Below are 72,089 nucleotides of genomic sequence, written 5' to 3'. Positions count from 1 at the left end.
GAAAGGATCCATTCTTAGCAACGAATGTCTTGCCTTCGGATATGTGATAGAAGGTGTACCCAACAGTCTCCTTTGGGTATCCTATGAAGACACATTTCTCCGATTTAGGTTCGAGCTTATCAGGTTGAAGTTTCTTCACATAAGCATCGCAACCCCAAACTTTAAGATACGACAACTTTGGTTTCTTGCCAAACCATAGTTCATAAGGTGTCGTTTCAACGGATTTTGATGGTGCCCTATTTAGAGTGAATGCAGCCGTCTCTAAAGCATAACCCCAAAACGATAGCGGTAAATCAGTAAGAGACATCATAGATCGCACCATATCTAGTAAAGTACGATTACGATGTTCGGACACACCATTACGCTGTGGTGTTCCGGGTGGCGTGAGTTGCGAAACTATTCCGCATTGTTTCAAATGAAGACCAAACTCGTAACTCAAATATTCTCCTCCACGATCAGATCGTAGAAATTTTATTTTCTTGTTACGATGATTTTCAACTTCATTCCGAAATTCTTTGAACTTTTCAAATGTTTCAGACTTATGTTTCATTAAGTAGATATACCCATATCTGCTCAAATCATCTGTGAAGGTGAGAAAATAACGATATCCGCCACGAGCCTCAATATTCATCGGACCACATACATCTGTATGTATGATTTCCAATAAATCTGTTGCTCTCTCCATAGTTCCGGAGAACGGTGTTTTAGTCATCTTGCCCATGAGGCACGGTTCGCAAGTACCAAGTGATTCCAAAAGTCCATCAGTATGGAGTTTCTTCATGCGCTTTACACCGATATGACCTAAACGGCAGTGCCACAAATAAGTTGCACTGTCATTATCAACTCTGCATCTTTTGGCTTCAACATTATGAATATGTGTATCACTACTATCGAGATTCAACAAAAATAGACCACTCTTCAAGGGTGCATGACCATAAAAGATATTATTCATATAAATAGAACAACCATTATTCTCAGATTTAAATGAATAACCGTCTCGCATCAAACAAGATCCAGATATAATGTTCATGCTTAACGCTGGCACCAAATAACAATTATTTAGGTCTAAAACTAATCCCGAAGGTAGATGTAGAGGTAGCGTGCCGACCGCGATCACATCGACTTTGGAACCATTTCCCACGCGCATCGTCACCTCGTCCTTAGCCAATCTTCGCTTAATCCGTAGCCCCTGTTTCGAGTTGCAAATATTAGCAACAGAACCAGTATCAAATACCCAGGTGCTACTGCGAGCATTAGTAAGGTACACATCAATAACATGTATATCACATATACCTTTATTAACCTTGCCATCCTTCTTATCCGCCAAATACTTGGGGCAGTTCCGCTTCCAGTGACCAGTCTGCTTGCAGTAGAAGCACTCAGTTTCAGGCTTAGGTCCAGACTTGGGTTTCTTCTCCTGAACAACAACTTGCTTGCTGTTCTTCTTGAAGTTCCCCTTCTTCTTCCCTTTGCCCTTTTTCTTGAAACTAGTGGTCTTACTGACCATCAACACTTGATGCTCCTTTTTGATTTCTACCTCCGCTGCCTTTAGCATTGCGAAGAGCTCGGGAATTGTCTTATTCATCCCTTGCATGTTATAGTTCATCACGAAGCTCTTGTAGCTTGGTGGCAGTGATTGAAGAATTCTGTCAATGACGCTATCATCCGGAAGATTAACTCCCAGTTGAATCAAGTGATTATTATACCCAGACATTTTGAGTATATGCTCACTGACAGAACTATTCTCTTCCATCTTGCAGCTGTAGAACTTATTGGAGACTTGATATCTCTCAATCCGGGCATTTGCTTGAAATATTAACTTCAACTCCTGGAACATCTCATATGCTCCATGACGTTCAAAACGTCGTTGAAGACCCGGTTCTAAGCCGTAAAGCATGGCACACTGAACTATCGAGTAGTCATCAGCTTTGCTCTGCCAGACGTTCATAACTTCTGGTGTTGCTCTTGCAGGAGGCCTGGCACCTAGCGGTGCTTCCAGGACGTAATTCTTCTGTGCAGCAATGAGGATAATCCTCAAGTTACGGACCCAGTCCGTGTAATTGCTACCATCATCTTTCAACTTTGCTTTCTCAAGGAACGCATTAAAATTCAACGGAACAACAGCACGGGCCATTTATCTACAATAAACATAGACAAGCAAGATACTATCAGGTACTAAGTTCATGATAAATTCAAGTTCAATTAATCATATTACTTAAGAACTCCCACTTAGATAGACATCCTCTAATCATCTAAGTGATTACGTGGTCCAAATCAACTAAACCATGTCCGATCATCACGTGAGATGGAGTAGTTTCAATGGTGAACATCACTATGTTGATCATATCTACTATATGATTCACGCTCGACCTTTCAGTCTCCGTGTTCCGAGGCCATATCTGCATATGCTAGGCTCGTCAAGTTTAACCTGAGTATTCCGCATGTGCAACTGTTTTGCACCCGTTGTATTTGAACGTAGAGCCTATCACACCCGATCATCACGTGGTGTCTCAGCACGAAGAACTTTCGCAACGGTGCATACTCAGGGAGAACACTTTTATCTTGAAATTTTAGTGAGAGATCATCTTATAATGCTACCGTCAATCAAAGCAAGATAAGATGCATAAAAGATAAACATCACATGCAATCAATATCAGTGATATGATATGGCCATCATCATCTTGTGCTTGTGATCTCCATCTCCGAAGCACCGTCATGATCACCATCGTCACCGGCTCGACACCTTGATCTCCATCGTAGCATCGTTGTCGTCTCGCCAACTATTGCTTTTACGACTATCGCTACCGCTTAGTGATAAAGTAAAACAATTACATGGCGATTGCATTGCATACAATAAAGCGACAACCATATGGCTCCTGCCAGTTGCCGATAACTCGGTTACAAAACATGATCATCTCATACAATAAAATATAGCATCATGTCTTGACCATATCACATCACAACATGCCCTGCAAAAACAAGTTAGATGTCCTCTACTTTGTTGTTGCAAGTTTTACGTGGCTGCTACGGGCTTAGCAAGAACCGTTCTTACCTACGCATCAAAACCACAACGATAGTTTGTCAAGTTAGTGCTGTTTTAACCTTGGCAAGGACCGGGCGTAGCCACAGTCGGTTCAACTAAAGTGAGAGAGACAGACACCCGCCAGTCGCCTTTAAGCAACGAGTGCTCGCAACGGTGAAACCAGTCTCGCGTAAGCGTACGCGTAATGTCGGTCCGGGCCGCTTCATCTCACAATACCGCTGAACCAAAGTTGTGTTCTACTCGTGCATAACATCAACGCATAAAACCAGGCTCGGATGCCACTATTGGGGAACGTAGTAATTTCAAAAAAATTCCTACGCACACGCAAGATCATGGTGATGCATAGCAAAGAGAGGGGAGAGTGTTGTCCACGTACCCTCGTAGACCGAAAGCGGAAGCGTTAACACAACGCGGTTGATGTACTCGTACGTCTTCACGATCCGACCGATCAAGTACCGAACGCACGGCACCTCCGAGTTCAGCACACGTTCAGCTCGATGACGTCCCTCGAACTCCGATCTAGATGAGTGTTGAGGGAGAGTTTCGTCAGCACGACGGCGTGGTGACGATGATGATGTTCTACCGACGCAGGGCTTCGCCTAAGCTCCGCTACGATATTATCGAGGTGTAATATGGTGGAGGGGGGCACCGCAGACGGCTAAAAGATCGTAGATCAATTGTGTCTAGAGAGGTGCCCCCTGCCCCCGTATATAAAGGAGCAAGGGGGAGGCCGCCGGCCAAGGAGGTGAGGCACGCCTAGGAGGAGTCCTACTCCTACCGGGAGTAGGACTCCCCCCTTTCCATGTTGGAATAGGAGAGGAAGGGGGAAGAGGTGGAGGGGAGGAAGGAAGGGGTGGCGCCGCCCCCCTCTCCTTGTCCTATTCGGACTGGGGGGAAGGGGGGCGCGGCCCTGCCCTAGCCTCCTCTCTTCCACCTAGGCCCAATAAGGCCCATTAAGTTACCGGGGGGTTCCGGTAACCTCCCGGTACTCCGGAAAAATCCCGATTTCACCCGGAACACTTCCGATGTCCAAACATAGGCTTCCAATATATCAATCTTTATGTCTCGACCATTTCGAGACTCCTTGTCATGTCCGTGATCACATCCGGGACTCTGAACAACCTTCGGTACATCAAAACATATAAACTCATAATATAACTGTCATCATAACGTTAAGCGTGCGGACCCTACGGGTTCGAGAACTATGTAGACATGACCGAGACACCTCTCCGGTCAATAACCAATAGCGGAACCTGGATGCTCATATTGGTTCCTACATATTCTACGAAGATCTTTATCGGTCAGACCGCATAACAACATACGTTGTTCCCTTTGTCATCGGTATGTTACTTGCCCGAGATTCGATCGTCGGTATCTCTATACCTAGTTCAATCTCGTTACCGGCAAGTCTCTTTACTCGTTCCGTAATACATCATCCCGCAAATAACTCATTAGTCACAATGCTTGCAAGGATTATAGTGATGTGTATTACTGAGTGGGCCCAGAGATACCTCTCCGACAATCGGAGTGACAAATCCTAATCTCGAAATATGCCAACCCAACAAGTACCTTTGCAGACACCTGTAGAGCACCTTTATAATCACCCAGTTATGTTGTGACGTTTGGTAGCACACAAAGTGTTCCTCCGGTAAATGGGAGTTGCATAATCTCATAGTCATAGGAACATGTATAAGTCATGAAGAAAGCAATAGCAACATACTAAACGATCGAGTGCCAAGCTAACGGAATGGGTCAAGTCAATCACGTCATTCTCCTAATGAAGTGATCCCGTTAATCAAATGACAACTCATGTCTATGGCTAGGAAACATAACCATCTTTGATCAACGAGCTAGTCAAGTAGAGGCATACTAGTGACACTCTGTTTGTCTATGTATTCACACATGTATTATGTTTCCGGTTAATACAATTCTAGCATGAATAATAAACATTTATCATGATATAAGGAAATAAATAATACTTTATTATTGCCTCTAGGGCATATTTCCTTCAGGAACTTGATGAGGTGATAGTCACCCCTTCCGAACCGGAAAGTAGCGCAGCGCGGGAAGATGTTCCTGTGGTGCCTGCACCGACTGGGGAGGAAGTTAATGATGATGATCATGAAGCTTGAGATCAATTTACTGCTGAACTTCGTAGGTCCACAAGGACACGTTCCGCACCAGAGTGGTACGGCAACCCTGTCATGGAAATCATGTTGTTAGACAACGGTGAACCTTCGAACTATGAAGAAGCGATGGCGGGCCCGGATTCCAACAAATGGCTTGAAGCCATGCAATCCGAGATAGGATCCATGTATGAAAACGAAGTATGGACTTTGACTGACTTGCCCGATGATCGGCGAGGCATAGAAAATAAATGGATCTTTAAGAAGAAGACAGACGCGGATGGTAATGTGACCATCTATAAGGCTCGACTTGTCGCTAAGGGTTATCGACACGTTCAAGGGGTTGACTACGATGAGACTTTCTCACCCGTAGCGAAGCTGAAGTCCGTCCGAATCATGTTAGCAATTGCCGCATTCTATGATTATGAGATATGGCAAATGGACGTCAAAACGGCATTCCTTAACGGCTTTCTTAAGGAAGAATTGTATATGATGCAGCCGGAAGGTTTTGTCGATCCTAAGAATGCTAACAAGGTATGCAAGCTCCAGCGCTCCATCTATGGGCTGGTGCAAGCATCTCGGAGTTGGAACATTTGATTTGATGAGATGATCAAAGCGTTTGGGTTTACACAGACTTATGGAGAAGCCCGTGTTTACAAGAAAGTGAGTGGGAGCTCTGTAGCATTTCTCATATTATATGTGGATGACATACTGTTGATGGGAAATGATATAGAATTCTTGGAAAGTATAAAGGCCTACTTGAACAAGTGTTTTTCAATGAAGGACCTTGGAGAAGCTGCTTACATATTAGGCATCAAGATCTATAGAGATAGATCAAGACGCCTCATTGGTCTTTCACAAAGTACATACCTTGACAAGATATTGAAGAAGTTTAATATGGATCAGTCCAAGAAGGGGTTCTTGCCTGTATTGCAAGGTGTGCAATTGAGCACGGCTCAATGCCCGACCACGGCAGAAGATAGAGAAAAGATGAGTGTCGTCCCCTATGCCTCGGCCATAGGGTCTATTATGTATGCCATGCTGTGTACCAGACCTGATGTAAACCTTGCCGTAAGTTTGGTAGGAAGGTACCAAAGTAATGCCGGCATGGAACACTGGACAGCGATCAAGAATATCCTGAAGTACCCGAAGAGGACTAAGGATATGTTTCTCATTTATGGAGGTGACGAAGAGCTCGTCGTAAAGGGTTACGTCGATGCTAGCTCCGACACAGATCTGGATGACTCTAAGTCACAAACCGGATACGTGTATATTTTGAATGGTGGGGCAGTAAGCTGGTGCAGTTGCAAGCAAAGCGTTGTGGCGGGATCTACATGTGAAGCGGAATACATGGCGGTCTCAGAGGCATCACAAGAAGCAATCTGGGTGAAGGATTTCATTACCGACCTAGGAGTTATTCCCAATGCGTCGGGCCCGATGACTCTCTTCTGTGACAACACTGGAGCTATTGCCCTTGCCAAGGAGCCCAGGTTTCACAGGAAGACCAGGCATATCAAGCGTCGCTTCAACTCCATTCGTGAAAGTGTTCAAAATGGAGACATAGATATTTGTAAAGTACATACGGACCTGAATGTAGCAGATCCATTGACTAAACCTCTCCCTAGAGCAAAACATGATCAACACCAGAACTCTATGGGTGTTCGATTCATCACAATGTAACTAGATTATTGACTCTAGTGCAAGTGGGAGATTGTTGGAAATATGCCCTAGAGGCAATGATAAAATGGTTATTATTATATTTCCTTGTTCATGATAATTGTCTGTTGTTCATGCTATAATTGTGTTATCCGGAAATCGTAATACATGTGTGAATACATAGACCACAACATGTCCCTAGTGAGCCTCTAGTTGACTAGCTCGTTGATCAACAGATAGTCATGGTTTCCTGACTATGGACATTGGATGTCATTGATAACGGGATCACATCATTAGGAGAATGATGTGATGGACAAGACCCAATCCTAAGCATAGCACAAGATCGTGTAGTTCGTTTGCTAGAGCTTTTCCAAATGTCAAGTATCATTTCCTTAGACCATGAGATTGTGCAACTCCCAGATACCATAGGAGTGCTTTGGGTGTGCCAAACGTCACAACGTAACTGGGTGGCTATAAAGGTGCACTATGGGTATCTCCGAAAGTGTCTGTTGGGTTGGCACGAATCGAGACTGAGATTTGTCACTCCGTATGACGGAGAGGTATCTCTGGGCCCACTCGGTAATGCATCATCATAATGAGCTCAATGTGACCAAGTGTTTGGTCACGGGATCATGCATTACGGTACGAGTAAAGTGACTTGCCGGTAACGAGATTGAACAAGGTATTGGGATACCGACGATCGAATCTCGGGCAAGTAACGTACCGATTGACAAAGGGAATTGTATACGGGATTGATTGAATCCTCGACATCGTGGTTCATCCGATGAGATCATCGTGGAACATGTGGGAGCCAACATGGGTATCCAGATCCCGCTGTTGGTTATTGACCGGAGAGTCGTCTCGGTCATGTTTGCATGTCTCCCGAACCCGTAGGGTCTACACACTTAAGGTTCGGTGACTCTAGGGTTGTAGAGATACTAGTATGCGGTAACCAGAAAGTTGTTCGGAGTCCCGGATGAGATCCCGGACGTCACGAGGAGTTCCGGAATGGTCCGGAGGTTAAGAATTATATATAGGAAGTCCAGTTTCGGCCACCGGGAAGGTTTCGGGGGTCACCGGTATTGTACCGGGACCACCGGAAGGGTCCCGGGGGTCCACCGGGTGGGGCCACCTATCCCGGAGGGCCCCATGGGCTGAAGTGGGGAAGGGAACCAGCCCCTGGTGGGCTGGTGCGCCCCCCTTGGGGCTCCCCTGCGCCTAGGGTTGGAAACCCTAGGGATGGGGGGGCGCCCCACTTGACTTGGGGGGCAAGTCCCCCCTTTGGCCGCCGTCGCCCCTTGGAGATGGGATCTCCTAGGGCCGGCGCCCCCCCAGGGGCCCTATATGTAGAGGGGGGAGGGAGGGCAGCAGCACGAAAGCCCTGGCGCCTCCCTCTCCCTCCCGTGACACATCTCCCTCCTCCCGCAGCGCTTGGCGAAGCCCTGTTGGAATCCCGCTACTTCCACCACCACGCCGTCGTGCTGCTGGATCTCCATCAACCTCTCCTCCCCCCTTGCTGGATCAAGAAGGAGGAGACGTCGCTGCTCCGTACGTGTGTTGAACGCGGAGGTGCCGTCCGTTCGACGCTCGGTCATCGGTGATTTGGATCACGACGAGTACGACTCTATCAACCCTGTTCTCTTGAACGCTTCCGCTCGCGATCTACAAGGGTATGTAGATGCACTCCTATCCCTCTCGTTGCTAGAAGACTCCATAGATTGCTCTTGGTGATGCGTAGAAATTTTTTAATTTCTGCAACGATCCCCAACACGTGGAGGGGTGGTTGAACAGGACCCCGTGGTGTGGAGGGCTGGATGAATAGTAGACGGTGGAGGGGTGCCCGTGGAGGGGTGGTTGAACAGTAGCCGGTGGAGTAGCGCGCGGTGGAGGCTGGATGAACAGGAGCCCGTGGAGGCTGGAGGAGGTCGACGGTAGCCCGTGGAGGCTGGAGGAGGTCGACGCTGGAGATGAACAGTATCCCGTGGAGTCCCGTTTTGCGGTACGCCACACCCCTCCCGATGAACTGGACCCCCGTTTCGACCGTAGGAGGTCCGTTTCGTCCGTTTTGCGGTACGCCACACCCCTCCCGATCAACAGGACCCCCATTTCAACCGTAGGAGGTCCGTTTCGTCCGTTTTGCGGTACGCCACACCCCTCCCGATCAACAAGACCCCCGTTTCGACCGTAGGAGGTCCGTTTCCTCCGTTTTGCGGTACGCCACACCCCTCCCGATCAACAGGACCCCCGTTTCGACCGTAGGAGGTCCGTTTCCTCCGTTTTGCGGTACGCCACACCCCTCCCGATCAACAGGACCCCGTTCCGAACGTAGGAGGTCCGTTTCCTCCGTTTTGCGGTACGCCAGGCCTCGCTTCCATCGCCCGTTCCGTCCAAGCCCTCCCGATGAACACGACCACACATTCCGTTCCGACCCAGCCGGTTGGCTCCCACGCGTTCCATTGCCTCCCGATGAACACGACGCATTCCGTTGCCTCCCCATGAACACGACGTATTCCGTTACCTCCCCATGAACACGACGCATTCCGTTGCCTCCCCATGAACACGACGACGACGCTGTTTCTCCGTTCCGACACAGCCATGTATACGAGCCCTGGCCGTACGTATGCGCGAGTAGGCGTTCGAGACCCCGCCCGTATGTACACATACGTGGCCGTATTTTCTTTCTTGCACCCTGGCCGCTGTACGTACGTGTACATGCTACGTGCGCGCCTCTACTACGACACGTACGCGCCTCTACTACAACACGTGCGCGCCTCTACATCCACCAGTATATATGTACGTACACGTTCGCGACCAGAATGACAACGCTACGTACGCTTCGACCAGGTGGGTCCGGACTGTCAGGCACTTCCTTGCGTGTGAAGATGTAGCTGGTGGGTCCCAGCAGTCAGGGGACGAATAATTTTTTTTCCCGGACGCACTTCCTTGCGTGCGAAGATGTAGCTGGTGGGTCCCAGCAGTCAGGGGGCGAATCGTTTTTTTTTGCCCGGACGCACTTCCTTGCGTGCGAAGATGTAGCTGGTGGGTCCCAGCAGTCAGGGGGAAACGTTTTTTTCACGAAATACGGTGGCCCGTCCGGTGGTCCCCGCTGTCAGGTGGAGGAATCATTATTTTGCGCGTAATAAGGAGGCACTTCCTTGCTGCGGCCGTGGACCCAGCTGTCAGCCTCTTCACGTACAGTCCACGTCCGATGGAAGTCATTCGTTGACCACGTTGACCACGCCGCGCCGAGAGCACCACGGCGGTGGACGACGACGAGGACTTGGAAGGGGACGACTCGGAGCCGGGGAAGACGCAGCAGTGGATGCCCACGCGAAGAGGAGTAAGAGGGTTCACTGGTTCGGCTGCGGTGTGAGGCTGCTGTCGCCGCAGAATAACAGGGGGTGTGGGTGAGTAGAGGGATGGCCTGGCCAGCGGTGGGAGTAGTAGGGGGGGCGGTGAGAAGCCTCCGCGGCATCACAGCCGGCCACGGGAGGCAGGAGCACGCGGCACGACTGGCGCTGGTTTGGGCGGCTGGAGCAAGACCAGAGGTTGAAGAAGCACTACGGCCGTTGGATGAACATCGTACGGTAACAGGAGCTAGAATCGTTCATATTGACTAAGTTGACACAGCCCTCCGTCCCCGTCAAATTGGTAGGCCCACAAGTCAGCCTCCCACTATGCTGGGTTCCAGCTGGCAGGAGGAGTATTCATTTTTTTGTGCGTAATAAGGAGGCACTTTCTTGCGTGCGAAGATAGCTGGTGGGTCCGACATGTCAGCGGGGGGCACGTTATTTTCGCGAAATACAGAGGCCCTTCCGGTGGGTCCCAGATGTCAGGTGGAGGAATTATTATTTTGCATGTAATAAGGAGGCATTTCCTTGTGTGCGGCCGTGGACCCAGCTGTCAGCCTCTCCACGCACAGTCTACTTCCGATGGTGTCGTTCGTTGACCACATTGACCACGCCGCGCCGAGCACATCCAAGGTGGTGGACGATGGCGAGGCCTCGGACAGCAACGAGACGGAGATGGGAAGACGCGGGAGTAGAGTCGCAGACGGAGAGGTGTACGAGGGTTAACTGGTTCTAGTGCGGTGTGGTTCGGCAGTCGATGGAGAAGAACAGGAGGTGTGGAGGGGTGGAGGGATGGCCTTGCCAACGGTGGAGTAGCGCTTCATAGCGAAGCGTGCTAAGCAGAGCTGCTAGCGGCAGGAGGCGGGAGGTGGTCCTGGCGGCGCTGGAGGAAGAAGACGAGAGATTGAAGATGGATGCCGGTCGTTGGATGTAAATCCAACGGCTAACATGTCAGAATCATTTGTTGACTAAATTGACAACGACTTGCGTTGGCTTCGACCTATTGGCCCACATTTCAGCCTCCAAAAATGTGGCACGTATTCAACCCATTTTTCAGAATTTACAGTCTTTTTTGTTTTTTGCGCGGTAGAATTTAGAGTCAATTTGATCTTTTTTTTGAATTACAACCATTAGTCGGGCTGGGTGAACAAATAATGTAGCGTCCATGCGGCCCATTTATTTTATTTCCTAAAAAATTACAGGCCATTTGCACTTTCTCGAAATACACGATTGTGCTGGGCTGATTCTAATTATAATGTTGGGTTGGGCCAGCAATGTTATCAAAAAATAAAAAGGGGCTGAGCATTTTGTTATAAATATATTTAAATAATAAGTGATATTATTACATTCGTCCTTAAATCTTACCAAGCTTTTGTACACAATCACTAGGATTTTCGTGCCAAAACAATCCAGGATTTTATTTGTTAAGAAATTATTTTTATAAGTTAATAAGATGTGGGATATTGTTTTCTTACATATGTAATTATCTGTTAAATATATGATGACAATAAAAATAATATATAATAACATATAAAATAATTTAAATATATATAATATAGTTAGAAGGGAAACATAAGTTGGACCTGGCGTTCCTATTCTTATATAGAAAAATAGAACAGACCTCTGCGTTTTCTTCAAAAAAATACATAAATTGGGCTGCCAAAAATAAAACCTCGGATGGGAGGTCCATAGGCCAGTCGATACATGACGGCCCTAAGAAAATACAAACAGGCCTATGGACCTCCCATCCGAGGTCGTGGGCTGCGCATGTTAAAAATGAAAGCCTAGACGGGGCAGCCCAAAACCACGTCCAACACTTGCCAAAACTTCGTCCCTCGTTTTCTCTGTGTTTCGCACACTCGACATTGTGTGGGCATTTTGACTGTGCATCATATGAAGATGTGCTATGCATGAATGTTGATCAGCATGATGTTAACTGGCTGGTAGTTCCATTTTCGACCATGAATAAAGCTTCCAACATGATGTTAACCCTGTTTGAAAAGGCCATGTTAATATAAATGCTCTGCCTCTGAAAGTTGCAATTTCTTATCTGAAACTGAAACTTGCAGTTTCTTCTCTGAGAATCACATTGTCTGCACTTTTATGCTCCTATGAAACTACATTTTTTAAGTGCTAAAAATAGATCTCTAGAATTCATAAAATACTTCATATGCTCAATACTGCAAATCTGAAATTCAAAAGACATTCATATCTGAAAGTACTCTCAAAATACACAACACAAAACACAATTCACAACGTGCAAATACTGACAACCCTAAGCTCCTCCTGACAATTCACAACCTGCCCGACTATTGGGCTAGGGGGGGGAGGGGGCAGCCCCCTCCTATTCCTCGGCGGCAGACAACCGCCCCGTGAGACGATGTGAACGGCGAGGGAGACGATGGCGGGGAAGCGTCGTCGGGCCAACTGCTTTTCTCCTCTTGCAGTTGGGTTCGGTCGACGAAGACTCCACCGGCTCGCTCTGGCAGGACACCCTCACAAATGGCACCCTGTAGATGCTCGATCATTCAATCTCTGGTGGATGCTCCATCTGGGATCGATACTCCCACCACCGCTCCCTCACGATCAGATTCGGTGAATCAGTTTGCTCCATGGCCCAGAGGAGCAGCTCTATGTACTCCGGCGCGACTCCCTCCGGGAGTATCGCCGCCTTTTCGCTCTGTTGCAGATATTTGGCCATGGATGTCGCCGTCGCCGCTAGTTGGTCCTTGTTGTCAAACCAAGACTGTATCTCCAACATCCTAGCTAGCTTCACAGGGTCGCCGTCTGCGATCCTCACGTATCGGTTGTACTCCTCCATCGATCTACTTCTCCACAACACCTTCACTCGCCGGCGGTGGTTTTTGAATGGAAGAGGAGAGGAGCAGCGCTGGTTTTGGATTAGAACGAGAGAGGAGCGACGCTGGTTTTGGACTGGAACAGGAGAGGAGGGGCGGTGGTTTTGAAATGGAAGAGGAGAGGAGCGGCGCTGCATTTAGATTGGAACAGGAGAGGAGCGGCGGTGGTTTAAGAGGAGAAGAGCGAAAGAGCGGCGCTGGTCTTGGAAGTATTTTTTTGTTGTTTTGCGTATTTTGGGTCAAAGTTTGACCACGTACTGTATTTGACAAGCAAAATGTGAATGCATGTCACCAAAAATTGTATCGTTTGGTTCGTATCTGAATGTACTTTCAAATTATATTATTTTTGCAACGTATAACATATATTTTATGTGCGAAAATCATGGTCAATTATGACCCAGAATAAAAGGGAGACTAGTTAATGTGGGGTCGCTTTCTTAATTGAAGGGTAAATTGATTTTGATTTTGATCCAGGCACAGCGCGCCGGCCCTCTCGTCCAATCCTAAATCGCTGCCGCATGCTCCTCTCCCTCTTCTCCATTGCAAAACCACCTCCTCTCCATCGTCTCCATTCCAAAACCACTGTCTCGCCTCTCCCTCTTCTGATCTTCTCCATTGCAAAACCACCTCCTCTCCTCTCCATCATCTCCATTCCAAAACCACCGTCTCGCCTCTCCCTCTTCTGATCTTCTCCATTGCAAAACCACCTCCTCTCCCTTCATCATCTCCATTCCAAAACCACCGTCTCGCCTCTCCCTCTTCTCTATTGCAAGACCACCATCTCTCCTCCCATCTTCCAAAGCTAGCACCGGACCACTCAGAAGGACATCTATGGAGAGGATGCAGCAGCGAATCAGGCAGATCGCCGGCGGCGACCAGGAAAAGTTAGCCAGGTTGAAGGAGATCCTTAGTTGGTTTGACAATGAGTGGGAGATTTCGAGGACGGTGCGGGCCATGTGGCAATGTATGCGAAAGAGCGAGACGGCGGCGATGAGGGCGGCGATGTACATGTACTCCTCGGCGGCAGTCACACCGCAGTCCTCCGAGTTCATCGAGTATCTCCTCTGGGCGATGGAGCAGAAAGATTCGCCTGAGGCGACAGTCAGGCGGAGGTGGTGGGCGTACAGGTCGAAGGTCGAGCACCCAGAGGATAACGAATCGATCGAGTATGGTGTGCCGTTCGTGAGGGTGCAGAGCCAGCCAGAGCCACAGGAGTATTCGTTCTCCCACCGCAAGAGGAGGCCGGATGGCGCGACGTCGCTTCCCCGCCATTCTCCACGGTTCCCTCGATGCTCGCCTCGTTTCAATGACGGCGGTAGGGTTTAAGGTAAGCTTCACACTAACCTAATCTTCCACCTGCTCATGCTTACAATCAGTGTGACAGCTAATGAAAGTCATGCTTACAATCAGTCTCCGAGTACTACGCCAATCACCCTAAAATAGCTCTGGACCTTTGGGCAAAGTTGTGACACAATGTACAAATAAAGAAAAATAGATTGGTGCTTCTTTCAGAAAAGAGTACTCCCTAGAAAACTGCCAATATAAACTTCTAGTATTTGGTTAGATGATTTGCTGCCGAGAAAGATCCGTCCACAGAGAGCGCCAGACATCCCACTGGTGGTGGTGGATGCCAATGCGTGCATGCAGCATGGTTGGTGTCGGTAATTTTTACTTGGCACACCTCGCACTCTGCATATATGCCGGTTCCATACGTACATTTGTGCAGTTCCACCAAAATGCAGCTGAATAACCCTATTTGCACAGATAATGAAAAAGCGTGATTACATTATAGTGGCACTAGTTGATGAAACACACAAAATAAATAGAATAAAATATTGCGATAGTATCATAGTATGCCATGCTGCGAGGGCGAGATGGGCCCTGCGACGCCTCATACGGTACGCCTCATACTGGACATCGTCCCAAATCTCCCAGATACACCTTCTGCCAGTGATGAACATCAGTGTACATCGGTAGTACAAGGAGGCGCCTTGAGACATTCAAATCTATTTTTGTACATATCAACTAAAATTAAGCACCCCAGTTTGCAGAAACGCTTAAACATTAACAATGGGACTAGTTGATGAAACATACATTAACAAAGAGAAGCACTTTCTTTATCTACATTGGAAATGAAATGATAGAGATGACACTCGCTCTATTTTAACTGTATTATTACTTCATTTTATCAGTGACACTAGGGTCGAGCAGGTGGCAAACGAGGTGTACCGTGCGTCGCAAGGATGGAGGCCGGGGGTGCTTAGACTGGGATGCTGAAGCTGGCTCTTTCAGTCACCAACATGGATGATTCAATTCATGGGACCTTTTGGTGCAGTTCACCTAAAATGAAGCAATGTCCCGTGAGCTAGCAGCTTCTTCTTCAATTTTTTTTAAGAAAAGGGCTCCAGACCCGGTTCCATTTCCATCAGAAAACGAAACCCACAGAGCTTCTTCTTCATTAGTTGCAATAAAATTAAGCAACATCAAGGTTGGTTGTGAAGCTCCTGGAATGCTCAATTATAATTTGGATATCATTTGTGCAGTTCAACTAAGATCGAGCGTGAAATGTATATCTCTGTTTGCATAAAAAAAGGTGGAAAGGAGGGTGACTAACAAGTGATGAAACATGCATCAAATGAAAAGAAGCATGTTCCTTATCTGAATGGCAATCCTATAAGGATAGTAGCAATTTCTAAAGCATTGGCATTGCTAGATATTAGTGTGGGCATTAGGATTAACTATGACAACCGTTAAATACGACATTACTTTGGGCACGGGAGAGTAGGCGGACCAGGACAGTTGCATTTCTAACGAAAAGAACCAACTTATCTTAATGGGAAATTTTAGCAGGACATGTAAAGAAGTGCCATTGATTCATATTACTGGAGGCATTACATTGAAAACAACATTGGTTTAACGTGTCCTTACTTTTAACAGTGCGACTGCTACATTTTACCAGTGGCATTACATAAGAGTGGCTCGGGGCAACAAACATCAGAACAGGATATCTGGGGTGGTCCCATTTTTGTTCGGTATAGCCACCTTATACTGTGTGAGGCTAGCAAATCTAGTGCTGGACTTACTCTGTTGACTTGTCCCCCAGTCCCCACTTTCTTTCCTTTTTCAACCAATAGATCGGGTTTATATTGAGTTTGTATTGCGTTTCCCTTTATTTCCCTATTAGACCTAGAGACCAGTTGGATAGCCAGTCTCTGCTACTTTTCGCCCCCATTATTTCCTCTTTCGACCAAGTCCTAGATTCAGGTAACAAATCCTCCCCACCCCCACCCCCTTTCTTCCTTGTTTGAACCAAGTAGTACTAGATTCGAGTGCATGAACTAGTTTTACCTCTTAAACGTAAAAAAAATTAGGTGGTTTTCGAACAGCCGATCGATCCTATCTACGAGGGGGCCTGAGAAATAGTAAAAGATACAAATGCAGCGACGTCAGGAGCTCGGGAAGTAGAGCAAGGCCGGTTTCGAAGGAAGTTATACCTGATGGTCGCCGGGATGTCGCTAGGTGGGCGGCGGGAGGCCGGATCTGCCCACACTATGACAGCGAGGAAGAAGGGGTCGGAGGCCCTCCCTCGCCAGCGGTGCTTGGGAGAGAACGGCAAGGTAGGCTGATCGGGACGCGCCCAGCAGTGGGTAAGAGCCGTCGCGAAGGACGACCGCGTGAACGTTGCACCTTCTCACCTTCCCCGGCGGAGAGGATCCGGCTGGATCTGTGACCAGCGGTGAGCAGAGAGAGAGAGAGAGTGTGGCCACTGCTGTCGTGTTTAGATCTGGAGAGGCCGAGACAATGTGAAGAGAGCAACACTAGCAAGCAAGCGCGGAGGCTTCTGCCTATATAGTGGAGTAGTACTAGTTTTATTTTGTCTACCGAAGCCGGCTTGACCTCGTCAATGACTGTCGAGAAGTCTTCATGCACGTGGCCCGGAGGCGCAATTGTCGTCATTTTGATCTGAAGCGCCGGATTATAACATATAACACGAAAAAATGCCACATGACAAGAAATCATAACCTCACTGCCCAAAGGAGACAACATGAATCCCGACAGACAAACTAGACGAGGAACAAAGCTCAAATTAAAGATAAACTTGTAGAAAAGGGGTCTGTCGATAGATGTCCTAATTAACATAGCCGGCTTGACCTAGATGGCAGCCGAGTAGTCACTGTTCGTGCATGTGCCCCCAATGACTAGCCCAACTCAGTTGTCGCTGTTTAACCCTCGCAGTGATCCGAAGCACATGACACCTAATTTTGCGAGATGACAAGAAACCTTTTTTTAGATTTCTCACCACAACTACAGCCATGTACAACACAGCCTGCACGATATGTACACGATAGCCAATCTAGGTGTGTCTGCTGGAGTCTGGTCACATGCATGGACGAACTGATCTTCCGTGTCTTGCAGGGATCGTCCAGGCACCAACGTAGTACAACACTTCTCTATTACTATCGCTCGTCTCCCTCTTCTATTAAGTCACCCGACTTGCGGGGTCGGGGAGTGTGCCTATGGTCAGTTCTCAATTGCCGTCCCACATGTGTGTGCAAACGCAATATGACGCGCGTTCCATTCGGAGAGCAGCGTGCCAGACCGACCGACCGTCTGGGGTGCGACGCGAACGCGACGGGCGTGCTGTATACTCCGTACATGTGCACCGCCATTTTCTAGACGCTTTGCTCCATGGCGCGGGCGCAATCCATGGATGCAAAATTAGTATACTGTATACTATTTAAAAGTCGAGGGCGAGGCTTTTCCTGCGCGGTAGGCGGCGGGGCAGTTCCGCCTAGTCGGTTCGACAGAGACACGAGAAGACGAGGGAGTAGGCTGCTGCAAACGTATGGCTGTGTGATTTGACAGCGAGTTACTGCTGGACAGGTGGGGCCCCGTGATTTGACTTGCCATTATCATTTTAATTGCGGCGCTAGGACCGGCGTGAGTCTCCCGATTCCTGACCACCTCCATACAGGTGCCTCTCCCAATGCTCCACCATGTAGTAGAGGCTGGCTCTTGCATGAGAGCCCACTTCTCCACTTTTTCCTTGCCTCTCTTTCCTCCACATATGCAAAAATGCCATGTAAAGCGCACTATTGTACTTACTTTTACTTGCTCCGACAGGTGCTTAAACTTGCCACATAGGCATAAAGTCTGATGTGGCAAGTTAATCAAGAAGAGAGAGACTAGTTTGGTGACCCAAGTAAGAAGCGGTGCTAAGCGCGTGTACCTAGGTGAAAAGACTATTTTGAGTCTATAGCTAATTAAATGAAGCAAACTTAGCAACACCATTTCATTGGAAGAGGTCACTCCTTGGCAAATGCAATAAATACTAGTACTCCCTGTGTCCCATAATATAAGAACGTTTTTGGCACTACACTAGTGTCAAAAACGTTCTTATATTATGGGACGGAGGGAGTACGAAGAAAGAGATAGAGAGGAGTAAAAAAATACACTTATAGCCAACCTTGTTGTAGTATGAGTGACTAAGTGATGATTATGTATGACATGCCAGCATCAGATAGCCTAATGCACCGTGTTAAATCTCCAAGGGCGCGACCGCGCGAGCGACGCGACGGTCGTGGTAGGCGCGACCATGATACGGGCTGCTGGCAGCCCTTGGATCTGAGATCAAACGGTCGCATGCTAAGTTGCTGAAAAATTGCAGAATAACCCTCCAGGATAGGATATTCACCCATAGGTCTAGAATCACGCCATGCAACCGTTCGATCTCAGATCCAAGGGCTCTTGGAAGCCCGTATCATGGGAGAATGGAAAGCCACTACCCTGCCGTTCGCACGCTGGCAGTTCGCTCCTACTCGTCCCCTCACGTCCTTCAATACTACGACGGTTCGCTCCTAGTCGTCCTGTCCATTCACATTACGGCAGTTCCACTAGTCCTAACCCTCCTCCCAAATCCATGGCGTCCCAAATCTCCACGATCGGCGGTGAGTACAAGGTTAGAACCATCACCGGCGATGAGTTCGACGTCATCTACACCCGTTCTTCCGCGACGGTGAAAGGATGCCTTTCTCGCTTCAGACGCATGTTCGAAGACTCAGATGATGAGTGGGTCGCTGGGCTAGATGTTGAGTACATCACAGTCCTGGGACGAGAGAAGGATCTAAAGGACAAAGAGAGGAAGAAGCCCGCCGTGATCCAGGTTTGCGTGCATGACTTATGCTTGGTCTACCACATATGCCATGCCGATGTTGAGTGCCAGGATTTTAAGGACTTCCTCAAGAGCAACCTAGTCAAATTCGTTACTGTAGACTTTGGTAACGACAAAGAAGTCCTGCGTCGGATAGGCCTCGTTGTAGGCAACACCTTCGACCTCCAGAAGAATCGGCTGGTGTCCTCTCGTCAGCCTTCAATGCTGACCCTGGCAGGAGCCATGGTTCATCCTTCGTACAGTAAACTGGAGAAACCTCCATACATGTTTCATCGTCATGCATGGCAGTGGAATGTACTAGATATAAACCACATCCACTACGCTACAATGGATGGCTACCTTTGCTTCAATATCTACAAGGGTTGGATGAAGAGCAACAGCCAAGTGTGCTGTTCAAGCAAAGAAGTATCGGCCAAGAGGAAGAGGGAAAGGACGAAGTCGAGGACGTGGACGAGGACTCCGAGTAAGGTGGCAGTGTCGTTGCTCATGGTGGTTCTAATGCAGTGTCTACCGGAATAGTTGCAAAGTTTAATTTCAGGTGTGCTTAATTTAATTTGAGGGGTGTGTTGTGCTGAGCCCCCAGCAGAACTATGTTATGTTTCTTCTCGTTACTTTAACTCTTCAGTACGTACATACTAGTATTTCTTACATTTCATCTTTTAGTTGGTATAGTACTACCACTCGTTTCTTCACATTATATACGTACAATATATATGGCCAACATCATATAGCCAGCAGTTTAGTTGTCAAAGAATTTCAGGCTGCTTAGTTTTGTCAAAGAATTCCAGGATGCATAGAGGGTGCTTGGATCCAAGGGACTTATTTTAGTTTGACTAAAAATAGTCTCTTTAAGAGGCTAAAGTTCCAAGCACCCCTGACTAAAGAGGAGCTAAAACTAGTCTTGAGACTAAAATTTTTTAGTCAGGGGTACCCCTACTAAAATGTGGATTAGTCCTCTCTCTACGCATTTAACTCCTCTCCTTTAACACATGCGAGTTCTGGATTGGAGGGTTTGGAGGATAATAAATGCTCATTAACTTGATTTTAGCCTTTTTAGTATTTGGATCCAAGCATGGGTGAGGCTAGCATGTTTTAGTCCCACTACTTTTAGTCATGGGACTAAAACGTATCCAAGCACCCTCTTAGTTTTATTTGAGGGGTGGGTTGTGCTGGACACCATTATTGTGACTAGCCTTTTTAATAGTACTATATGCATAATTTGGCGACGAGCGCTCTCTATATGTACCACCTTTTTTTTTAATTTCAAGTTTTGCTCCATGGCGCAATCCATCGATACTACTGCTGTACAAAAGTATACATTTTTTAAAAGGCTAGAGGGCGGGGCAGTCTAGCTTGGTCGGTTTCACGAGAGGCGAGGGCCTTTGTGATTTGATGGCTCATTACTGCTGGAAGGTGGGGCCTTGTGATTTGACTGCTCATATAAATGCGCCGACAACCTGATCGAGGAGGAGCAAAGAACCGTGCGGTATACTCAAGTTTTCCACTGGAGTAGTACTGCGATGGACGAGCACGAAACACGGCAGCCCAGTGCCATATGGCGATAAAAAATGATCTAATTTGCTAGTCATCTCATTGTTAGCATTGTTCTATTCATTCCCTAAAAAAACCATTGTTCTATTCATGCCTCGCAGAGAACATGACACGCGCGGCGAAACACCCGAAGCAAAAGATGAAACACAGGAGCAAAAGAAGAAGGAAGATTATCACCCCAAATGATCTAATTCGCCGTGGAGTCGTAACTGCTTCTTCATCGCCTCCACGACCTCCATCTCCTTGCGCGTCTCCTCCGCCGTCTTCTTCATTCTATCCATCTGTTCCACGGCCGCATTACGTACCTTGACAGCAGTCGGGTGCTCGATGCGGAGCTTCGCCAACTCCTCCTTCTGTTCCATGACGAGGGCATGCAGCATCTTCATCGAGGAACTACTATTCTCATGCAGCTTCTACCAGCCGGCGTTCTTCTCCTTCAACAGGTCGATCTCGTGGCAGAGCTTCGCCTTGTCCTCCTGAAGTCGCAGGATTTCGCCGATCGCCTTCTTCTCCGAAGCAATGCTCTTCTTCAGCAGCATCACCAAGCCGGCGGTCAACTCCCCCTGCTGATTGAGCTCAGCGGGCATGTCGTCGAGGCTCTCCTTCAGCAACTCCATCAAGCCTTGGATGAACTCCTTCTGCTTATTGAGCTGATCGGGCATGCCGTCGAGGGATAACGGCTCCAGCTCCGCCGGCTCGGCATGTTCGCCTCCGCGGCTAGGGCGCTCCTGGGAGCCATCGCCTGCCCGTGAGAGATCTTTCGAGGTCTCTGCGTGGCGGCGAGCCCTCTTTTTTTCCACAGCCTTGGTTGCCGCTCCCTTGTTACGAGTAGTTCTCGACCTAGAGCTCTGGTCACCGGCCATGGCAACGACGGACGAAGAAGAAGCACTTATGAGGAGGAAAGGTAGAGTAATTTTCGGTTAGGTAGTTCCCCTTTTTATAACCTAAGTACTAGCACTAGTACTAATACCTGCATAGTGGGAACACGTTCAGGTTTGGTACGTACTAGTAGGTGTGAGCAGGCTTTCGAATGTGATGGGAACAAGGTAAAGATTAATTGATGGTTTTGGTTTCGAGGCCCGAAACGGCTCCCGATGAGTTTAGCGGAACATAAATTTCAAGTACTACACTGCTCAAATGCGTAAATATTATGTTACTGTCAAAAATTGGCACAAAATACGAAGGAGACCAATGGAAGTACTACTAGCAACCCACGATTTAACTACTCGCATGCGCGCAGTGGAGTAATAATGTCTTTCTTCCGCCCTCACGTCCACTCAATTTGCATGCGCTGTATTAATTGACCATCAATGAAGTGAACGACTTTACACGCGTCAAATTATCACATGGGGTGGATCTTGGTACAAAATTGCGTCCGCCCGTGTACCCGCGTGTGCGTGCGAGGGAATGAGTGCGTGCGTGGCGTGCGTGCACATCTTCGCTTCGTGCATGTACCGCCAGTATGGCTCAGGGAGGACGAGTACATTCTTCTGGAACCAGCAGCACGTCACTGTGATCAATCCACGCAAGGAGGTCGCGACAACGCTTCATGAACTGTAAGAGAGACACTGTGTAGCGTGCCATTGGTATTCTAATTTACGTGTTTTGCACATACTCGAAGTACTAGTAAGGTACACGTGCATTGCACGCATCAGATTTTGCAACCAAATTATGAATAAATACCACACTATAGCATGTAAGCTCTGAGTCATATATGCCTGATGTAGCCCTTCGTTTAATTCTTATAGTTCATCTCGTTCAAAATCAATTAGTTTTTATAAAAAAGCTAAGAACGCGGGAATAGGAAAAACATGGGATTATAGTGGAATGTCGTCTTGAATCCTACATGATTGTATGAGTGTTTGATTGTGCATAGAAAAAACGCAGAATTCTTTCAAAGAGGTTTGAGTGGATGAGATGTTTCCTATGAAATCTAGTGCAAATGAATCATATGGAAAAATTCCTATGGTTTACAATCCTACGAATCAAACAACCAAGATAGGAAAAATTCCTAATGATTAGAATCCTCCAAAATTCCTTTGAGAATCCTTTGAATCAAAGAAGCCCTTAATCTATTTTATGATTCATGGAATTATGCGTTGTAGAGCATAAAGTAAAAACAAATAATGGCAATTCAACTAGAAAAAAAGTTTGGGCAGTTATGATACGGAAGATTCTAGAACAAAAGAGAACCACTGTTGTTTTGAGGTTTGTGCATTATGCTTAAGTTCAACCATGGAGTCTGCTAGATTGTACATGTGGCAAAATCCGGTGGGGGCTAGAAGATGGTGCGAGGGGCCGAGTGGAGGGAGGCTATGAAGGAATGCACAAGTGCGAGATCGATATTTAGAGAGAGGGGGCGAACACGTGCGCTGTTGCGCGCAGTGGCGGAGCCATGAAAAATAAATGAGCTAGGGGGCCAAGCATTGCCAATCCTTTACCAGGAGTGTCAATTCATGAACTTAAACCATTTTTAGCAGCAATTGTCTAATGATCACATTCATATTAGCCTCGATATATAGTGATGTTACGGGGGGAGGGGGCAGGGCCCTTACTGCCCCCTGTCTTCGCCATTGTGCACGCGTCTGAGAGATGAAGCGGAAGGCATGGATGATGAGAGGGGGACGTTGGATATATAATTAATGTGGGTGTATTAGCTATTTATGTTAATCCTATATAGAGAGGTATAGATTGATCGATGTGGATGTGGGAAAGAGGGTGAGACCTCACTGGATATATCGATTGATCAGTTTGTGTGGAAAACTATGAAAGACCTAGCTATATACACACATACATAGAGGAACATCGATCGTTGTGCATGCACGCGTGAGAGATAAAGAATGCCCGATATGATGGAGAGGGGGATGTGTGTGGGTGTGTGCCTTCATGGGAGACCGACCTGAAGAAAAAGATTGCATGCGTGCGATGGATAATGCCGACTGGTAGTGTGTGTGCATGCATGCACGAGAGAAAGTTAGTGGTACAATTATAAAGAGAAGACTACTGTGTGGGTGTAAAAGAATAGGTGAGGTCATAATCAATGTAAAGTTGAATTCAAATATTTGAATAAGAGATCCTGATGTTTGAAACCCATGCATGCATGAATATAACGGAGATCTGCGCGGTGTGGTTTGGAAACGAGCATGTTGTAATGTATACACATTGAACAAGGTCAGACTGATTTGAATTTGAGATACCGATGGCAGGCATCATTTGGCCACGTCGCATCCGTGCATGGACACACTATTCTAATTGGAGATGATGGGCGGCTTTCGCATCACATATCTATATCTATACCCCTATATATATTATATATTATATTTTTTTATATTGTGTGCGGGTAACTTTAACTTTGAAAGATGGTCGTTGGATGAGGCGAATCCGATGGTCCAAAGATGGCAAATTTGAGCACTACTGGCCGTTGGATATCATCTAGATTCCACCAGATTTCGCCACATGTATAATCTAGAAGACTCCATGGTTGAACTTAAGCATAATGCACAAACATCAAAACACAAGCACTTCTTATTTGTTCTAGAATCTTCCGTATCAGAATTGCCCAAATGTTTTTCTACATGATTTGCCATTATTTGTTTTTACTTTTTGTCTTACGACGCACAATTCCATGAATCTTAAAATAGATTAGCTTTCTTATAAAAACTAGATGATTTTGAATGAAATGAACTATAAGAATTAAACAAACATCTACATCATGCATATATGACTCAAAGCTTGCATGCTATAATGTGGTATTTATTCATAATTTGGTTGCCAAATCTCATGCGTGCAATGCACGTGTACCTTACTCTAGTCTAAATGGTGTTTGTGTGTGTGTTGTGCGTGTTGAGGTGCAAATTGTCTTTTTTTGGTACACGTTAAGCTTGTTCTTCCGAAATTTCAAGCCGCGCCTTGTTATGCCGAAAATTCAAGCTAGCCTCTCTATCTATCGTGCCGCGAAACTCCCGCCTCTTCAACCCGCGCCTTGTTAGCCCGAAATATTTAAGATATATCTTTGTCTCGTTGTGCTCCGACAACTCCCTCCATCTCAACCCGCGCCTTGCTATTCCGAAATTACAACGCGCGCGAAAACTCCCACCTCCTGTGAAATCCCGACACGCGAAATGCCCGTGGTACCCCTGAACCGAAAGAACTGCCTCAAATCGGTGGGGGTACTTTCGTAAGTTACCCCATATTTCGGACAAGCGCGTCTCTAAGCCATGGTTCCCCACTGCCATCCCATCCGCCCACCCATTCGTACACCGAGGCCGCGAAAACCCGCGACGAAACCCCATACCCTGCTCCGTCCGCCACCCAGCCGGAGCCTCTTCCCCGACGACGTCGTCCACAACAACACCTCGACGTCCCTCATCCACCGTACCGGATGAGGATCCGTCGTCGATCTCATCGTCCCGCCGGTTTAGCCACCCCGTCCTCCACCTCCAAGGAGCTGCCCCGATGTTCCCCTCGTCTTTCGTGCCACCTCCATTCCCACACCGCCGTCTTCACCTGCACCACCGGAAGAGCATCATCATCACCGTTTCCTCGGATGAAGCTGCGGCCTAATCGGCGCCACCAAAGAGGTTGTACACTAATCGCCGCATTTTCTTCTTGATTCGATCTCACAGTGCTGCCGGCGCTCGGTCCCGAGCCGACACGGCGTGGCTCCATCCACGGCGGTGTCGCCGACCACTTCCTCCACGGTGTCGCTCCCTCGGCGGCGACGTCCACATCAGTAGGAGATGCTGCTGCTTTAGCTCTCGCTCGCGCTGCTGCTCTGCTCTTGCTCTCGGTCCCCTGCCTAGTCTACTCTTGCTATTGCTCTTGCTCGCGCTGCTGCTCTCGCTCTTGCTCTTGCTTGCGATGCTGCTCCGATTTAGCTACACTTCAGTCGACTGAATCGACTTTTGGGTCAGTCGATTTTCAAGGGGTGGGGGGGGGGGGGGGGCTCGCCGGGGTGAAGGAAGAACCAGCCGCGGCGGGGAGGGGGGCTCGTTGGAGAGGTACCCCACTATCTATCTTAGGGTTCAGGATGGGGGCAGTGGTCGCCGGCGGTGGCGGGGCGTTGGCGGGGCGGTGGCGTGGGGATCGCCGGAGAAAAAGCTCGGCACGGGGGGGGGGCTAGAGGGATGGCCGGGGCGGCGGCGGACCGGCGGTGGGGAGTGTTTTTGGGGCGGGCGGGGCGGCGGGGGGCTGCTGTTTGGCCGGTGGTGGCTGGCAGCTCAGGGGGGTGGAGGTTGAAGATGAACCGCATGCCCTTGATTTCGTATCCAACGGCTGCAAAATCGACTGACCAGAGATGAAAAAGTCAGTCGACCGACGTGTAGCCTCACCTTGCTAGTGCGTTCAGTTTCGACAGCAAAATTCAGTTTCAAGAGCAAAATTCAGTTTCGACAGTTAAGTTCAGTTTCGACAGTTAAGTTCAGTTTCGGCAGTTAAATTCAGTTTCGACAGTTAAGTTCAGAGATGAGCGGCTGATGTATTTTACATCTAACACTTTGTGGTTATGTATTTTACGTCATGTATTGGAGATGCTATTAGAATTCCACTCAGGTTGACGTTGTTTGTTGTCTCTCTTGTCTTGCTTCAGCCTCGGCGTCGTACAACTCAGCGGAGCTGCTCCAACGACGAAACCCTCCATCACAGCGGAGTAGTACCTCAGGCTCCATCTCCAGATGCCTAAGATCTTCTTCCCCTCCTCCGACAGCCAAGTCAGCCGGAGCATCCTCACCGGCCAACCCAATCACGCTGAGATCGACATGGCTTCGCCAAAGAGGTTGTACACTTGTTGCATCTCTTTTTTACTCTACATGTTATATATATTGTCCACTGAGCACTCGTAGTAACGGGAAATACGATTATTTTATCCTACTATATGACAAGCAGTGAGGTACCAGGCAACTTAGCTATCCATGATGGACTCTCTTGAACACCATCATTATTTATCTCTGCGCGTTTGAGCTGTGCATTTGTCGATGGGCCTGGGAGTTGAGCTAGTATGGCAGTGGCCTGGGTCCAAAGTAATAGAAGTAGCACAAAAACATTTTCTTAGTGTAGGATTTTCCTTGCTCAAGCCTGCCTACTAGAATCGCCAGTGCTTGAAAGGAAAAGTGAATGAAAAATATCGGAATTGGAAAGTTTCCTATGGTACTACTTTTCATGAATTTGGTGCAAAGGAATGGAGCAAAGGAAAATTGTAGGATTTGTTCCTTTAGTGTCTCCTTGAAAGAAAAACCATAGGAATTCTAATTTCCACTTCTCCTCCTTTTCATATTCCTATTCATCAAGCACAAGACTAAGAGATAGTAGCATAATAGAATTATAACCGTACATTTTCTTGTGGTTTGACTTAATCTCACCATGCTTTTTTGCATCCTGTGATCTTCCAATTGTTGTGAATCAAACACCCAGATTGGTAGAAATCCCGTGTTTTTAAATTCTCTGTTTTGCACGTGCATTCCTATCCTATACCTATCTATTTCCTATCCCTGCATTGTTAGAATCCTCAAATTCAAACAAGCCCTTACTCAATTACTTCTGTTACAGATATGTGTCAAAGAAAACCTTGTGTGGTTTGTCCTGCTCCTCCGGTGCTGTGTTCCACCCCAGCTCCGCTGCTCCAACGACGGAAGGGTTCACCACAGTAGGGATCCGCTCTCCAGACTGTCTTTCGCCGCCTCAGATCTTCTTCCCCGCCGCCGGCAGCCACGGCAACTGCATTACCATCATCAACTGAGCAGATGAGTCGCACTCTTCCGTGTCTGCTTACGTTATGCGTCGCTTAATATGATGACATGCTACATTATCGTCGTGTTCACCTATTAGACTCCGAGTCAGGTCCAAACTAATGCTGAAACTTGAGTTTTTAAATGGTTGTGGGGTACATATTGGGGCAGCAATCAGTACTATCTGTCTACTATCTGGTTAATCTTCGGTGTCTACTATGAGTTTCATGTTGGGCGCAAACAAACATTAAAGGAGCCATTATCTGTATTTTTTAACTAAAGCTATTATCTGCCTGCTATCATTGGTTTTGGGTCTATCCACAGTTTGCTACCATCACTCTGGATTTGTGCATGCACTCCTTACATAATCTCACTATGTTTTATTCCTATGCATGCCAGTTATTGTACACAATGGAACTGATCATGTATAGCAAAGGAGACGAGCCTTGCGTGGCAATAAAATTTCATGCAGACGTCGTTCCATGGTGGGCGCAAAGGCAGCCCCCCTCCACCCATTTTGGATCGTAATCAAGAGGAAGATAACTGTTCTGAGGGGGATTCAGAAGGAGAAGACCACTCCTATTTACCCCATGAGGTCTTCGCTCTAACTTGGCATGCTGATGTTGGTAATATCATGCATATGGTGCCTTGCATTGCTTACTGTATACATTAAAGATGTCATCTGCTTAGTTTAGACATGCATGCTTTGTGTCAATGCCATCTGTTTAGTTTCTTTATCGTATATGTGAATCATGCAATGCCATCTTGTCTAGCCAGGCATCATATATGTGAATTTTGCAATGCCACCCTGGTTAGCCAGTCATCTTATATGTGAATTATATCATGCCATCATTTTTTATTACGTGTTAAATTTGTCAACAATTTTAGTACATTCAATTACTCTTCCTGTGCATCAGCCATTCGGCACGGTCATAGAAAAATCTGGAGTGGAAACAAGGTCTTCAGAGCAGACAATGCTATCTGACGAAGCGCATGTCTTGCTGGTTACCGATAGCTCCTTAGAGGAGGATTCAGAGACAGATGACCAGTCATATTCCCCCCCCCCCCCCCGAGGTGCATGCCCTAACTTGGCAGGGTTATGTTGCTCATATCGTGCGTATGGTATCTTGCATTGCTATGTCATTTGCTTAGTTTAGACATGCTTTGTGTGAATGCCACCTGTTTAGTGTCTAATTACCATATATGTGAATTATGCAATGCCATCTTGTTGCAAGACATTATATATGTGAATTATGCAATGTTATCTTGTTGCAAGGCATTATGTATGTGAATTATGCAATGTCATGCTGTTTAGGCAAGCGTCATATATGTGAATTATATCATGCCGTCCTTTTTTTGTATTTCTCATTGCTTTTGTCGACAATGTTTGTATATTCAACTGCTCTTCCTGTGCATCAGCCATTTGAATTGGTGATGAAGAAATCTGGAGTGAAAACAAGGTCTTCAGAGCAGACAATGCTACCTGCTGAAGCAGATATCTTGCTGGTTACAGATAGCTCTTCAGAGGAGGATTCAGAGGCAGATGACCAGTCCTATTATCCCCCTGAGGTGTATGCTCAAACTTGGCAGGGTTATATTACTCATATAATGCATATGTTGTATTGCAATGCTTAGTTTTTACATCATATACACAATATTGAATGCATCTCCTTAGTTGACACATCATATATGCGATTGCCCTCTGCTCACTTCCTTAGTATATAAATCATATATTTGAATTATGTCATGCCATGATGTTTACATAGACAGCATGTATCTGAATTATGGCATGCCAACCCATTTTCTAAAGACATAATATATTTATATCATCTCATCCTGTTTACATAGTCATCATATTTTAAATTATGTCATTCTATCCGTGAATTATATCATGCCATCATGTTTCCACCGACGACATGTTTGTGATTTATGGCATGCCAACCACTTTAATAGACACATCGTATAGTTATATCATGTCATCCTGTTTACATAGTCATCATATTTTGAAGTATGTCATTCTATCATGTTTAGTTAGCCATCATACATGTGAAATTGTGTCATGCTATCCTGTTTAATTAGCCATCATATATGTGAAATTATGTCCTGCTATTCTATTTGCTTAGACAACATAAATGTGAATTATTTCATGCCCTGTTTTCTTCCCTACTATCCATTGCACCTGTCTATCTTACAATGTCTGTACATTCAATACTTTTCTTGTTTATCAGCCATTTCAATTGGAGGGAGTGATGGCAGTATCTGTGGGAGTAAAAACACGGTCTTCAGAAAAGATCGTGCTACCTGTCGATGCAGATAGAACCACGGTTGTACTTGCCCAAGAACCAGCCCCACCACACATAACTCACACTCATGCAGATTGTACCCCTACCCAGTTGGACAGAGAACCAGCTACACCCCTTCTAACCCCAACCCCAGCAGATAGACACCCAGTTCCCGTTGACACAGCACCGTCTCCACCACAGAGCACCCAAACACGAGCAGTTAGTAAGGCAACTGCAGTGCCCAAATCACGAGGACCACCACTCCGAACCCGAAGTCAACGCTTAAAGCAGAAGAAGAATTGTTCTCAGGTCAGGTTCCGTAGCTATGGTTCATACTACTTTGCTCTTGCATCACTATATTTACTGATACCAACTAATTTCAAATTTGAAGGATGCAATTGAAACTCCAATGGCGCAACAGGTATGTTTTAAACCTGTTTCTTCAACGTGTTTGGCTGTTTGCTGTTGTAACTTGCTCTATGTTGATTTCAGTTTCAATTGAATAAACAGTTATGTTCTCATGCCATGCACATTACAAGTGTTGTTATTGCTGTGTAGTTTCCCACACTTATATTCTGTCTATGCTGCTTTGTCTTAAATAGATATGATTCGAACTGTATCTATCTTGATTTGGCAACATAAAATAGAATGATATAGACCATACAGTGACCATACTACATAGATATATGTTTGTTTCATGCTTTTATCCTATCCACCTTACTACTGAACTGGTTTACCAAAATGAGTTTCATATACTACATTGTAAACCTAAGATGTGTTTGTTTGTTTCTCTTTTAGAACGCGGATAAAATATTGGAGAAGAGTACCATGTTATGCAATGGTAAAGGAAGTAATGCAGATAAGGTTCAAGATAGTGAGACATCCCTGTTGGTCTCCAAGAAAGCTGATAAAAACTATATTGAAGACACTGAGACAACCCCAAAGTCCTGTCTTGATGTAGTGTTCGAGTTACTGGCTACCACTATTGGCACCAGCTCTTCGAACTCGTTGCCTGAATCAGTTCGGCTTCTTGAGTCTCAACTTCAAGTTGAAAGACATCGATCAGATGTTATGCGACAGGAAGCCGAAGGACTAAGGAAGTCTCTGCAGAATTCAGATGCATACTTTCTGGTGCAACAGCAAGCGCTGGAGGACTTAAGCGCCAAACAAGAGAAAGTTAATAAGCTTGCTAAGCATCTTGCCAGCATTATGGGTACCCAGGATATTGTTTCTTGAGCTCTTCTGAAGTGGTTTCAGTTCTGGACTTGTTTTGCTGCGGCGTTTATATGCTGCTGTGTTCCCTATATTTGCACTGGTGGCGAACTTTGATGCCAGTGGATGTAATATGTGTAATAGCCGTGATAGCCTAGTGTAAGTTGCTTGCTTATTTATTTCCTTGTTGTCTTGTTTATTTGTTTGCTTGTAGTCAGTGCAGTTCTTTTTCTACGGTTTGCTTGTGGCTGCAATAACCTATTTTTTAAAACTAGGCCACAATAACCATGGGCTAATATTTACTGTAGTGACACTGGGCCTCCTACGGGTCGTAGAAACAGTGGGCCTTCTACGGGCCGTAGAAACAGTGGGCCTTCTACGGGCCGTAGAAACAATGGGCCTTCTACGGGCCGTAGAAACAATGGGCCTTCTACGGGTCGTATCATCAATGGGCCTTATACGGGCTGTATGATCGATTGGCCAAACATGGGCCAAACAGACCGCATTCTGGCCGTAAACGGGCTAGAGTTGGAATCGTCCGTTCATGGGCCGACCATAACGGGCCATCGTTAATAGGCCGTATTTAATGACGCTATGAAAACGGCCCAACGTATTAACGGACCACAAACGGGCCGACTGTAACGACGGGTTGAATTTGGCCCACAAGCAGAAAATGACAATAACGGACCGTAAGTAAACGAATGCTGGAAAATAGCCCAAGAATAAATGGGCTCTGAGAAGGCCGAAAGATAACATGGGCTGGAAACGGCCCAACGGAATAACGGGCCGTTAATGGGTATAAAGTGATACACTGTTCATTACGGGCCAGTTTCACCACGGGCCGTTAATGGGTGTAAAGTAATACACTGTTCATTACGGGCCAGTTTCAGCACGGGCCGTTAATAGGCCAAGCGTTACATAGGGCCTCATATGGGCCGAAAGACGTCATGGACCATACATGGGCCAGAAGTGAAAACGGGCTGGAATCATATTGGATGGCCCAGATGATGCTACTGGGCCTAATTCGAATAGGGCGTAACGGGCCTTGGGTTAGCGGGCTGTAAATGGGTTATATGCGAACAAGTCGTTAACAGGCTTTCCATGGGCCGGCCCGCCAGCTTTTGACCAAGTCAAACGGGCCGGCCTTTTCACAGGAATGGGCCACTGTTGGGCCGTGCCACGTGTCGACGTATCATAAGCGCCTTCTGTCCAATGAGTGGATGACATCTGTCCCAGCGATGAGCCGACACGTGTTTCCTCCATCCAATGATGATTTTACACGTGGAAAATCCCCATTGGTCGGGGCTGTTAACGGGTTATCGGATCCAAAACCCGACCCGATAGCTTAACGGCGTTCCGTTACGGTGGATGCCACGTGTCGGTCACCCTTGACGAAAGCACTTCTGTGACGTGCGATTTATCGTCATGGAAGTGGACACTTCTGTGATGATAATTTTGGTAATGTCATGGAACACTTCTACGACAGCACAGGTATGACTATCTTGATTCTGTCATAAATTTGTCATGGATGTACATGCATGACAAAAAACGCAACCTACTGTGACAAACACGTATCATCACGGAAGTGTATTTTTTTGTAGTGCATGTGCCTCCCAATTCTTCTACCAAAATGGCTTTGTAGGATCCTGGAAATGCGCCCCCGGATCTCGTACATATAAAAACTCAAGGGAGTCGATTTTAGGTTTCCTGTATACAAAATATGTGGGCGGGGCCAAGATGCGCGATCTGCTAGAGTCATTGTTTTGTCCATAAACCGCATATCGGGCCACTATGTGGGATATGCTAGAGTTGCTCCTAGCCCGGTATAGAAGAGGTAACCTTTGGGCTGCCCCTAAGATGAGCATAACCGTTACTTTCATGATCATATATATAAAATTTGCTTGTTTCCAATAAGCTCCCAACTTTCACATTTGATATAAAAAAACATCACATACAAGAAATATTTATATCTCGTCATGACAAAAATATTCAAAAAATTTCAATTTGAATTGGTATGCAAAACTAACGATGAAATTATTGATTCAATGACATGCTCCAACGTATTTGAATTTGGGCGCCGTTTGTTTTACATGTGTTTAACATTTAGTGTTAGCACATTAAAATATGGAGAGCGTCTATACAACGATTGTGGCGCGAGCAACGCCAATTGGCGCTTACTCACTGCGGGTGTGGGCCGACCCAGCTCGCTCGACTGCTTCGGCCGGTTCACCATTGACCGGTCGACCGCTTGACCATTAACCCATGGCATAATTGAGCATATACTTTTAGAAAAAAAATATGAATTTGAAATTTTGCTTGAACGTATGAATCATTTTTTTCCTGGCATCAAAAGATGTTGGCGTATTTGAAAAAAGTTCATGAATCTGATAGAAATGTTTGGCAATTCTAAAAAAAGTGCACTAATTTGAAAAAAAAATCACGGACTCAAAAAACAAATCATGATTTTTTTTTCATAAATTTAAAAACGTTAATAATTTTGAAAAAACTCCACCAATTCTAAACAATGTTTGCATACTTAAAAAAAGTTTGCAAAGTCAAAAGAACGTTAGTGTATTTGAAAACATTCCATGAATGTGAAAACAAATCATGGCTTGAAAAAATGTGCGTGAAAATGAAAATGTTCACGGACTCATAAAAAGAGTTTGAGAATTTGGAAAGAATTGTGGCTTCAAAAACATTTACGAATTTGAAGAAAAGTTTGCAGAATTAGAAAAAACGTTCAAGAATTTGAATTAGTCTGAGAATTTAAAATTATTTGCAATTTCCAAAAAAGACCGCAAATATGATTTCTTTTAATGAAATTTAAATTGAAAAAAGGAATAGAAACAGAAAAACTAAATAGAAAACCGGAAGAAAAACAAACAAAAAACGGATGTGAAAAACACAACAGAAAAAGAAGGAAAACTAGGTGGAAACTTCCAGATGGAAAACCGGGCCGAAGTCACGGAATCGCAGCCCAAGTAAACTCCTCGCCGGCCAGCCGACCTGTATCTTTTAAATGGGCCTTGGCCCAGCCGTTCACTGCTATTAATAATGAGGACTAGTATTTAAATTAAGCAAAGCAGAGTTTGTAGCCTGTTGGTAATCACTTGTTTCTCCAAGTAGGTGGTAGCAGGTTCGATTCTTAGTATGTACCAATTAGTTTTTTCATGCATGTCAAATAGCCCTGGGTTCCGTTTGGTTCTTTAGCCGGTCTCCCCTATGTCAAATAGTCCTGAATTTTTCTATAGGAAGAATATGTATATATAATATGCTCCCATGCTAATTTTTGTAATTATAACATTTTTTTTTGAAATGTATTCACTATTTCGTTAGATTAAATGAATGAAGTTATGCATACATATTAGAAGTAATTCCAATTTGAGCCATATATGTATCTCAATTAAGGTTCAAGTAGTATAGAAAAAATGTTGAAGACCTAAGTACAAGCTTATGTCATAGAAAAAGATTATTGAGAAAATCTTTCATGCATGTCAAATAGCCCTGGGTTCCGTTTGGTTCTTTAGCCGGTTTCCCCTATGTCAAATAGTCCTGAATTTTTCTATAGGAACAATATGTATATATAATATGCTCCCATGCTAAGTTTTGTAATTATAAGAACAATTTTTGAAATGTATTCACTATTTCGTTAGATTAAATGAATGAAGTTATGCATACATATTAGAAGTAATTCCAATTTGAGCCATATATGTATCTCAATTAAGGTTCAAGTAGTATAGAAAAAATGTTGAAGACCTAAGTACAAGCTTATGTCATAGAAAAAGATTATTGAGAAAATCAATTGCGTGAAAATTTGAGCTTATGTTTGTAAGCATTGTGGCACTATAACTTTTTGTTAAAATATACTTTACACAATATAATTTTTTTCTTTACAGTTATATAGTTGGTAACACAATTCCGCAACACATGATTACGTGTTACTGTACCAATATTTGTAACACAAATGGAGCAACACGAACTTATATGTTACTCTCGTAATGTGTCTGTAACACATTTACGAATCTTATCAACTATGTGTTACTGTCTGCGCTGTAACGGACATAATGTGTTACTGTTATTTTGCTCTGTAACACATTTTTTTATATGTTACATGGTTGTGTTACTTAATCTTTGTTTTGTTGTAGTGACACTAGGGTGGTGTGCCAGCTATGTGGTCGTGAACGCCATGTCGCCTCCAAGTGTCACCGCCGCTTTCAGAGGAGCTTCCTGGCATCGGCAACGACGGCAAGGGCAACGAGCGCCAGTTTGCCATGGCAGACTTTGGTCCTCCCACCGCCGCCCCGGCTGCCCACATCGCTGCCGCCCCGTCTGCCCACATCGCCGCCAAGGGCAAGGACCCGCGCGTCGAGCAGGGATACACACCATCCTACCTTGCTGATCCAGCCTGGTACATGGACACCGGCGCCACGGATCACATGACGAACGAGCTCAACAAACTCTCCACCTACCAGCCCTACTACGGGCATGATCAGGTTCACTCCGCCAATGGTGTAGGTATGCCCATCTCTCATATTGGCCAACCATCTCTTTTAACTAGTCATCCCTCTAGGCAGCTCCATCTTCGTAATGTTTTACGGGTACCCTCGGTAACTCGTAAGCTTAGTGGCCGGTTGAGCCAAGGCTTGTACCGTTTGGAGGATCCATCCGCCCCGTGCGACTTCAGCGGTGTTCGTGTGTCGCCTTCCTAGTGGCACTCTCGCTTTGGTCACCCCGCCACACCCATCGTTCGCTACATAATCCACCGTCATGAGCTGCCATTAGTGTCTAGCAATAACGAGATGTTCGTGTGTGATGCCTGTCAGCAAGGCAAGAGTCATCAGCTACCTTTTGTTTCATCTACTAGAGAAGTAAAGAACCCTCTTGAAATTGTGTTTTCCGATGTGTGGGGTCCGGCACAAACATCTGTTAGTGGACACAACTATTATGTCAGTTTTGTTGATGCCTATAGTCGCTTCACTTGGCTTTATCTTCTTAAGCGCAAATCTGATGTGTTTGATATATTCATACAGTTTCAATTGCATGTTGAACGTCTACTCAAGCATAAAATTATCCATGTTCAATCAGATTGGGGGGGGGGGGGCGAATATCGCAACCTGAACACCTTCTTTAATAAGCTTGGGATCTCTCATCGTTTATCATGCCCGCATACACATCAGCAGAATGGCGCTGTTGAGCGCAAACATCGCCATATAGTTGAGACCGGCCTCACACTTCTTGCTCATGCTTCTGTTCCCTTTCGTTTTTGGAGTGATGCTTTTGCTACCGCGTGTTTTCTCATTAACAGATTACCTACGCGTGTTCTTAATATGAAAACTCCAATTGAGCTTCTCTTAGGTGAAACTCCTGACTATACCTTTTTTAAGGTGTTCGGGTGTGCCTGCTGGCCTCATCTTCGTCCTTATAATGATCGCAAACTTGAGTTTCGCTCCAAAAAGTGTGTGTTCTTAGGGTATAGTTCTCTCCATAAAGGCTACAAGTGTCTCCATGTCCCAACCAATCGAGTCTACATATCTCGGGATGTTGTTTTTGATGAGACCGTCTTCCCCTTTTTTGCCATGCCTCAGTCATCCAGCACAACACCTTCTATGCATTCATCTCCTCTTATGCCTGGCCAATTTGAAGATGTTGCATATTCGCCTGTGTTGTTACCTAATCATGGTGCAGGAATTGGACGTGGAGCTCGCCTGGAACTCCTCCCTGACGGACCCGCTACGTCGCCTGTGGTGCACGTCGATCGGCTGGCGCATGCACCGCCTCCCGCCCTCGACCCTGCACCGGGCGCCTCGTCTCCAACCGCGCCTGGGCCGGAGCCCATGCTGGCTACCGCGACCGGGCCAGAGCCTGCGACGGCCTCCTCTGAGCAGTCTCCGTCGCCACCTCCTCGCCCGGACTCCCCTCCATCGTCGCCCTCGCCATCCGTGCGGGCGTGCTTGGTGCCTACTTCGCCCGGGTCTGCAGTGGCTCACACGCCGCCGGGGCCTACGTCGCCTGGCCTGCTGTCGCCTGGTCCGCCGTCGGCCGGCCCGATGTCACCCGGTCCTTCTTCGCCGGAGCCCCCTGGACCAGCCTCACCTGCTCCGGACATCCCGCCGGCCCCGGTGTTTGCTCCCCCGCGGCGTCCACACACTCGCAGCCGCAGTGGCATTGTTCGTCCCAAGGAGCGCACCGATGGCACGGTCACCTATCTTGCTGCTTGCCTGGCTCATGCTGTGGATGATCCAACCGCCGAACCACGCAGTTATCAAGCCGCTATGAGTATTCCACACTGGAGGGCTGCTATGGAACAAGAATATCATGCTCTTATGAAGAATAAGACCTGGACACTTGTTCCCCCTCCGTCTCGCGTCAACATCATTGATTCGAAGTGGGTGTTCAGGTGAAGAAACATGCAGATGGTTCCATTGAGCGCTACAAAGCGTTAGGGCCTGGACTATGAGAATACATTCAGCCCAGTTGTCAAGCCTACCACTATTCGACTTCTTCTGTCTCTGGCAGTTTCTCGCGGATGGTCTTTCCGCCAGCTTGATGTGCATAATGCTTTTCTTCATGGATTGCTTGAAGAAGAGGTTTACATGCGGTAGCCACCTGGATTTGTTGATCACACTCAGCCTCATCATCTCTGTCATCTGACGAAGGCCATATATGTACTGAAGCAGGCTCCCCGCGCCTGGCATGCTCGCCTGGCTTCAGCTCTACGCACTCATGGGTTCATTCCTTCGGCGGCTGATACTTCACTGTTCTTGTTTCAGCGACCGAGTGTGACCATGTACCTCCTTGTGTATGTGGATGATATTGTCCTGGTGAGCTCATCTCTGACGGCTGCTGATGCTCTTTTGATTGCACTTGGTCGTGATTTCGCAGTTAAGGATTTGGGACAGCTTCATTTCTTCCTGGGTAATGAGGTCGCTCATCAGTCTCGTGGCAGTTTGGCTCTCACCCAGAAGAACTACTCTCTTGATCTCTTGCGCCGTGCTGGTATGCTCAAGTGCAAGCCATCGCCTACGCCCATGTCCTCCACTGACACCCTTTCTGCTGCTGATGGTGCTCTTCTCTCTCCTGAGGATGCTACTGAGTACAGGAGTATTGTTGGTGGCCTGCAGTATCTGACGATCACTCGTCCTGATCTCTCCTTTGCGGTTAACAGGGTGTGCCAGTATCTTCATGCTCCCACTGATGTACACTGGTCTGCTGTGAAGCGCATACTGCGTTATGTGCATCTCACTGTCTCCTTTGGTCTTCACCTGCGCCCCAGTTCCTCCGGAGTTCTTTCTGCATTCTCTGATGCTGATTGGGCTGGGTGTCCAGATGACAGGCGATCCACGGGTGGACATGCCGTGTTCTTGGGTCCTAATCTGACCGCCTGGAGTGCACGCAAGCAAGCCACTGTTTCCCGCAGCAGCACAGAAGCTGAGTACAAGTTGGTTGCCAATGCAACTGCTGAGCTTATATGGATTGCACTACAAAAAAAGACACATCCGTGACATTTTGGGTCGAACGATTTTTTTTCTGTCATACATATGACACTTCTATGACGATAATTGTGACAAAACCCGGTATCATCATAGATGTGGTGGGCTCCTACTTCTATGACAAAAAATCATGACAGAAAATGGGCTTTTCGTCCTGCGCGGGCCAGAGACGCAGCTGCATGACATTCTTTCGGCCATCCATGACGGAAAAAACCGTGGTAGAAGCGAGGGGGACGAAATTTTTTGGGAGTTCCCGGTTACGGTGGGAGGTCGGGGGCCGAGCGATGCGCGTTTCTCTCGTACACGTACACGCGTGTGTGCGAGGCTTTTTGCTCTAACTGAACCCGAGCGAGGCATTGGGCTCTAACTGAACCCGAGCAATTGCACTGCAGGCTACGCGTTACTGAACCCGAGCGATCGATCGATGGCTGTTAACTGAACCCGATCGAGCGATTCCTTCGCTACTGCTGCTAACTGAAGCCGATCGATTGGATGAACAGTGAGCATTGCGGGGGGGGGGGGGGGGGGTGGGATGAACAGGACCACGTGGTGTGGAGGGCTGGATGAACAGTAGACGGTGGAGGGATGCCCGTGGAGGGGTGGTTGAACAGGACCCCGTGGTGTGGAGGGCTGGATGAACAGTAGACGGTGGAGGGGTGCCCGTGGAGGGGTGGTTGAACAGTAGCCGGTGGAGTAGCGCGCGGTGGAGGCTGGATGAACAGGAGCCCGTGGAGGCTGGAGGAGGTCGACGGTAGCCCGTGGAGGCTGGAGGAGGTCGACTGTGGAGATGAACAGTCTCCCGTGGAGTCCCGTTTTGCGGTACGCCACACCCCTCCCGATGAACATGACCCCCATTTCGACCGTAGGAGGTCCGTTTCGTCCGTTTTGCGGTACGCCACACCCCCCGATCAACAGGACCCCCGTTTCGACCGTAGGAGGTCCGTTTCGTCCGTTTTGCGGTACGCCACACCCCTCCCGATCAACAGGACCCCCGTTTCGACCGTAGGAGGTCCGTTTCCTCCGTTTTGCGGTACGCCACACCCCTCCCGATCAACAGGACCCCGTTCCGAACGTAGGAGGTCCGTTTCCTCCGTTTTGCGGTACGCCAGGCCTCGTTTCCATCGCCTGTTCCATCCAAGCCCTCCCGATGAACACGACCACGCATTCCGTTCCGACCCAGCCGGTGGGCTCCCACGCGTTCCGTTGCCTCCCGATGAACACAACGCATTCCATTGCCTTCCCATGAACACGACACATTCCGTTGCCTCCCCATGAACACGACGACGACGCTGTTTCTCTGTTCCGACCCAGCCATGTACACGAGCCCTGGCCGTACGTATGCGCGAGTAGGCGTTCGAGACCCCGCCCGTATGTACACATAAGTGGCCGTATTTTCTTTCTTGCACCCTGGCCGTTGTACGTACGTGTACATGCTACATGCGCGCCTCTACTACGACACGTGAGCGCCTCTACATCGACCAGTATGTACGTACACATTCGCGACCAGAATGACAACGCTACGTACGCTTCAACCAGGTGGGTCCCGACTGTCAGGCACTTCCTTGCCTGCGAAGATGTAGCTGGTGGGTCCCAGCAGTCAGGGGGCGAATCATTTTTTTTGCCCGGACGCACTTCCTTGCGTGCGAAGATGTAGCCGGTGGGTCCCAGTAGTTAGGGCGAATCATTTTTTTTGCCCGGACGCACTTCCTTGCGTGCGAAGGTGTAGCTGGTGGGTCCCAGCAGTCAGGGGGAAACGTTTTTCCGCGAAATACAGTGGCCCGTCCGGTGGGTCCCAGCTGTCAGATGGAGGAATCATTATTTTCCGCGTAATAAGGAGGCACTTCCTTGCTGCGGCCGTGGACCCAGCTGTCAGCCTCTCCACGTACAGTCCACGTCCGATGGAAGTCGTTCCTTGACCATGTTGACCAGGCCGCGCCGAGAGCACCACGGTGGTGGACGACGGCGAGGCCTAGGAAGGGGACGACGCGGAGCCGGGGAAGACGCGGCAGTGGAAGACCACGCGGACAGGAGTACGAGGGTTCACTGGTTCGGCTGCGATGTGAGGCTGCCGTTGCCGCAGGGCCTGGCCAGCGGTGGGAATAGTAGGGGCGGTGAGGCCTCCGCAGCAGCACAGCCGGCCACGGGAGGCAGGAGCATGCGGCACGACCGGCGCTGCTTTGGGCGGCTGGAGCAAGAAGACCAGAGGTTGAAGAAGCACTACGGCCGTTGGATGGACATCGTACGGTCACTGGAGCTAGAATCGTTCATATTGACTAAGTTGACAAAGCCCTCCGTCCCCGTCAACTTAGTTGGCCCACAAGTCATCCTCCCACTATGGTGGGTCCCAGCTAGCAGGGGGTATTCATTTTTTGTGCGTAATAAGGAGGCACTTCCTTGCGTGTGAAGATATAGCTGGTGGGTCCAACATGTCAGCGGGGGGAACGTTTTTTTCGCGAAATATAGAGGCCCTTCTGGTGGGTCCCAGCTGTCAGGTGGAGGAATCATTATTTTGCGCGTACAGTCCACGGCCGATGGATGTCGTTCGTTGACCACGTTGACCAGGCCGTGCCGAGAGCTCCATGGCGGTGGATGACGGCGAGGCCTAGGAAGGGAACGACACGGAGTCGGGGAAGACTCGGCAATGGTTGCCCACGCGGTGGGAAGTATGAGGGTTTACTGGTCCGGCTGCCGTCGCCGGAAAATAACAGGAGGTGTGGGTGAGTATAGGAATGGCCTGGCCAACAATGAAGTAGGGTGGGGCGGTGCGGCCTGTGCGGCAGCACAGCCGGCCACGGGAGGCGGGAGCAGGCAGTCCCACCGGAGCTAGTTTGGGTGGCTGGAGCAACAAGATCAGATATTGAAGAAGCAGGATGGCCGTTGGATTAACATACAACGGTCACTGCTGCTAGAATCGTTTGTGGACTAAGTTGACAAAGCCAAAGTACACGTCAACCTAGTAGACCCACAAGTCAGCCTCCAAATCTGTCCCAAACAGCATACAACCCGAAATTTCTAGCCAGATTCAAATTAATTTTAAATCTAAATATACCTTAATTTAAATTCAATGAAATTTTACCCGCACAAAAACAATGAAATTTAAAATATCAAAATCCGAAAGAAAACAGTATTTTGGAACTAATTGCCTGTTTGCTGTATTTTTTCATTTTACAGCCCATTTATTATTAATTATAACCCATTTCTTATTACTTATAGCCCAGTTTCTGGGCAAAATGCATCCCTCCTCGTCTTGAAAGATTTCCGGCCCAGTAGGGCGTAGAAAAGCAAGTAGGCCTATGTTGGTTATTCTGCAAAAAACAAAATAGCTGGCTAGCCATTTTCAGAAAGGAAAAAAACAAACTGGGCTGGTCATGTGCTAAACATATGAAATAAAAGCCTGGGCTAGACGGGCCACGGGTCCCGCACAACCCAGTTGATACCCTTCTCCGTCCCGAAAAAACAAAATTACTGCGCGCGCTGCTGGGTCCCTACTGTCATCCTCACCATGTACAGTCATCTCCTTATTCCTCTCGGTTGTTGACCATGTTGAAAACACCGGAGGGCGGCGCCGCGGTGAGTGAACCAAGGCGGAGGATGATGGTGAGGCCTCGGCCGGGAACGAATAGGAGCCGGGGAAGATCACAGCCAGCCGTGGGAGGCGGGAGCAGGCGGTCCCGCCGGCGCTGGTTTAGCTTTGGCGGCTCGAGGAAGAAGAGACTGAAGAAACGCGACAGACGTTGAATGTCAATCCAACGGTCAAGGTTGGCACAATCGTTTGTTGACTAAGCGGACACCAAGTAGCATACTTTTTTATATATATGAAGAAAACTGCGAGGAAAATGCGTTCGTCTGCCGTCCTCCTCACAGGGAACGTTCCCCACATAAGTGACTAGCACCCTTGGTTTTCAACCGAGAGGTCTTGGGTTCGAGTCCCAGGAACTCTCAATTTTGTCCTCCTTCCTTCCTCGTAAAAAAAGGGAAATAAAATCAAAGACTTGGGAAGGCGTACAGAACAAGCTAGTGTACTAGTAAAGAGACGTTGCCGAGTTTTAGAAAAAAGAAAGACGTGCTCCTGTAGCTGGTTCGAATCCAAACCTAGACTATGACTATATATGGTGCTATGCTACTCTGCAAGTAATGAAACTGACATATCCAACGTTCGCTTCTCCTCTTCTCTACTTACTCTGCCTAGCATCAGAAGCTCTGGCCGCAGCAACCATGTCCGCTGGCTGCTCGTCCACCTGCTCTTCAGCAGGCAACAACCAGATATGCGCCAAGTCGCCACCCGTACCATTGCCTGTGGGTCTCATCACACCCCCGCCGGCACGCGCACCGCAGCCGATTGCTCATCGCAACCCGCTGCCGTTGGTGTGGTGCCACTGCTGCAAATCACGCAGAGTCATCTGTCGCGTCTCAACCACAATCCGCAACCCTGGCCGAGTCTTCTACAAATGCCCGAATCATGGGGTGATAATATGTTTAAGTGTTGTTCTGCTGCTTTCAGTTGCTGATTTTTTTAATAGTTTGGTTGATGATCTTCCAATTTGATTTGTGCAGAAAAGGGAAGATTCGTGTGATTTGTATTTCTGGGAAGTTGCTGATGTGGGGGAATGCAACTACGCTGATTATTTGGTTAGCCGAGGAATCCCAATACCAGCAGGTTGGGGTGTTGGACAAGTAACTGAAGGAACGACAGAAGAGGAAGATGTAGAGCAGAAGGTTAAAGATGCAGTTCCTCTGATCATGGCCAAGCAACAGCTGCTGAACGGCCTTGACAGTAATGAGGAGATGAAAGAGCTTGTGAAGATAATGGGCAAAATCGATGTGCTCTGTAGGATGATTGTCTCTTTATTTGCAGTGTATGTAGTACTCGTGATGTATTCAGTGGCTACGACATGAGCACTTTGCTGAAACTAGTAATGAATGAAACCTGTGTAGCTGGTTGGGCGTAGTGTTGTGAACATCTAATGATTTCTATTAACGGAAATCAGGGGGTATCCCCTTTTGCTCATATAAATAAATAAATAGCAGAGGCCCTGTCGGGTCAGCTTTGTTCTCATTCGAAGACGTCGAGCAAATTGCAGTCCAACAGCAAACTATGTCATCAAATTCAAGTTTCACAGCCAAATATGAGTACAACTAAACAACAATGTCATCATGTTTTAGTTGTCATACAATCTCCAAACACAAATCAGCATACATAACAAGTGATGTTCTCACAGCAAAATACTAAACAACATGTTCATCAGGTTTCAGTTGTCATAGCAAACACAATTTCACATAGTAGATAAAAAAACGTCTTCTGACAGGCAAATACGACAAAAGCAATGTAATCATCATCCGCAGCAGCAGCGTCAACATCTTCGCCATGTGTATCAGTCTGAATCGTAATTCCCCACGGTGTCATCTTCTTCTTCGTCCTCAACGTCCTCGAACGTTGGCTTCTTCTTGATCAACTCTTGTATGTCCACAGCATGACAGGCAATCTTTTCGCCGGCGTCATTGACGTGATGGTTCTCAAAGATATTAGGAACATCTGTGTTATCTTGTACATCAGGAGCAGTGTAAGCATCATCTTGTTGTGCAACTTCATTAAACGAATTCCTCTGCTCAAACCTTTGCAATACTCTCCAGTCATCGCTACGTGCAAATGTGTCTTCCAAGAAAAATATTTAAGTTGCTTGATTTGCCAAAATAAAAGGCTCGTTGGTCTGGTACGCCGCCTTGACATTGATGGATTTGAAATAATCATCAGCTCTGGGTTTTGCGATCCTGGAAAACAGGTTATACCAATGACAGCACAACAGAACCACACACCGATGATCCTCGAAACTGGAGATATACTGCAACTGAATAATGTCTGTTATGTTAGCATACATTTCAGTTGTCTCTTTGTCATACGTATCCGTGCTCATGATGGCACTGTTTTGTGTCTTCCTGCCTTCGTCTCGTGCAAGGGTGTTTTAGCGCACATCTCCAACAACGCAAGATTCATAATGTCTTACCCGAGTATCAGGACCCATTGCTAGTGAGTAAAGGGCATCATCAACTGCCTGCCCATCCTCCCGCATCTTCTTAACCTATGGTTAGAAAATAGACAAGCTGATCATGTTATGTACTCAATATATTAAAAAAACTCACAGTGCACTTCAAAAGCTTACATGGTTCTTGAACCATTTCGCAAATCCTGCCATAACCAGTTTGTCAATGTTTCTTGGATTTTGTAGCAATAACTCCTCTTTGTAGATGCTGCACAACATAGTGATCACGTCAAACATCTAAATATATAAGAATGTGCTGCAAGTTTAGTAGATTACGATGTATAAGCTGCAGTACTGCACTTACTTGATATAAGGTAGTATCTCAGGACAGTTATTCAACACATACCAAACCATTTTGTCCAAATCTTTAGGTTTGTCCTCTTGTCGACTCTTCCCTGTAACTCGAACAGAATAATCGAAAACATTGAGCCCGGGATTGTCTTCACCCACCTCTTTGCTAAGCTGATCAGCTGTTTCAATGTATTTTGAGCAGAATGTCAACACTTTTGTAGCAATGTAGGCCTCTGCAATGGAACCCTTGGGTCTAGCTCTGTTCCTAACATAGCCCTTGAAAGTGCCTAGCCGCCTTTCAATAGGGTACATCCAGCGATACTGTATTGGACCTCTAAGTAGTGCCTCATCAGGTAGATGAACAGCCAAATGCACCATCACATCAAAGAAGGCTGGAGGATATATCTTCTCAAGGTCGCATAGGATAGTTGGTATCTTGTCTCTAAGACGCTCCAAAGCATCTATCCTGATATTCCTACTGCAGAGTTCCCTGAAGAATTGTCCCAACTCTGCAACTGCTCTGTATAAGTCAGGGCGGCCCAATCCTCTAAGGATAACAGGTAAAACCCTTTGAAGTAGGACGTGGCAGTCATGAGTTTTCAACCCTTGTACCTTGTTTCCATCTGCACTGACTCTCCTTTCAGGGTTGGAAGCAAATCCATGTGGGAATCTCACACGTGACAGGACCTCGCAGAATTCTTTTCTTTTTACCTTGTCCAAGACGTACACAGCTGGTGCCATATCCCGTGGTTTACCTTCATCTTGCACCTGCAAATCCTTTCTGATACCCAGGTGTGTCAAATCAACCCTAGATTTTAAGGTATCTTTCGTCTTGCCTTATATATTAAGAAGTGTGCCGATAATGCTGTCACATATATTTTTCTCGATGTGCATCACATCAAGATTATGCCGCAGATCCAAATCTTTCCAATACTCCAAGTCCCACAAAGTGGACCTGCGGGTAAACAATAATCTCTCTTCTACCCTGCCACGCTTCCTTTTCCCGCTACCATTACCAGGATGGTTTCCTGGTGTAATTTGCCTGACCTTCTCTAATTCCACTTGCAACTCATCGGCGGTGAGCCTCTTTGGCGCATCACGGTTTTCATGCTTTGCATTGAACACATGTCTTCGGCATTTTCTAGGATGCAGCTTGTCCTTGGCAAGGAAACGGCGGTGTCCAATGTAACAGATCTTGCTAAGTATTGCGTATGACAGCGGATTCCTGTCACAGCGAACACATGCATTGTAACCATGTGTCGTTCGCCCTGACATAGTGCCCAAAGCCGGATAATCATGGATGCACCAAATTATAACAGCACGCAGAAAGAAATCAGCTGGTGGGCTGCTATATAGGTCTCGAGTGAGAACACCCTTCCATAGCTGTTGAAGTTCCTCCACAAGAGGCTCCATGAACAAATCAAAATCCTTTCCAGGACTTTTTGGACCTGGGATGAGCAAGGCCATCATGTAGTTTGATTCTTTGGTGCAGACATTTGGAGGCATGTTGTAAGGGATAACAAGCACTGGCCACATGCTATATGTGGCGCTCTGGTGGCCAAATGGGTTAAATCCATCTGAAGCTAAGCCAAGTCTAATGTTTCTCGGGTCAGCAGCAAACTCTTTGTGTTTATCATTGAAGCTTTTCCACTCACTACCATGAGACGGATGGCTCATTACATTCTGATCTCTGTACTCCTGGTTCCTAGAATGCCACAGTACATCCTCTCTTGTTTCAGCATCATGAAACAACCTCTGCAATCTTGGTGTAATTGGAAAATGTCTCAGAACATTATGAGGAATCCTCTTCACAGCATCGCCATATTTCCATCTTGATGATTTGCATTTCGGGCATTCACTTAAGTTGGCATAATCCTTCCGGAACAGAACACAATTATTCTTACAAACATAGATCATATCATATCCAATTCCAACTGCACGAAGGAAATTCTTCATTTTACTGTAGGTGTGTGGCAGCTCAGACGCATCTGGGAAAGATTTGCGGAAAGCAGCCAACATCGCATCGAATGATTTGTTGGTCATCCGCTCAGATGTCTTCACCTGAAGAAAGGTGACCATAGCTGAGAATACTGACAGCTTATTTCCTGGGGTGACAGCAACGTTGCATTGTTCCAACATGCAGGCCCACCGTTTTTCTTCTGCAGGTGAAAGTTCACGGAATGCACAAGCATTTCGTAGCATTGTTTCAATGTTGGTTAAACTCACTGGCTCCGCCACCACCTCCTCCTCTTCCACTTGAGCATCAGGCAGATCAACATGGTGATCTGCTGCTTCCACGTAGTCAATAACATTGACGTTCACAGCTTCACCATGATGAACCCACCTAGTATATGTGACCGACATCCCATACAAGTGTAGATGATTTTGCACAGTTGACTGGGGTCTTGTAACTGAATTCATACAACTGCTACACGGGCAGAGCACATCTGATTTCGGACCACCGTACTCAGCTCTAATAAAGTTCATGAAGTTTTCAACCCCCTCGACATATGCAGCGGAGAATCTTCGAGCAGAAGTTATCCAAGTCCTGTCCATCCGTTAGACATACAAATTAGTTCTTCTACTAGATATTACAGGAAAAACATATATGCTTTTTTATGAAGTCCAGAAAAAAATACCTAGGTCGATGTCTAAAGCTATGGCAAGATATTTGGACGAGCAGATCTAAGTAACGAAATATATGTAAAGCTAATTCAGCAAACAGATTTGAGTGCCAAATTATGGCAGGCTGTTTCAGCAGTCAATGAGGCTGAGCACACATCCATCGAACTATCGAAGGCCATCGCAGCAACAAAGATCGAGTATAAAACGGTGTAGAGCTATTTCACCTAACAGATTGGCTACTAGACCATGGCAATCTACGTCACAATAAATATATGGCAGGATATTTTAGCATCTAATCGGCCTTGGCATGCCATCTCAGCTAAGCAGATTGAGTGCAGAACAGGGCTAGGAAGCTTCTTAAGCAGAGCATATTGACAGTAAACTACTTCGGCAAACAGTGAGATTAACAGCGTCTATCAGCTAACATTCAGCGCTATACCAACATGAACGGGGCCTCAGTCTAGAATGCGCGTACCGTGGGAGAAGCTGACCGCCGTGCGTCTCCACACGAACGTCGCCAGCGGTGGCGGCGCTGACCGCCGTGCACCTCCACAAGAACGTAGCCAGAGGTGGCGGCGCGTCTAGAGGACGACAGTCTACGAGAGCGTACTGTGGGAGCGAGAGGATCGCCGAACCGCGGCGCCGACGTATCGGTGCGGCGGGGAGGGCGGCTTTGGCGGAGCGAATGGAGTGGAGGGGGACAGGGGGGAGAGGGGTTTGGGGAAATTATTGGCTAGTTGGCCGAAGGGCGGTTGAATCGGATTTGGGGGGAATTTTTGGGTGGGGGGGGAGGATTTTCGCGCGGTGGGCGGGGGGAGTTTAGCGCATGGTCGGTTTCTCCAAGTGCAGTCCCACGTGTCAGTGAAGAGGCAAGCCGAAGCGCGTTCCGTTTGCGTGAGCCGTGTGCAGGACCAAACGTGTGTGGGGTGCAATGCGACCGCGACAGGAGTGCTGTGAGTGTACCGCCTTTTTCCTTTTAAACTAGGTGCTTCGCCCCCTAAAAAAAATTTGTTGCTTCGCGCGATCCATCGATACTACTACTAGTAATCCGGTAATCCCGACTAAAACGGCGCGGCCGGGTCTTTTCCCGCACGATATGCTGGGAGGTTGGCTTAGTTGGGTTTTTTAGGACGAGTAATGCTACACCTACGTAATCCCAGTTACGTAATTAACGTAATGTGAAACGTGTGAGCTGTTGATTGTAGATTGGGGGAGGGAGGGGCCCACCACCATGAAAATCAGGGGTGGAGAGAGAGGCAATTTACGTTAACCCTTTCGTAGGTTCCCGTAGATGTAGAAAGATGTGAAATGCGTGAATGTGTAGTGGACGTACTATTGGAGTGCCTAAGATAATTTGTGTATGTATAGACCCTATGTGTTTATTTTACTTCGCATGTTAGATTTGTCTCGGTTCAATAAAAAGCAGAGTTGGTGATGATGGTGTGCCTGTCATCCTGCAATATAGGCCGTCCGATCTATATCTAACGGATCGGAAGGAAACTATGACAATTTACCCGCACTCCTCTCCACATTTGCAGATAAGGCTTTCCCTCGTTCATCCTTTTCTCCCACAAGATCTTGATCTTCTGTGCAACGCACGGGCATCTTGCTAGTACTCCTACAATATGTATATTATTGTGAAAGTTCATATACACCGGCCGAGATTAATGCAAACACGGCAGATTTTCATTACATTTCGAACTTTTATAGGACAGAAAAATAAAAGAAACCCGACCCTAAACCTATTCTACGGCGGCGACCGACGTCCTCCATCTGCGATCTCTATGTACGGGGGCGGGGTTCAAGACCCGTGAAGTGAAGGTGCGGTCTCTGGCGAGGAAGAGTAGAACACGGGATACGGACCGGCCAGTTGGCACACCATGCCCTGCCGCCTCCCATGCCCTACACATCCTCGGAGGAGTCCCCGACCTCGGCGGTGCCGGACGTTGGACGGCGGCAAGTAGGACGCGTGGCTGACGGTGCTCCCGTCGTCGGCCGCCAGCGTGGCCACCGCTTGTGCGGTCGCGTCCGCGTCCGGCTACGCCGCTATTGCATCGCGAGAGGCGACTTGAGCGAGGGCGGTGACCTCGAGCTTCATCCCCGAAGACAAGCTCTCCCGCAGAGCATTCGCACTTGCGGTCATGGCGGATGCGGTGCCAGGTAGGAGGACGATGCGCTATGGTGTGGTGGTTAGCTGGGCGTTGCCGCTTTAAGTAGCGCATTCCGGTGAGGCCAAGCGTCCGAGTGCGTCATTAAGTCGCCGGAGTTGGTTCCTCGGGCACCGAGCCTCTTAACGACGACATACGAACGAACGTCATGAATGCGGGCAACTGGCGCTGGCTAGGAACGCACCGCGCGACAGCGCGAGGGACGAGGGTTTTGGTGTGCCAGGGTAGTCAGCTGCGGTCGTGGCAACGTTGGAGATGCCCTTTGCTCACATGCGATCCCCGCATGTCATTGAAAAAGCAAGACGACCCGGCATGGTCTCAGGTCCAGAGGATGCAGTTGGCCGCGCTACACCACTCCGCGGACGCGGCGCGGCGCCCCGTGCATCCTCGACGAGCCGGGTGTTGGGGTGTGTTTGGATTGTGGCCAAAGTGCACCTTACCAAAATTTTGGTCATGACCCAAAGATTGGTCTTTATTTGGATGGTTGCCATTTTTTTTGGCATGCCAATGAACTCTAGCCAACTCTAGTTCATTTTTCTTGCCAATGTCGGCCAAATCATGGGCAACCAATACCTCAACCAAAATTTTGGTCATGACCAAAAGATTGGTCTTTGTTTGGATGGTTGCCATTTCTTTGGCATGCCAATGAACTCTAGCCAACTCTAGTTCATTTTTCTTGCCAATGTCGGCCAAATCATGGGCAACCAATACCTCAACCAAAATTTTGGCTACCCAATGCTTTGATGGGGCAACCTTGGGCACAAACCAAATATACCGTTGGTTGTGCCACCGCACTAATGCCACCCTCGGCACACTGAAACCGACCATGTCTAGCGACGATATGAGCGTGTCGCTCACCGCGGTCGCCGTGTCCAGAGGCGGTGCTGGAGCTGCGCCCCGTTGTTGGCCCCAACGACCCACATGAACGGTTGTCGGTGGCGAGGAGGTCGTGGGCCAGCTCCTCCATTGGACTAGTTTGCGCTGCGTTGCCCCGACGGGTGTGCCCCACATGTCGGTTTCCCTGTTTTCCCAGCCATATTCGAGCGTCAGTGCTCCGCGTTGCGCATTAGGCCTTTCACTATGTAGGCCAAGCGAGACAACTTATTGTTTATTTGAGCCGTTCAAGTATAATCATGTGGCGTTTGCTTATTTCTCATTCCTCTCCAACCCTCTTCTCGATCGATCATGTCGCCCTCCAGTCGAGTCCATCCTCCCGCATGCCTCATTTGAACATTCCGCCGAGTATCATTCGCATGTACCCACCCTAGTCCTCTTTCAATAGATCTCCGGACCCCGAGATGAAATCGAGAGGGAACGAGTGGGGGCATGTGATACCTAAGGCGGATTCAAAATTTTGAACCGGTGATCATAGCATCCGCAAATCATATATAAAGGGTATTCAATGTTTGTTTCGTTTTTGAACGTACAATATACTCCCCCTATCCTTTCTAGTTTACATATAAGTTTTATGTGTAGTCAAAGTATCTCTACTTTGATCAAAAAGGTATCAACATTCAACAACGCCCAATCAATATTGTTAGATTCGTATGTACTCCTAGATTTGTACTCGAGATGGTTTCCAATTTGACTATTGACAAGATTAATAGTACATGAGATGTATAATGTGAAAATTATATCATTGGAAACTCCTTTCACATACGAATTTGACCGTATGCTTTGTGTAAGTTGCATGTCATATATTATTACTCTAACATTTGGTCAAAGTTAGCCTCGAAAAACGCATTAGACCCTGTATGCTTTGTGTAAGTTGCATGTCATATATTATTACTCTAACATTTGTGTAAGTTGCATGTCATATATTATTTTTCTAACATTTGGTCAAAGTAGTATAGTGGAAGTGGATCCTCTGACGTAGGTATCCCTGCCTTACCCTCCCTTTCGGTCACTTACTGGCAGACCCCATGCTTGCTAGGCCCCGCATGTCAGTTACTCAATGGGTTCGGCCATGTCAGGGGATCCTCATCCGTAGTATACTCCCTCTGTTTTTATTTACTCCGCATAAAACGGAGGGAGTGGTGGTATAATAAATGACGCGGGCGGGGGAGGGGGAGGGACGTCGGTTTGCTCTCAACTGCGGTCCCACAAGCGAGCGAAAACGCAAGACGAAGCGCGTTCCATTCGGTGAGCGACGTGGAGGGTCCAGCGTGCCGGGCTGCAACGCGAACGCGACAAGAGCGATGTACAGTCAAAACCGATTGACCGGTCGTCACCGGAACCACTATTCACACCAGAACCTTCGCTGCTCGGCCTACGCCAGGCACTGCCCTAAAACCACACCAAATCTCCAGCCCATTCCCCACCTTTCGATCCCCTAGCCCGCATCAAGCGTCCCCTAGTTCACCGGAAAGCCATGGTGCGCTGCAAGATCACTTACTACAAGATGCTGACGCCGGAGCGCCGCGCAGAAATCGCGGCGGCGGTCGGCGCCACAGACCTCCGTTCCCAAGCTCGCTTTGCGGCGGGCCAATCCCCGAGTTCTCTGGAGCCAAGCTACGAGGAGGAGGAAGCTGATCCAATGTTCATGGCGGAGGTCGCGGCGCAGAAGGCCCCTGATGGGTATGAGACGATGGACGTCGACTTCGTGCCGGCGTCCGAGTCCCCCATGGTGCAGGCGGACCAACGGTTCAACATGGCGATACTAAAGGAGGACCGGGAGGCAGAGGCTCAACTCGACGTGGAGCGCGCGCATGCCGCTGCCATCGAGGCTCTCCTGCAGGCGGAACCGGATGTCGTGGATGTGAACCGGGCGGCGGAGGCTCAACTTGAGGCGGAGCGCGCGGATGCCGCTGCCATCGAGTCCCTCCTGCAGGCGGAACCGGATGTCCTGGACTTGAACCGGGTGGCAGAGGCTCGACTCGATGCAGAGCGCGCGGATGCCGCTCTCATCGACGCCCTCCTGCAGGCGGAACCGGACGTCCTGGACTTGAACTGGGCGGCGGAGGCTCGACTCGACGCGGAGCGCGCGGATGCCGCTGCCATCGAGGCCCTCCTGCAGGCGGAACCGGACGTCCTCGACTTGAACCGGGCTGTGCTCTCGTCCGTGCAGAGCACTCGCACGCTCCACTTGAACGAGTAGCTGGAGGCCGAGGACAACCACGGTGCGGAGACACACGTCGGCAGCGATGGCTGGTTCGCGCCGGCAGCCAAAGACGACGAGGCCGTCTCTTTCCGCGAGCAGTGATAGTTTTTCTTTATGTTGTTGTTTTTATGGATCTTTTGCTGTGTAAAAACATATATTTGTTATGCAAGTCACCTGACTTGGGTCAGTCTACCATTTCAGGCGGTTGGATGAATATCCTACGTCTCCTAACCCTTCTTTCCTTCTTCCTCACCTCTTCTTCTTCCCCAACAGACCGCCGCACGGGCCGTACGGATACTCCCCAACATGCGGTTGGATAAACATACTCTATGAACGAAAATTATGTGTCAGCGATAGGATGGCTGAGTTTGGTTTGTTCACATGCGACAGCACGTGTCAGTGAGGGTGCGTTCGTGCAGGTGCAACTGTGTGAGGGTGCGGTGCGACCGCGGCATGCAGGAGCGACCGTGTGAGGGTGCGGTGCGACCGCGACAGCCGTGCGCAAGTGTACCTCCTTCTCATTTTGAAAACTTTAGGCAATCTTGGCAAAAATGTGTGGCGAAGTTTGGCAATGCAAGGCCTAGACCCAAACAGGATAAGTACGTACGTACTAGGAGTATTAGTGTTAAAAAAGAAAGGCGGGCTTTTCCTTCGCGGGGTTTAATCGATACAAATCCTCGTTTCACGTGTCAATTAATGCGTATTTTTTCTCCAAAGACCAAAGAGCTAACCATCTCACTCCTCATCGCTTGATTAATGCAGCGCCATGCAAACCAACCTTCTCACTTCCGCATGCATGCAAGGGATATTAATGTCCTTGGTTGCTAACCCCATCAATTTTGCCTCGATTAGTGTTAGTGGCCCTTTGCAAATTGTAATTTTGATATACTGGCCTTGTGTAGAAAAAAATGGAGGTAGTACCTATATTTGACTTCCTTCCCCATTGCGGTGACGTCGACGATATCTTTTTTTTTTGTGGTTTGGCGAAGTGCGTTCGACGGAGAACACCATTGAGGGAGACCACGGTAAGTCGTTCGCAAGTGCCGCCTGCAAGCCGAGACAACCGCCTTATTTGCATCCAGGAAGTCCTTTACTAGTACTACTAGGAGTACTAGTGCGGTGAGATGGTTTCTCGAAGAAGAAGATGGAGAAGCGGAGTCAGCGAAGAGTGAAATGATGGTTGCTTCGTCCGTGCTTTTGTGATTTGACGCCTCACTGCTTTGTGATTTGTGATAGAAGGGACATGGGAGTAGACTCTGTGCTCTATACTGTACTACATGCGTCCAAGCATGGGAGAAAGAGGAGAGACGTTGCATTTTTTTATTCCTTCAATCAATCAATCAGGGAGCTTCGGTTCCATCTTTTTGGCTTTGGCAACACCGTCCACAATGGTTCCCACGATACCAAAAGCTATTTTCACATTTGGCTACACATTGTGGATGCCCTTAACCGTACCACTTGGTTTTGCTCCTGTGTGCTATCTATACAAATCTCAATTATATTGATCTAAAAAATTATAGAATCAAGATTAGTAAAAAGGAGGTGATTTTGCCGCGCGGATGGCGGGGGAGGTTTCTTATTTGAGCAATGCTACATCCACGTAATGGTTTACGTAAAGTTACGAACTGATGTGATGTGGGACTATTTGATTGGATTAAAGGAGAGGATTAGGCCCACCCCACCTGAAAATCAGGGGGGCATATATAGATTAGATGGAAAGTATACGTAGCAGCTACGTAGCCCTTTGTAAGTCTAGGATTAGGCTTCTTATTTTCGAAGGACGTTGTCCTGGCGGTTTGCTAACATGCGGTCCCACGTGTCAGTGCTTTACCAAGCCGATCCGCGTCCCACATGAGGCAGAACAACGGCAGAAGCAACACGTGGTTAAGTTGAAGAAGATGAGGGAGAAGCGGATTCAGCAACGAGTGAAATGATGTGATGGTTGCTTCGTCCCTCCAACTTAACTGCGGGAAAGGTGCAGCTTTGTGATTTGACGCCTCATTGCTCATTACTACGCCGGCGCCATGACTGGGGTGCTTCACCCCGGCTGCTCTGCACTGTATTCCGGTATGGCACGTGGACCCGGTAGCTTGATGTCCCACATGTCGGTGAAAGGGACTAGAAGATTTATGAAAGCGAGCGCTCCACTCTTACGACGGAGGAGTAGACGACACGACGGCCCAGTGAACTGTCACTTGTAGTACTGTATAGTACTATGGTTTTGCTGTTTCGCACGATCCATCGATACAAACCCGATTAAATAGGAAAGGGCGGGATTTTTCCCGCGCGGTAGATGATACTGGCCATACATTTCAAAGGCAATTTTAATATATGCAAACTGAATAATTATAAGTAACAATATGATATCTAGTAAAACTAAAAACACATATGATTTATTGTGTTAGAGTGTAGTAGTAGTGTTGTATTGCATAGTTGTTAGATGTAACATGCGAGAACGTGTAGAGATGTAGTTTTGGAGGGCCTACAGAGAGAAAAGCGTAATACGGTCACCGAACTTCAGAATAAGCTGATTACGGTCACTATATACATTTTGCGGTGATTATACGGTCACTTGCTCACAGTTCAGCATCGGATTGCACTCTGTTGACCGGCCAAATAGTCTGCGTGGCGCCATGTTGACTAGTTAAATTGACCACGTTCCTTGTGGGTCCCACCTGTTAGTTCACATAGGCAAAAGGTCAGATAAACACAAATTTACGCAGGCGCGACAAGGCTCCAACCCGTGCGCGGGAATCACCTGGTTGTGTATGTGTCTGTCAGGGCCTGATGTGTGCGCATGCACGTGTAGGTTGAGCACTTGAGCGTGAGAGTGTGTGTTGGCTGTGTGGTGTACTAGTGTGTGCATGCATGCGTGTGTGCGTGTGAGTGTTGCGTGCGTGCGTGTGAGTGTTGCGTGCGTGCGTGGCTGCGTGTGTACGTGTGAGTGTTGCATGCGTGCGTGCGTGCATGTGTTTGTGTGAGTGTTGCGTGGATGCAGTTCGTGTGCATGCGTGCGTGTGTGTATAATCACCACACCAGCTCCTGTGTGTTAAAACAGACGGCTCAGCATACCAATACAAGGCCACCTTGTCCGCTGTGCCCGCGGTCATGACTTCGAACCACCATCCAAATATATTTTTGTCGTTTGTTTTCATTCTTACTAGCAAGATGCCCGTGTGTTGCACGTAAAATCAAGATGCATTTGTATGACTTGTTTATCTTGTGAGAGAAAATGATGAACGAGGGAACGCCTTATTTGGAAATGTGAGAGGTGTGTGGGTACCTTTTTGCAAAATTGCCATAGTTTCTTTCCTATCCGTCAGATATAAATCGGACGGCCTATATTGCAGGATGGCAGGCACACCATCATCACCAACTCTGTTTTTTTATAAGAGTGTATTTTATGTATCTTATAAGAGTGTAGATGTAGAGTAGATACAAGTCGACAGGTGGGCACGATGGTAGTGAGATAATGTGATGCAACACTAGAGGTGCCACGTGGAGCGTTTAACTGGTCAACTAGTCATGTCATGAGCAAATACGGAGTTGTACGGTGAGCCCGTGACTGTATAATAACCACTAAACGTAAATGGTGACCGTAATGAGTGGATTCTGAAGTCCAATGTACGTATCGTGCTTTCGCTTCAAATACAACGATCGTCATTGCATATATCGCGAGAGAAAGATGAAACATGCGTGAATTTTCTGGGGGCTTACTTTTAGAGGACCTGGAGATAGTTTTGTGTGCATACGTGAAAGGGGCGTACAGGGGGGTATGCGACGTAGAGAGAGATGCTCTTCGTTTCTCTTTATTATGACTAACTTTGTATATAGTATAAAAATATACAAATTCACAGTGCGGAATAAATATCATTGTGGGCACCATGCAATGCAAATTAGCGTTCGTACTCCTCCATATAACTTTGTAATGTTGTATATATGTAGAAACTCTAAAATAATTTTTTGGCCACACTTTATTCAAAAGGAATGTTGTATGCGAAATAAACATGAAGAGAGGGCTTTTTAGATCAATGGGGTACGTGATGTAACATGTGTGAATGTGTAGTTGATGCATTTGGCGGGGCCTAGAGAGGTATGTGTGTGTATTACGTATTCGAGAGAGGCATGGATAGAGGGGCCGACGGGGGGGCGTGGGAGAGATAGCACGAGAAATGAGAGTGGTCTAGAGAGAGACAGAGAGACGAATATGACGCCACGACAAGAGATTCCATTCCCTTGAGTGTGTATATGCAAGGGGGAGGGAATAGAGGCACCAGGAGAAATTTTCTCTGTGTGTGTGGTGTTTGTGTTGGTATGTGTGGGTGTGAGAAGATAATGAGACGTGGGGGCAGAGGGTGTGTCACCGCGTGAGGTCCGGTGGGTCGAGGTGAGGCCCTTCGTTCGGTTCCGTCCTGCGCCACATTGGTCGGCCCGTGACGCATTTAGGAAGACCCATGGATGACTAGTCGTACAAGACAAAGATAGCAGAATTGTGAAGGACTCTGTGTCCACTGACAAAGCCGGCTAGGATTTGTAACCCTAGGTTCTCGGACTAAGGTAACCCCTTTATCTCTGATATTACTATTCATCCAACCTAACTTTAAGGGGATCCTACAGAATGCTCTGCTAGAATCGTACTCGTCGATTAGGAAGAGAGGTGTGAGACAATGCGTGAGAGACATGCGTAAAGATAATGTGCGTACATGAGACACGTAGGCAGGTCCATGTATATAGAAAGGGTCGATGAGGATTGTGCGTGTGTATGTTTGCGAGAGGAAGAGTGCTTGTGATAATGGTTAGTGAAAACAGTTGTAAATGGTTACGAGAGGGAGGGAGGGTTATATCTAGAGCATGTGTGCGAGAAAGACACCTCGGGAGAGAGTGTGTGAGCATGTGTGAGAGACCACCGATGGAGAGTGAAACTACACGTAAAAGACTGCTCTACACATTGATTAAAGATATAAATTGTATCCAAATATTAGGATGGGATCATGATATTTGCAATTCGCGTAAGGAGCGGTCATTGATCCATCATACATCTAGATTCTATAGAATTTGAGCATGTCTATGTTATTATTCGACACAATTGATCCACATAGTTAGTATTTTGAACTCCAGACAATGCATCGCTTTAGCAATCGAATATAAACGTGAGTATAGTTCATGTTATGTGTGTAAAGCACATTATACATACAAAAGTTACACAATGGACATTATAAATAGCTACCTATGAACTAGCATACATTTGAATTCAACTTAAGGTGGTTTAAAAAAATCGAATTTAACATGAAGTCCATTCAATTATTTGAATTTGATATCATGGCATTTGTAAACCATACCTAAATTACGGGGGCACCAATCTTTGCTCTGATTTTGTACATAATAGCATATGTAGTCGTGTACAAAATAGATTCAAATTTAGCTCCTCCATTACAAAATAATCGTAGTTATAGGATTTTCAAGTGTCAAAATTTCAAAAATAAGCGGATAATTTAATGAGGTTTTCAAACATACAAGGTCAAATATAACGTTGTCTATTTAGGTCAATCCTCATAGTTCAAGAGTAGTCTAAACGTGAATGCTTGTGTTTCAAAATTTTGAACGAAGCGCCAAAAGAGCCTCTACTCGCCCGAAACCGCGTGAGACCAATGTTTGGTAGTACAAGGAAATTACTATTCTAATAACTCCGACCCGTGAAACCTACCGGCCGGACGTCCAAAGGTCTAAACCGGGGTAGGTTTGTAGCTTCATCTAGACGCCACGCAACCGCATCCGAAAAACATTCATACACAATGGCCGCCTAAGCACACATGCGCGCGGCCGAAATCGCTCCCGCCCACTATTTGGGACACCTGGGATTACCATCCTACCCCCGACCCGCAGTAGGTCCGAAATTTAAGAGGGGGGCAAAGTTTGTACTTTCCCCAAATTTTAAACAAGTGCGTCCCATCTTCTGTTCAAAAAAGCCAAAAAAAAGCGCGTCCCAGACCGAAACATCGTTCCCCCCACCCGTCCGATTCCCCATTCGTACTCCGTGGGCGCCAAAACTACCTCTCCACCAGCCGCGAAACCCCGGCGTCCTCCATCCACCACCCCATCCCACCCATCAACCGCCGCCCTCCTCCATCACGCCGGAGCCGATACCCCGACGTCGTCGTCCACCGCAACCTCAACCGCAACGCCCTCTATGGCTAGTAGTTGAAGCCGAGGCCGAGCCGTCCGTACCCAAGCCAGTTCAACCACGCCGTCCTGCGCCTCACCGCTGCCGCTCCAACTTCGCCACCCTCCACCGCACCGGAGTTGTTCCTGCTACGCCATCCTTCGCCGCCTCGGATCTGCTTCCCCTCCGCCGACATACGGCCACGGCAACACAGTCAACAATTTGGCCATGGGTTTGTCCAAGCCTGCACCCTCCAGAACATCGGTTTCCCCGGTAAAAAGAAGAAGATCGGCGCGACATGTGGAGGTGACCACACCGGCAACTGAAAAAGGTACTCCTCTTCCCTTATTCGTGCAAATCTTACGTCTTTGCTTGCACGGTATTCATCCCACAGAAGACACTAGTTGACTGCTTCTTCTTGATACTAGATGTTCCTAGTAACTCGCGATGCACAAGGTTTCTCCTCATATACTATTTCACCTTAGCTAGAGGTCCGTCGCCCCCCTGAATTTCAATTTCTGGCCAGTTGATTCCCAATTAACGGAAGCATTCCCCGGCGTAACAGGCGCTAGTACGCCTATTACGCCGGGGAAGCAGCGCCTTGGTGTTTTATCTTAGGGGCGTGTGCGGCCTAGAGCTACTGGCGCCCGATCTGGAGGTCGGCCGGGATTAAAAGGATGGCCTGGGGGCGCTGCCAAGCACGGCGGTGGTGTGAGGTCGATGGGAGGGGGGCGGCGGAGGCAGGGGTCTGGGCCGGTGGTCGCTGGCGGTTCGAGAAAGATCGTCAACAGTGACTGGCGGGAGGTAGACGAAGGCCATCTGCCCGTTCCTTATAGATCGGACGGTTCATTAAAAAAATCGACTGACCTATTTATTTTCAGTCGACTGTTATCTTAGATATGACCACATGTGGTGGTGTGCTGGAGGAGTACCTGCATTTCCTGTGCTCATATATTACAAAATCATACGGAGTAGAATCTAATTTTGTTTGCCATGCAATGTTGTAGAGCTATCATATGTCTCCTGTAATTTATTTTTCAGCCACCTGCTATCTGCTACTTTTATAGTGCACTAGTTCTGCACACACTTCACCCTTACTCTCACTATTTTGTTTTTATGCAAGGGTATTTCAGACTCTGCTGCCATGAGAGAAGCCAAAAAGAAAAGAGAGAAGTCGCTCCAGCTTCGTATGCGGGTAGGCAAGACACGTTACAGCGCTATAAAGGGTGCAGTGTCAGCAGATGGAGACGGTAAACGTAGCTCTGGAGTTGATGACCTCGCTCGCAATGAACCACCATCCCAGGTGCTTGCTTTAACTTCGCGGTGTCATATGTGGTTGCATGTTTCATATGGTGTCTAGCTTGTATTCGAAAGGCCAAAGTCGGTAAGATAAGGAAAGATATTTTTTTACATGAACCACCATCCCGTGAGCACCAGAAGACAAATAGCTAGTCAGGGCACTGGCCGAGCCAGTGACAAGCCCAGCAAAGATAGGCATCACCTGGAAGCCAACTAAAAAGCTGCGATGGTGGCGAAGCAGCCCGCCTCCCACCAGGCTCTTAGGTCCTAGATGATCATGCTCACCACTCCAGCCGGATGTCTAGCTTGTATTGCTTCCAATTTGGTTAAATTGCATCTACTTAGCTTACACATTATACCTTTGAATATGACATACCTTTCTGTTTTTGGTACATACTAGTGCATCTGTGTATTAACCATGTTCTTACATCAAACTAATGTTCTTGTGTATCCCTCATCAATCACTTATGATGAGGCAGGCAGGCAAGGGGACTACTCCTCATTTAAAGAATGCAGCGTCAGCCTCCCGACATGATTCTCAAGAAACAGAAATGCTAGATGAAGATAGTGAACGTAGCTCTGTAGTTGATTACAGCATTTCCCCTACACCAGCATCGCAGGTGCTTGCTCTAACTTGGCAGCGTGATATGTGGTTGCATGTTGCATATGGTGTCTAGATTGTAATTCTTCCAATCTGGTTAAACTGCATGTGCTAGTCTGCTTAGCTTATACATTATACCTGTTAATGTGACATGCCTTCCTGTATTTAGTACATAGTACATCTGTCTATTAAGCATGTCCTTACATAAAACTTTTTTTTGTATCCCGCATCAATCAACATGATGAGACACCTTTAGTATATGCAGTGCGATATTAGTTGCATCTTTCATATGATTTATAGCATGCGCTGCTTCTAATTTGTTGAAATTCCATTTATGATGGGACGCTTTTAACTTGGCAGAGTCATATTGGTTGCATCTTTCATGTGGTGTCTAGTTTGCATTGCTTCTTATTTACTGGAATGGTTTCTGCTTAGTTTACACAAACAGTTGTGAACATGCCATGCCGTCCTGTTTTTTGTACATATTCCATCCTGGTATCATGTGTTTGCCTTACATCAAAGTAGTGATTGTCAGTATCATGCATGAATGAGTTCTGAAGAGAGAATTTTATTGCTTTTTCTTGTCGGTTTTACTTGACAATTCAAAATCAATAAAGAAGGAGGAAGTTAGCAAGGCAGCGGAATGCTCCTTCCGAACGGAGGGCCTCTACAGTTTCTACTCCTCCACACCCCCAAGATGATTTCCAAGACAACACATGCATAGACACTCAACAAATCTGTGTTTATGATGAGCACGTCTCCCCTAGTGCAGCATCACCGGTGCTCCCTCTAACTTGGCACTGTTATATGTGGTTGCATGTTATGTGTGATGTCTAGCTTGCATTGCTTCTAATTTTGTTGAATTCCATCTGCTTACTTTACACATTATACTTGAATAAGACACGTGTTCCTGTTTCTAGAACATACAATATCTGTCTATCACACCATGTTCTTACATCAAATTACTACTGTTGTGTAACCTGCAACAATCACTTATCATAAGACACGTTTGACTTCGGAGTGTGATATAGGTTACATCTCACATTCTTTTCTAGCTTGTACTACTAATTTGTTGAAATGGCACTTATGACGAGACAGTTTTAACTTGGTAGAGTGATATTCGTTGCATCTTTCATATGGTGTCTAGCTTTCATTGCTTCTAATTTGTTGAAATGCCTTCTCCTTAGTTTACACATCATAAGTTGTGAATATGCAATGGCACTAATGATGAGAGACCTCTAACATGGTAGTGTGATGTTGTTTGCATCTTGCATATGATTTATTTCTTGTACTGCTTCACATTTGTTTAAACGTCATTTATGATGAGACACTGTTAACTTGGCAGAGCGATATTTGTAGCATCTTTCATATGGTGTCTACCTTCCATTGCATTGCTTCTAATTTGGTGAAATGTCTTCTTCTTAGTTTACACATCATAGTTCTGGTTATCTCTTTCGTCCTGTTTTTCATACATATTACATCCTCCTATCATGTGGTTGTCTAACATCAAAGTTCAGTTCGTCTGCATCACACATCAATTTGTTCTGAAGAACTAAAGTGTTATTCGTTTTTCTTGTCGGCTTGACTTAACATGGCACAGAGAAAGAGGAAGAAACACAGAATGGCAGGGAATGAGAAGCGGATGAATCCTGCAGATTCTGCTGGTACTGATGGTGCAATAGAAGGTCAAAGTCAAGCGGAAAATTCTACAAACACGGCATCCCATGCTACACGAGTTGCAGAAAAGCCAAACAGAAACAAATAGCTGCCACCAAACAAGCAGAGACAGCCCTAGTTCTTGCAACACCTACCACAGTACTACTAGCTGCACGACTTACTCGTGCGTCAACTGAGCTAGCAGCACGTTCCCAAGTTCCCTTGCCACCTGACACTACTTCCCAAGCACTCTTGACACAAGACGAGTTGGCAATATCAGATGAACCTTGTGAGCTTCAACAGCAAGAAGGTAGTTGCTGGAGTCAAGTTACAGTTGCATGCTTCTTTATATGTAGTCTCACAGTTTGATGTACACTAACACTTCCTATGTTCGTTGTTGGACTAGCACCTAGGTGCAAGAGGAAACAAACATCAGGGACAATGCTCGATAGGTTAACTAAATCTAGAGGAGGAAGAATGGAGATCCGTTTTGAGGCAGGTTTAAAAAGGCCACGTGATGCTACAGAGTCAGCCAAGTTAGTATCAGAGGCAGCGGTTGCCGTTAGGTGTCATGTACGTATCCTCCCAACATGGATTCAGTACAGGAATGACAAAGACGAAACCCAGTTCAACACCTTCCTCGACCATTTATCTGTAAGTATGGTTATGTATGGAAACTAGTAATATCGTCTTGCTTTGTCCCATACTTTCTAGGTTGCTGATAATGAGACTCCCATAATTTTCAACATATGAGGTTCAAGTTGGATAGCCAAGATGATGCAACCAGACAAGCTTGCACCCATGTTTTCAAGTTTGCTCTGCGACCGTATCGGTATAACTTGAGGAAAACTCACTTTGAAGGCAAGGCTAACAGTGAACTTTCCAAACATCTCCAGTGGAAAATATATCGGATGAAGACTGGAGGGGCCTTGTTAAATAATGGTCTGATCCGAAGTATCAGGTACATTATATATATGTGACCAGATCACATGTTGAAGTCCTATTTATGCATGTGCCACACAAATCTATCTTCTTGTAGGTGAACTATTCAAAGAACAAGGCCAACCGTACGAAAGTGAAATTCCAACAGACGACAGGATCTCATAGCTATATTGCACACTGCGAGGCTCTTGTAATTAGCTGCTGTTTCACTCTTTTCGCTGTACCATATTATCATATCTATATTGACTTGTTCGAAATGCAGAGGAAAGCCCGCAAGGACCAAAAGGTACATGAACCAAATGCTGTGGAAATCTTCAAGGACTGTCACACCAGCAAGAAGAAGGGCATGACTACAACAGTCAAAGCCGCTGTTGTAAGTCCTTAATCCTCATGCCTTTTAACTACTACTTACTCTGACTTGTGCCCTGAACTGCATGGTTTGCAGCCAATGTCTATTACTCTTTTTAATTTTATACACAATTGTCTTAGCGTATCATTGCACCTTACAAGGTTTAAAAGAGAGGAGTGATGTTCCTTTGATATTGACCCGTAATCTAGTTCCGTGCTGGACTTGCCCACACAACGTTACAATTGCCTGTTTGTCCGTTCTCAGTTGTTTTTGTGATATGAATGATGTCATACTATGCTTACCGTATTATAAACTTCGTCTCTTTATCCTTAGCCCTCAATACAATGTGAAGAAATAGACAATACATTAGCGATGGTACATGGTCATATGTTTGGAACCTGGTTTTATTATGTACTTTGCAATAAAATACAACTAATATTTTACATGGGTTCACCAGAATAAGTTCTGTATTTAGACCAAAGCTATTTTGTTTGGTTTTGCTGCCTCCTTAATATCTTATGTTCTGGTACTACTAATGTAAAACCTCAACTTTTCAGCGAGCTATGGAAAAAATGGTGGAACCGCCACCTTCTGAAGGTGGCGAGGCAACTATAACAACAATGTCAGCTCTTGCTGCAGCGGGTCAGTACATGTCCACTAACAGTGCCAAAAGCACGTTCCTGCGTAATACAGGGTTGGTTGTTAAGGCAATATCGTCCAGACTGCCTCATGATCAAGATATGCAAGCTCAAAGCAATGTTGTATCTGCGCTCCAGACACAAGTCCATTCCCTAACAGAGACCCTTTGTGAAACAAGGAGAAACATTGCTCAATGTCGTCAAGATATGCATGGTTTTGAAACCAGACTATCAGACATTTGCCATGTTGTTCAGGAGCCTAGGGGAAATGAAGGCGAGGGTTATGGTGCTCCATCGGACAATACATCATGAAAACGTAACAGTCAGGTCAAATGAACTGAGCTTCTGAACTTCTGGTGGTGCATTTATCTGCTAGACTGTTAAGTTTTATGCCAACCTTCCTTTTGTTATATAGTTGTAATTTGTTTTGGTGCGATACAAAATTTATTCTTAACGTGCAGCCACCGGCTGAAGAAAACAGCAAGCCATTTTTGTATAGTGTAGGGTGTTCCCTATATTTGCACTGGTGGCGATCTTTGACGCCGAGTGGATGTAATCTGTGCAATCGCCTTAATAGCCTAGCGTTAGTTTCGGCCTTATTTATTTCCTAGTCTTCTTTTTCCCTGGTTTGCTAGTGGCCGCAACTACCATGGGCCATATACGGGCCGTAGGATCCATGAGTCTCCTACGGGCTGTCGATAAATGGGCCTGTAATCGGTGGGCCTCGGGCCGTCGGATAAATGTGTCTACGTGGGCCGTAATCGGGCGTAATTGGTATCAACCCAGCACGGTAATAGGTCGTTAACACACCGTAGGACAGCAAAGGCTTAATTCTGTCACAGGCATAACGGGTCGTTAATGGGCCAGAATATAGGACGGGCTGGAAACGGCGCAACGGGTTAACAGGCCAGAAACGGGCTGACTCTTGCCATGGGCCGAATTTGGCCCATTAGGGTAACAGGCCAGTAATGGGCCGACTCTTGCCATGGGCCGAATTTGGCCCATTAGGGGAACATGCCAGTAACGGGCCGACTCTTGCCATGGGCCGAATTTGGCCCATTAGGGGAACAGGCCAGTAACGGGCCAGAAGTAATCGAGGGCCGAAAAGAAGCCCAAGAACGTATGGGGCCGTCAATAGGCCGAAAGCTAACACGGGCTGGAAACGACCCATGTAAATCACGGGTCGTTAACGGGTATAAAGAAAATTACTGTTCATTATGGGCTAGAGTCACCGTGGGCCTGTAAAGGGCCGAAAGATATGAAGGCCTCATATGGGCCGAAAGATGTCGTGGGCCATACATGGGCCGAAAGTGAAATGGGCTGGTGTTATATTCGACGGCCCACATGACGTTGTTGGGCCGATTTCCTTTAGGGCCTAACGGGCCGTGAGTGAACGGGCCGTAAAATGGGCTATTTGCGAAGAGACCATTAACAGGCTTTTCATGGGCCAGCCCGTTAACTTTTGACCAAGTCAAACGGGCCGGCTTTGTAAGCTAAATGGTCCAGTGGTGGGCCGTGGCATGTGTCGACATATCATAGGCGCCTATCTGACCCACTGACGAGCTGACACGTGTTTCGTCCGGCCAATAAGAATTTTACACGTGGAAATTTCCCATTGGTCGGGGCTGTTAATGGGTTATCGGATCCAAAACCCGACCCGATAGCTTAACGGCGTTCCGTTACGGTGGATGCCACGTGCCGGTCACCCTTGACGAAAGCACTTCTGTGACGCACGATTTATCGTCATGGAAGTGGACACTTCCGTGATGATAATTTTGGTAATGTCATGGAACACTTCTACGACAGCACAGGTATGACTATCTTGATTCTGTCATAAAATCGTCATGGATGTACATGCATGACAAAAAACGCGACCTACTGCGACAAACACGTATCATCACGGAATTGTATTTTTTTTGTAGTGTTGAGTCCCTACTTCGAGAGCTAGGAGTTGCTCAGCCACATCCTTCGGTCCTTTGGTGTGACAACATCGGTGCTACGTTTCTGTCGTCAAACCCGATGTTCCATGCACGGACTAAACACATTGAGATTGACTATCATTTTGTGAGGGAACGTGTTGCACAGAAGCTACTACAAGTCAGTTTATCTCTTCAAAAGATCAACTTGCGAACATCTTCACCAAGCCTCTACCTTCTCTCATGTTTGAGGTCTGTAGGCGCAATCTCAACCTCCTAGATACTTCAGGAGTGAGTTGAGATTGAGGGAGGATGTTAGACTTCGTATTGTAGCCCTACTGTGTAAACCATACCTTATTGGTATTGGACTTGTATGTCATCATTATATATATGTAATAGGCCACCCCTTTGAGGGTTGAGCCAGTTCCCCCAAAACCTATGTTTTACACAGCAACATAGCACAGACAGGCCATGGCAGCATAATACTATTTCTTGGCCAGTCAATAATGGAGGTTTATATAGGGTACAAGGTACGATCTTCTTTATTTATTGAACGGATCGATTTTTTCTGAGACAAATAAAGAAAAGAAGATCCTGCACCATTTTGTTCAGCCATAATCTCTGTGGGCCTTGTGCAGGAGATCGTGAAACGAAGGGCCCTCTGGGCCTGTGGCCAATCGGGAACAGTCCTTCTTCTATTCCACGTCATGTTCAATTCTTTCAAACGATTTTGACCCGATCAAGAAAGCTAAGCCGATTAGGTTTCTGAACACTTCATCAGAAATATAACAGCAGCACATGGTCGATTCCAAATAATAAAAATCACACGGCAGCGAACGATCTTTACCTTTTCTCCTCGAGCAAATACATCGACCTTTCTTTGTGCTCGTCGTTGTGATATAAGCAACATCGATATTGATCTAATGCTGCCTATCAGGCTTATCATCGGCTTGGCATCCTTTTCATGCAAGCTTGTGTCCTTCGCCTTCGCCTGTTGGTTCCTCTGTGTCATCATCTACATGTACAGAAACAACAGCTCGGACTCCTCCCACTCCAACGACGGCGAAGTCCCTGGCTGTTACGACGAGGAACAGGGTGCCATCGGTGCGGGAGAAGGCGACGGCGGCACGGGTACCGGAGGCGACAGATGCTGCATATGCTTGGAGCAGATGCCGGACGCCGACGGCGGCATGTGGCGGTCGGTTAGAGTGGCCCTATGCATGGAGCAGGCGATGCTGGACGCGGAGACGTGCATTCCGCTGCGCTGCGGCCACGACTTCCACCTCGGCTGCATCCGCCGGTGGTTGAAGAGGAGCCGCACCTGCCCGTCATGCCAGACGCCGGCATGGGTTTCAGCACCACCACGAAAATTTGACGATCAAGGTGTTTTAGCTTTCCTTATGATATTCTGGGGCTTTGTGGGGGCTTCCTTGGGTTTTTTGGTGATCCATAGATAACGTTTCTTTTTGCTGGAATAGATAGCTATTTGTTGGTGACCAAGGAAGCAGTAGTGTAGATATATGGATCTTGTTCTGAAGAGAATACTTGTAATTGGAATTCATTGGGCAGTCGGTTCTTCATACCACTTCAACTTTATGAATCATATCGTGTTGTCTACTATTGAGTACTACTAATGGTACTGTGCCATCATTTGTGTCATCTATGTAGGATCAACAGGTAAACAGTACAGATAATCACATACTTTTACAATTTTCTTCATGTCATCGCCTTTAGTACTGTATTGAGCAACATTTACAAGTAACGATATTGGTCCAAGGTGTATAGTGTCTGTTAGATCCTCTGGATCGGGGTAGGCTAGAGACTCTGGTGGTCCTACCTTTCCCTGGTGCTGACGAGCTCGAGCCGGAGCCGGCCATGGTGAAGTAGCAGTCGGTGATGGCTGAGAGATGGCGGCGGTGGTGTGCTTGCCGTGAGCACCGCGCTAACCCTAGATCGGTTGGGGATTTCGGTGGGGTTTGTGGCAGCGGCGAACTTCGTCAGTCGTGCCCCGGCCCCCACCTTTGTTTATATATGCGCGGGTCAAAGGGGCCCACCAACCAGAAGAGGGTTGGGCGCCCCCGATCAGGGCGCGGATCTAAGGGCCCGGTGGGTTGTTGGGCCCACACGGAGGAGATCAACCTAACATTCTCCCCCTTGATATCAACTTTACTTTTAACCTTATATTTTCTAGTTTATTTGCTTCATCACATATTGGTACATAGAGCATGTTTCATCGTCACAGCTTAATTGCTGATAGAATCATACAGCTACAACATACGTTTTATTCAGAAACAAATTCTGTTCCTTTTGGGCCTATCCAGGAATCATAAGGCTTTCACTTAAACCCATGCCGGCTAAGTGTTCCTTGAACACATTGGGTGGTAAGCCTTTCATTAGCGGATCTGCAAGCATATCTTTTCTCCTTATATGCTCGAGACTTATAGTTTGATCTTGTATTTTATCTTTCACAACATAATACCTTATCTCTATTGTTTTGACAGCATTACTCGAATTGTTGTTGTGAGCATAGAATACTGCAGGCTGGTTGTCACAGTACATCTTTAGTGGTTTGTGAATACAATCTACCACTTTCAAGTCGGGTATAAATTTCTTTAGCCATATCGCTTGCCCCGTGGCTTAGAAGCATGCTATGAATTCTGCATACATCGTGGATGATGCAACTATCGACTGTTTGGAGCTTTTCCACGAAATAGCTCCCCCAGCGAGGCTGAATACGTATCCTAACATGGATTTTCTATCATCTTTGTCCCCCGCAAAATCTGCGTCTGAATACCCTTTTATCTCTAGGGAATCACTTCTCCTGTATATTAGCATGTAGTCCTTCGTGCCTTGCGCATAACGCAATGCTTTCTTTACCATCTTCTAGTGCTCTATGCCTAGATTCTCCTGATATCTACCGAGTACCCCGGTGATAAAGGCTAAGTCAGGGCGAGTGCACACTTGTGCATACTGTAAGCTGCCAGCTGCCGAAGCATATGGTACTGCTTTCATTTGATCGATCTCGTACTGGTTCTTGGGACATTGGAATTTCCCAGAACTATCGCCCTTGACTATTGGAGCAGGTGTGAGTTTACTCACATGCATATTATACTTTTTAAGAACCTTTTCTAAATATGCTTTCTGCGATAGTCCTAAGACTCCATTGTTCCGATCTCGGTGAATTTCTATGCCCAAAACATATGGTGCTTCACCAAGATCCGTTATATCAAAATTTGAGGATAAGAACTTCTTTGTTTCTTGTAGTAGACTAACATCACTGCTAGCAAGCAAGATATCATCCACATACAAGATTAGGAAAATATATTTCCCATTTTTAAACTTTACATAAATGCAGTTATCCTCAATATTTTATTTAAATCCAAAACTTTTAATCATTTGATTAAACTTTAGATACCACTGTCTAGAGGCTTGCTTTAATCCATAAATGGATTTCTTCAGGCGGCATCCCATATTTTCCTTGCCTTCCATGATAAAACCATTGGGTTGTTTCATGTAGACATTTTCTTCTAAATCCCCGTTGAGAAATGCCGTCTTTACATCCATTTGATGTAACTCTAAATGAAGAGCAACTAATGCCATTATGATTCTGAAGGAATCCTTACATGAGACTGGAGAAAATGTCTCATTGTAATCTATCCCTTCTCTTTGTGTAAATCCTTTTGCCACGAGTCATGCTTTATACTTTTCTACATTCCCTTTAGAGTCATACTTAATTTTGTAGACCCATTTACAGCCTACTGTTTTGGCTTCTTTAGGAATATTCTCTAAGTCCCAAACATCTTTGGAACTTATCGATTTCATCTCGTCTTCCATTGCCTTCATCCACTTCGATGAATGAGGGCTTCTCATGGCTTCTTCATACGAGGTGGGGCCTTTTTCTGTATGAACTATTTCCATGTTATAAAATTTAAAGTCAGTAGAAATAACTGACTTTCTTGATCTTGTAGACCTTCTAAGGGTCTCAGTTTCCGGCACATTCTGTGCCTCAACTTCTGGCACTTCTTCTAAAATTTGCTGCTGCACCTCCCTTTCATGCTCAACAATGGGTTCAGTCGGCTCCTGACGGACAGGTTCCGGGTCTACTCCCATAGTTCTCATGGGTGGAGTTGCAACTGGTAGTGAGAAAAATGGCTCCTGAATCATCGGATTAGGTGCATGCACCCTCTTCTCCTCAAGATCAATTTTCCGAGCTACCAAGCTCCCCCTCATCATTTCGTCCTCTAAGAAGACTGCATGTCTTGTTTCTACAAACTTTGTATATCTGTCTGGACAGTAGAAACGAAAACCCTTTGATCTGTCTGGATAGCCAATGAAGTGGCAGCTTACTGTTTTGGGATCTAACTTTGCAATATTTGGATTAAATATTTTGGCCTCAGCAGGGCACCCCCACACCCTGAAGTGTTGTAGGGAGGGCACCCTTCCTGTCCATAGCTCGTACGGTGTTTTGGGCACCGACTTGCTTGGTACTGTATTGAGAATGTGAATGGCGGTTTCAAGCGCCTCCATCCATAATTCCAATGGCAAGTTGGAATAACTCATCATGCTGCGCACCATATCCATAAGTGTACGGTTGCGCCTTTCAGCTACTCCATTCTTTTCTCCCAGAGTGGGATACATTATAAGCACATGAGTTATCATATCTTTCTCTTGCCAGAATTTCTCCCGCCATACGGGATTTTTTTGACATAATATCATGTCAGCTTTACCCCGTTACGCAGGTATTTTCCCAGACTTTTCCCGCCATGCAGGTTTTATCATAATCATCTTTTCCCGCCATGCGGGTTATTCCCTGTAAGGGAACATAAATGCCAGAATTGGCTCTTTTGACTGCATATTCAATCATCAAATTTAAGAATAAATCTGAATGCTCGTTGACACACATGCTTGATCCGACATTGGTCAAATTAAACACGCATGTTGCTTGTTGCATCTCAAATCATGTTGACTGAAAAATCTTCTTCATAGAGAGTACATGAAAGACATTCATCAACCAAGACTCTCAATGATCTATCTCTTTTCTTTTGATGTAATTCTTTAGAGAGAACATACTCCCTCACGTTATGACCTTTCTTGGTCATCTTTCGGGTCACAAGTACCCAGCCATTCGCTTTCACGAATGAAAGCATGGAAAACTTTTAGTCCGAGAAACAATAATGGGCATAAAAATAATCCTACGTTGGTCTGGTTAAAAGAAATGCACATTAAACTTTTGAAACTTTCTTTTATATTCTAAATCACCGTTGTGGCAGAATTAGAATAAACATCATCCTTCTACATTAATTCCATATCACGTTGGGCGGAAATGGAAATAATGCATATAACTCATAAACAATGTGATGATAGTATTTCTATTAAACAACTTTGCTAAGAATTAATCATCATCATCAACTTTATTGCAGCGGGAACAAGAAATATACATTTCTCTAGTTCAAGAGCATTTCTTGATCTTTATCCGTTCTCTAAAAATTGATCACTTTGATACAAAATTTATCAAATATTTAAAATTTGAACATAAGACTCATAGAATTATAGCACTGTTATCATAAACGTTGGTCAGAAAATAACAATACCATATTTTAACTTTAAAACAAATATCTTTCTTTTGTCATAGCAGAAACTATCTGCATCTTATTTCACACACAGGGGAAAAACATTGCTAAGAATATTTCTTCCAACTAAATTTTCCCGTTGGTTCCAATTTAACTGGAGGATAAAACTTTTACTTTGCAGCAGAAACTTTACAATATGCTATTAAAAACAATTCTGTACTCTTTTACTCTCTAAGCAATTTTAACCGGTTGGTTCAAAAATGCATTAGAGAAG

This window comes from Aegilops tauschii, chromosome 1 (genome assembly GCF_002575655.3).
Source record: "Aegilops tauschii subsp. strangulata cultivar AL8/78 chromosome 1, Aet v6.0, whole genome shotgun sequence".
Taxonomy (NCBI): Eukaryota; Viridiplantae; Streptophyta; class Magnoliopsida; order Poales; family Poaceae; genus Aegilops; species Aegilops tauschii.
The sequence above is the reverse complement of the archived record's forward strand: the minus strand, read 5'-3'. Positions refer to the sequence as shown.